Raw genomic sequence first — 67,693 nt, forward strand, 5'->3', positions numbered from 1 at the left:
GCAGGACCCTCTTCTCCTGGGGTTGGGGAGGGGTGTGGGGTCTGTGTGTGTGTGTGTGTGTGTCCCACCCGTGGGGTGCCCGGCTGGGCTGGGGGACCCCTGGGCATCACCTGCCCTGGGTCGGGGCAGAGCCGGGTGCGCCGGGGGGTGTCCCGGGGCGGGGGGAGCTGCTGCGCTCGGGGCAGGGTGCGGACCCCCAGCGCCGTCCCGGGGCGGGGCGCGGGGGTTGGGGGTGTTGGGGGGGGATGCAGAGGGGAGATGCAGCCGCGGGGGAGGGGTGCGGTGCGGGGCGGGGGGGCGGCGGCGGGGGCGCGCCCAGCTGTTGCGCCGTCCCTTCCGCGGGCGGGTCCGCGCTCAGCGCCCGCATTGGCGGCGGCCGGGCGGAGCGGAGCGGCGCGGCGGCGGCGGGGCGGCGGCAGCAGCAGCGGCGGGGCCGGGCCGGTGGCGGTGGCGGGGCCGGTGGCGCCATGGCCCGCTGAGGGCGCCGCGGAGCGCGGCCCGCCCTGCTCCCTCGCCCCGCGCCGCGCCGCGCAGCGCTCCGCGGGGCGCGCCATGGGTGCGCGGCCGCGCCGCCGCCGGGCCCCCGCCGCCGCCGCCGCCGCCGCCGCCACCACCGCCGCCGCGCCGGGGCCGCTCGGTGCCCTGCTCGCCGCTGCCCTCCTGGCCGCCGCCGGTGAGTCACCGCGGGCACCGGGCGGGGGCGGGGGCGGGGGGGGGGAAGTCGGGGACCCGGCACCGGGCGCTGGGCAAGGTCACCCGGGGAGCGGCGGCGGGCGTCCTGCGGGGAACCGGGTGCCCTCCCGGGGACGAGGCGGGGGGGGGGGGAGCGGGGGCCGTTCCCTGTGCGGGGTGCCCGACCGGCCGTGGGGTACCGGGGGGGTCCGCGGGGTGCCCTCCCGGGAAGGGGGCGTGCCCCCTGCCCCACGACAGGCACTGCCGCCCCCCCGCGCCATGCCCACGCGTGGCCGCACACGCGTGTCCAGCCGGCTCTACCCCGGACACTGCCCGCACCGCGAAGGGGGGGGGGGGGGCGGGGGCGGGGGCTGGCGCTCGCCGCCTCGCCGGCACGGCTCCGCTCTCCCGGGACTCTGCCAGCCCCGGGCACGGGTGTCCACACCGGACCTGCCCCACGCGTGGGGTCCCTGCCCCACGCACGGCGTCTCTGCCTCACGCACAGCATCCCTGCCGTCCCCATCACCTGGCCGGGACGGGGGGGACCGCGGGGACGGGATAGCCTGGAGGGGTGCTGTCACGCCGCGTGGGTGGCCGTGGCGTGGGGGGGTATGCGGGACTGCATCGGTGTTGCTGCAGACGCGGCCGGTCCGGAGCCCGGTTGTCCCCGGCTTTGCCCGCCCCCCCGGGCAGGACCCGGCGGGTGGGGGTGCGGGCTGGCCCCGACCCCCGGGGCTGAGCGGCACCGGCTGCCGGGCCGGGTCAGCGGGCCGGGGGGTGCGGTGAGTGCCCGGGGCTGGCGGCTGCTGGCAGGTGTCACAGCAGCCTGGAAGTGGCGGCTGCAGACAAAGGACCGGGCTGGGGGCGGGGAGCTGCGCGGGGCTGGACGTGCGCTCTGCGGGGGGTCGGGGGGGGACGACGGGACGGGGGACCCCCTCTGCGCCCGGGTGTCCCGGCCCACCGACCCTCCTGCCGCCACTGGAGACGTCCCCTAGCCTGGCCTCGGTGTGCCGGGCGGGCACCCAAGGGGGGGCTGCAGCCCCCATCCTTCCCGACCGGGCACCCCAGGGACCCCGCGCCCAGCGCTCCCAGCACGGCCCCGTCTGCAGGAGGGGGGCACCGCAGAGCCGGAGTGGTGGGTGGGCACCCCTTGGGTGCAGGGAACCCCATATGGAGGGTGCTGTGGGTACCGGCCCCCAGCTGGGCAGGGAGCACTGCTGTCCCCATGGCACCCGTGGGGCCGTGGTGATGGATGGAGGTGGGGGGCAGCGGCACAGGGGGTGCATCAAACCACCCCACGCGGTGGGAGGTGTGGGGGATCCGGCAGTGCCAGCACCAGCTCGGGGCGGCGCGGTGTGGGAGCTCGTCCCCACCGCTCGCTTGGCAGGCAGCTCACAGCCGGCCGCGGCGCGACTGAGCCCAGCCACCTGCGCGGCCGCCGCTTGGCACAGACGTGTCAGCGCTGGGCCTCTGCTCCCACCTGGCACGGCACGGCACAGCACGGAACAGCACGGCATGGCACGGCACAGCAGGGCACCCCTTCCGCACGGACACCGAGGCACAGGTTGGGGACAGGGGAACCCGGGTGGCCAGGCGAAGGGCCCCTGCCCACAGCCGTGGAGCAGCAGCCCCGGTGCGGGTGCCCGCTCTGCGGTGCCCACGGGAGAAGGGCGAGAGCAGCAGCGAGGGCTGGGGCTCACCCGCGGGCAGCAGCGGGGGCTGCCCCACTCGAGTGCTGTGCTGGCGGGTGGGCAAGGGCAGAGGGGCAGGTCCTTCCCCAGAGCTACCCCTGGCCCAGCGCTGCCATGGGCCCTTCCCCTTCCCTGCAGCATCTGTGGCAGCCGGTGCCAGGCCCTAGTGCGGCTCCTGCACCCCAGTGAGTGTGACCCACACCAGCTCCTGCCCCAGCTCCTCTGACCAGGGCCACAGGCCCTGCTCTCACCGTGCATGAGCTACACGGTGCTGACGGCTTCACTGGGATGCTGGTGACGCTCAGGCTCTGGCAGGCAGCCCCCTGACCGCTGCACCCCACAACCTGGCACCCCAGGTTGCTGCATCCCATCGGTGCCCCACAGCCAGCGCCTGGCTGGGCAGCGGTGCCTCCGTGGTGCAGGCAGGACGGCGGGCAGGGCTGGCGTGCGCCGGCGGCCGGGAGGCTGCCGTGCCGGCTGTCAGCGCGAGCGTGCGGCAGACGCAGCCCGCCCAGGGCTGTTTGTTCTGGCTCGGTGCCACGTGGGGTTGGCACTACATCAAACCGTGCAGAGCCTGGCAGGTGCTTGCAGGAGGGGACCGGGGTGCTGGCAGTGCCACCAGGGGCTGGGCACCCCCGGAGTTACCTCGGGCACCTCACAGCTGTGGGTATGGGTGAGCGCCTGTCCCACCTGGGTGGCCATCAGTGCCCAGGACCACCCCGGACACAACCGAGGGCTGATGGCACGGGGACTGTGCACTGTGAATGCCCCACCGTGCCCTATCCTGCACCCAGGGGTGCACCCTCAGTCCCAGCACCCCTCCGGCTGTCGGCACGTCGCTGAGTCCATGCGTCAGGCTGGGGTGGGCTGGCTCCAGACTGGGCATGCTGGGACTTCACACAGTCAGGCCTGGTTGCCCAGTACCCCTTGGCCCTGCTGCCTGTCCGCTCTTTGGGTGCTGCTCCCCTGTGGGTGTCAGGCAGATAACAGCTCACCCTGGGCCCCCCCCCACCCCCAGGCCCTGCTGTGCCCGGGGCTCCTGCCCGAAGGATGAGGGTCTTGGGTCCCAGCCCCCTGCACCAGCCCTTGCTGCCGCAGGGCTGTGGAGTGCCGGGGCTGCTGTCACCACCGTGTGCCACCCATGGGTGGGAGGGGAAGAGGCCGAGGGGCTGGACCCTGCCACCTGGAACCGTTGTCTGGGCAGAGGGTCCTTCCCAGCCCCCCACCCATCTCCCCTCCCCACTCCGTCAGGGACGCAGGGCTGAGGGTGACCTTGACACTCCTCCCGGCGGGGCCAGGACTCGACAGGAGCGTTTGCTCTTCACTGTCAGTTAAAGGAGAGCCAGGAAAGCCACTCGGCTTCCTGGGCTCTGGACCCCAGCGACAGCCCCAGCATGTGGGGCTGGACCAGTCCTGTTCCCCCACCACCATCCCAGTGCCAGGCTGGGCAGGGGGAGCCCCTGTCCCCCACCTAGCCGGGGTCAGGTTGAGACCCTCTCCCCAGGCAGTGGGGTTGCTGCTGACTGGGGCTGGCATGTCTTGCCATGGGATCCTGCGGGCAGGCTGGGTCAGGGGGAGCTGTGGGGCTCAGTGGGCACCTGGGGCTGGTGGGGAACAGGGTTCTGTGTGTGCCATGGGGTTGAGAGGGACCCAGCTCCATGGGTGCTTGGGGAAGGGTGCCCAGCACTGGGTGCCAGGGTCAGTAGCAGGCAGGCAGAGGTGGTCCCTGGGGAGGGGCTGCCACCCCCGGCACCGTTGTCCCCAGACCCCGGGCACAGGGCAGCGTGGGCCAGGCTTGGGCATGGCTGGGGCCGTGCAGCCCCCTTGGCGGGCACTGGGGTGGGACAAGGGTGCAGCTGGCGGGAGTCCTGCCCACCCTGGCACATGCTAATTGCATGTAATGGGGAGAGCGTTATCAGCTCAAATCCGTAATTAGGCAGCTCCATTGTCATGCAAACCCGCCTGACTAATTCATTCATAACAAGCGCTCGCTTAATCAGCGCCCAGACGCTGCCACGCGCTCGCAGGGAGACCGGCACCCTCCGGCCCCCGCCACCCCCACCCAGTCTCTCCCGTGGCTGTGGGGTTGGCACACGTGGGGCACGCGCCTGGGGGTCCTGGACAGAGGCCAGATGTGGGGACACACTGAGAAATTGGGGACACGGTCCTGGGGCAAACGGGGGTACCCCTGGGGGGCACTGTGCCCGTTGGAGCACTGGGGACGCGTTGGTCAGCACTCTGTGCCCATTGTCACATCGTCCTCGGTGCTCACCACGTGCCAGACTGGCCGGGAGCCGGGTCGTGCTGCCCACGTTGGCATCCGACCCTGCTGGCTCCCTGCCCGGCCAGGGCTGGCACCGGCACCTGCCTGGCGTCACCGTGGGGGCTGTGTGGGGTGGGAAGGTGGGTGCAGGGGGAGTGTTTGACGATGCCCAGATGCTCCAGGTGAGCGATGGGGCAGCCACGGGCAGCCGGGCAGTGCTGGGTGATGCCACGGCCCCTGGCTGGAGGTTTCCCGGGAGCAGCACCGGCTCATCACGGCGCAGAGCCAGCCTCTCCCGGCAGGATGGTGCCCGGCTCAAAGCCTCAGACAAGCTTTTTGATGGTGGCAAGTCGTGCCAGCTCCCCTCCTCTGCGCCGTGCAGAGAGCAAAGTGCTGGCAGCAGGGACCCCTGTGTGCAGGACAGTGGGCAGGGCTGGCACCCCCAGACTCCCCTGGGCACAGCCGGGCATCCTCTGCCCTCCACCTGACGCCCATCCTTCCCTTGTTTAGGTGGGCGCAATCAGCAGCAATTATTGCTTTAATTACCTGCTGCTGGGGCGCAGGCCGAGCGCCGGCGAAGTGCAAGGAAATCTTTCATGTTAATGGCGTGCCAGGCCTGGCGCGGGCGCGATGGATGGGACGCCAGCTGGGATTGAAACTGCCGGCTGCAAAGCCCGCGGGGATTTGGGGAGGTCCCCGGAGGGGGGCACAGCGGTGGAGGCAGGTGCTGGCGTGGAGGTCCCCACGCTGCCACAGGGACCCCCAGGGCATCAGGCATCAGGCAGGGGTGCGTGCAGGGGATGGGGGCAGAGGGAGGCTGGGGCAGGGCTGTTGAGGGTGGCTTCATGCCCTCCGGGGATGGCCGGTGTGTGGGTCCCAGCTGGGCAGCAGTGTTCGGGGCAGACCCGTGCCATCGCAGTGTTCTCCCAGTGCAGGCAGCTGCCTGCTCCCTCCCGGGGGCAGCTGTGCCAGGCGGGCGCACACCGGCCTGTCGGTGCCGGGGCTGCCGCAGCCGCCGGCGGGCAGCCTCTCCTCGCCAAGAACACGCTGACCTTCCCGGCGTCTCCCGCAGCAGGCACCGAGGCGCTCGGCGTGCTGCTCTCAGCACCGCCGGGGAGCGTGGCACCAGCACTGGGGCAGGAGCAGCCCCTTGAGGACCAGGCTGGGGGGGCACCCGCTGGCGCCTGGTGGGTCCTGGCAGTGTCCCCCCGCCAACACTGTGCAAAGCAGCCTCTTGCAGCCTCTCCCTGCCCAGTAACACCAGTACACATGGTGTTTCTGATGCTGGGGGGCCCAGGCGCTACGGTGAGGGGCTGTGTGGCCACCCAGGGTGGCAGCGGCTGTGGGGCGCAGGGAGAAGGGGGGCTCTGTGCGTGGGGAGGGGGCCAGGAGCGGCTGGGGGTCCCGCAGTGCTGGGCTGAAGGCGGGTACGTGCTCAGAGCCCGCAGCGGGGTGCCCCCATCCCCTCTGTACCCCAAAGTGGGTGTCGCAGCCCTGCCCCCCAGCACCCTGCCCCTCCGCCAGGCCTGCCGGCACGCTCGTTAGCCCACGTGGGCGGGGGATAATTGATAATAAAGCCCTGCCTAATGCACTGGCTTTACCGGCTGTGATTTATCGGCGCTGTAGCAAACCGCGCTCCCAATTACCCCTTTGGCTGCCGAGAGAGCAGCCGGCCGGGGCTGTGCCCCCTGCCACGGCGGGGGCTGTCCCCGGGGCGAGTGGGACCCAGCGCCCCACTGTCCCCCCCAGTCCCTGTCCCCCATCCCCTCTGAAGTTCCCCGGTTCCCTTTGCCAAGGTGACATAAGCATCTCGCCTGTTTCCATGGCAACGCAGCGGCAGGTGAGCGACGAGGCCGACCGACGCGGTGCGGGAGCCGGCACAGCGTCGCGTGGGGGGCCGCTGCCCACGGGGCGCCCACGCTACGCCCGTGCCTACGGGCTGGGGGTGCCCACGCTGTGTGGGGTGTCTGTGGCGTGGGGGGGGGCCTCACAGAGCACGGGGGTGTCTGCAGGGGGAGGGTGCCGGTGGTGCATGGGATGCCCGCAGTGCGTTGGGTGCCCGGTGGTGCATGCGGAGGCCACGGGGTACCATCATGCGTGGGGTGCCCGTGGCGCATGGGGCACCCACACCTTCACCCCCTCGCCGGGGCTCCAGGCCAGCTCCAGCCTCCCGGCCATGCCGCGTGGCTCCGGCCATGACCCACCACAGTGCAGAGCCCCACCGGTGCCCAGCGTGGTGCCAAGCAGCAAGGATGGCATCCCGCCCGGGGGGTCTGTGGGGTGCCTGGCAGCCCCCCTGCTCTGCTGCTTGCTGCACGTCCCCAGCTCCATTTGCTGCCCGTGGTCCCACCCTGCCCCGGCTGGCTGGGCAGTGGAGGGGCTCTGTGCTCATCCTGCTCCCCCCCAACACATCACTGCTGGCCCTGGGCTTCCCGCACCCCTCCGCTCGGCCGTGATGGACAGACACCCAGCTCGGCCACCGCTGTGATCATTTCACATGTGATTGAAAGGCCAGTCCCCGCAGCAGCGCTCCCCCGTTCGCCCAGCGTGCCCGCCACAGCCACCCAGACAGGGCGCAGCAGTGGTGCTGTGCAGCGGCAAACCTGGTATTTAATAAAGAAATTGCGTTGCCTTTCTGCCCGTCTCAGCCCCCCGGCCGACGCGGCGCAGAGCCCCATATGCCGGCGCGGGCAGTGCGGCGTGAGCACCCAGGGGTGCCCGTGCTGCGGCGAGCCGTGCCGCAGCCGGCACCGGGGTGGCACCATGCTGGGGACCGCAGCGCCTGTCCGCACCGTGACCCCCCGGGCTGGCCCCGGGCTGCGGCTGGGGGGGGTCGTTAAACCAGTGAAATATGAAATGCCTGTATATCCCCGACAGGGGTTTTAATTAAATTAATTGCCAGCGACATTGTAAAAGTGCTGATGGGGTAATAACTGACGCGTTATGGTGGCCGTTTATCTTCCCCGCGTAAATTAGCTGCCGCACCTTGCCCGTCCCGGCGGGCATCGCAGCGGGCTCACTCAGCACCCGCACCCCGGCTCAGAGGGGCCTGATCCAGCTGGGGGGAGCAGCAGGGCCTAGAGCCCCCCGAGGGGGACACAGCCAGGGCCCGAGGGACCCCATTGTCCCCTGCATCCCCATCATGCAGGCAGCTGTGCCAGGCGGGAGCCACCCGGGGTGGGCACGGACAGTGGGGGGGCAGTGGGGGTCCCACGGGCTTGCGGGGAGCAGCGGGGGTTGCCAAAGGAAGGCACTTAATTACTGCGCATTCCATCCCATTTAATTGCTTATTAAATCCTAACCAGCCAATTAGCAGCAGCAATTACAGCTTCATTCAGTGACACAATCGCTATTTTATCGTTTGTTAATCAAATGCTTATTTAGGGCCCTGGTTTATTAACTCTTTCTGCAGCAGGCGCTGGCAGGGTGGGGGGAGTGGGGGCACCCACCATGTCCAGTCTGGGGGACATGGACACTGTGGGACTGTGCCACATGCAGTGTCCCCAGCGCCGCTGTCCCATGGAGACCCTGCCCAGGTGCATGGCACCCACAGCTCCCAAGCAAAGCTGGCAGATGCCCAGCTCCCCCGAGGGATGTGTGTGCAGCCCTGAGCCACCTCTGCCTCGCTGGGGACACTGGGGACAGCCAGACCCCCTGTGCCATGCCTGTGCCACCCTGCCGTGTCCCTCAGGGCATGGGGCGCGCACCCCACCACTCACCCTGCATCCCTGTGCCACCCCAGGCCGTGGCGGAGCAGGATGCGGGCCCCGGCCAGCACCTCGCAGCGTGCTGGGGACGGGAGGTGACGGGCGCCCCGGGAGGCGTGAGCAATGGCCCTTGTTGGTCACACTACATTTCCTTTTCATTAGCACTAAGTGCAGACATGAGGGATCGGCGCGGGTTCAGCGGGTGCAGCCACCGTGCGGCTGCTCTCTCTGATGGATGGCGGGGCCGGGGGGGGCTGCTGCTTCGTCGGCGACGGGGGGGACAGCGGCAGGGCACAGCGCCACGCCAGGATGGGTGATTGCCCAGCCCGGGCATGCTGGAGGTGGCCAAGCCCCCGTCTCCCCGCAGGTGCTCAGCAAAGTGCGACCGTGGCCAACCCCGTGTCCGGTGCGTCCTCGGACCTGCTGCCGCACTTCCAGCTGGAGCCGGAGGACGTCTACATCGTGAAGAACAAGGCGGTGAGCCTGGCCTGCCGCGCCACCCCCGCCACCCAGATCTACTTCAAGTGCAACGGCGAGTGGGTGCACCAGGGTGACCATGTCACGCAGCACAGCACCGACCGCGGCACCGGTGAGCGCCGGCAGGAGGGACGGTGCCGGCCCCGGTGATGGGGGGCCACGTGCGCTGCTCTCTGGGAGGGGTTGCACGGGACTGGGGCTGTGGGGACCATTCCCGGTGTGCCGGTGCTGACGTGCCGCCCTCCCGGTGGCAGGGCTGCCGGTGATGGAGGTGCGCATTGAGGTCACCCGCCAGCAAGTGGAGAAGATCTTTGGGCTGGAGGAGTACTGGTGCCAGTGTGTGGCCTGGAGCTCCTCCGGCACCACCAAGAGCCAGAAAGCCTTCGTCCGCATCGCCTGTGAGTGTCTGCAGGTGCCTGGATGGGGTGCAGGGCGCTGGGACGGGCCCTCTCCTCACCTCCACTCCTCCCCAGATCTGCGCAAGAACTTTGAGCAGGAGCCGACGGCCAGGGAGGTCTCCATCGAGCAGGGCATCGTGCTCCCATGCCGCCCTCCCGAGGGCATCCCCCCTGCTGAGGTGAGCCCCCACAGGGCAGGATGCGGCTAAAGGGGCCCCTTGCCCATGGGGATGCCCTGTGTGCTCCTGGAGGGGGTGGCCCAGCCGGGCACCCGGTGACATCCCCCGTGCCCCACAGGTGGAGTGGCTGCGCAATGAGGAACTGGTGGACCCGGCGCTGGACGCCAACGTCTATGTGACGCCGGAGCACAGCCTGGTGCTGCGGCAGGCCCGCCTGGCCGACACCGCCAACTACACCTGCGTGGCCAAAAACATCGTGGCGCGTCGTCGTAGCGCCTCTGCTGCCATCACTGTCTATGGTACGGCCCCGCCGCGCCTGTCCCCGCCGTGCTGCCCCGGTGTCACCCTCCCCGTCCTGTCCCTCCCCGTGTCCCCCCTCCCGGCGGGGCGCTGACGGGTCCCTCTCCACCCAGTGAACGGCGGCTGGTCGACGTGGACGCAGTGGTCGGGCTGCAGCACCAGCTGTGGACGGGGCTGGCAGAAGCGGAGCCGGACGTGCACCAACCCCACGCCCCTCAACGGGGGGGCTTTCTGTGAGGGCCAAAACGTGCAGAAAACCGCCTGCACCACCCTGTGCCCAGGTACCCGCCCTGCCCGGGGCACCGCCGCCGCCCCGCCATGCCGATGCTGCACTCCCTGCTGCACCCATCGCAGTCCCTGTCGCCCCCCCCCCCGGGTGTCTCGTCCTCCCACCCCACCATGTGTCCGTCTCCGCCGACCCCGGGGCAGGGGAGGGGGATGGCAGCGGGGCGCTGACCCCCAGCTGTGCCCACAGTGGATGGCGCCTGGTCGGAGTGGAGCAAGTGGTCGGTGTGCGGGGCTGAGTGCACCCACTGGCGAAGCCGGGAGTGCTCGGAGCCAGCGCCGCGCAACGGGGGCCGGGATTGTCACGGCCCCGAGCTGGACACCCGCAACTGCACCTCCGAGCTCTGCAGCCATGGTGAGAGCGGTGGGGACGGCGGGATTGTCCCCTGGGATAGGGGACCGGGGGGTGCTGGTGGGTGCTGATGCTCTGTCCCGCGCAGCTGCCCCCGGCGCGGAGGACGTGGCGCTGTACGTGGGGCTGGTGGCCGTGGCCGTGTGCCTGGTGCTGCTGCTGCTGGTGGGGGTGCTGGTGTACTGCCGCAAGAAGGGGGGCCTGGACGCTGATGTGGCCGACTCCTCCATCCTCACCGCCGGCTTCCAGCCCGTCAGCATCAAGCCCAGCAAGGCCGGTGAGCGAGGGCTGTGGGGATGGGGTTGTGCACCCATGCTGGAACATGGTATCCCTCAGGATCTGGGGGTGACCGTGCCCCTGGGGAGGCTCTGGGAAGGGGCTGTCGGCCCCAGGACATCCCTGGCCCCAGGTGGGGGTTCTGTGCCCCATGGGGTCCATGGTCTTGAGTGGGGGCTCTGTGCCCTATGGGATCCCTGGCTGTGGGGACACTGTATCTGAAGGGTCCCTGACTGTGGGGTTAGTGCTTTGTGCCACATAGGTCCCCAGCTGTGGGTAGGGGCTCTCTGTCCTATAGGGTCCCTGGTCCCTATAGGGCCTGTGCCCTGGGTTGGTGCTGTGTGCTCTGGGGACCCCAGGTGTGACTGTGCCCCAAGGGTCTGTGCCATGGGGTGGGAGCTTGATGCCCTTTGGACCCCCAGGGGTGGCTGTGCCCCATAGGGCCCTTACCATGGGGCAGGGGCTGTGTGCCCCATGCCCCCCGGGGCCGGCTGTGCCAATGCATTGCCGGCAGGGACCCTGCCGTCCCCACCACGTCCCAGCGCCACAGTCCCCTGCTCTGTGCCACAGACAACCCCGGCCTGCTCACCATCCAGCCTGACCTCAGCACCGCCACCATGACCTACCAGGGCTCGCTCTGCCCGCGCCAGGACGGCCCCGCCAAGCTCCAGCTGCCCAACGGGCACTTGTTGAGCCCGCTGGGCGCTGGGCGGCACACGCTGCACCACAGCTCACCCGCCGCCGAGGGCGCTGACTTCGTGGCCCGGCTCTCCACCCAGAGCTACTTCCGCTCCCTGCCCCGCGGCACCACCAACATGGCCTACGGCACCTTCAACTTCTTGGGGGGGCGGCTCATGATCCCCAACACAGGTACGGTGGCGTGGGCACGGGGTGCTGGAGCATCGCCCAGTGTGGGCGGGTTCCCATGGGACTCACACCCCCACCTGCACGCCCCCACCCAGGGATCAGCCTGCTCATCCCACCCGATGCCATCCCACGGGGGAAGATCTACGAGGTCTACCTGACCCTGCACAAGCAGGAGGAGGTGAGGTAGGTGCCGTGGCCAGGGCTGCCGGGGCGCAGGGCTGCTTGGGGGGGCCATCCCTGCTCAGCTGCCCCTGTCGTTGCCCCAGGTTGCCCCTGGCCGGCTGCCAGACGCTACTGAGCCCCATCGTCAGCTGTGGCCCCCCCGGGGTTCTCCTCACCCGTCCCGCCATCCTGGCCATGGGTCACTGCGTGGAGGCCAGCGCTGAGAACTGGAGCATCCGACTGAAGAAGCAGTCATGCGAGGGCACGTGGGAGGTGAGCATCCGCTGGGGGCGAGGGGGTTGGGGTTGGAGGGGGGGATGCCCATGGCCGGGGTGCATCTCTGCCCGGGTGCCGCAGGACGTGCTGCAGCTGGGCGCCGAGCCGTGCACGGAGCTGTACTACTGCCAGCTGGAAGCGCAGGCTTGCTACATCTTCACGGAGCAGCTGGGGCGCTTCGCCCTGGTCGGGGAGTCCCTCAGCATGGCGGCCTCCAAGCGCCTCAAGCTGGTCCTGTTCGCGCCGGCCGCCTGCCCCTCGCTCGAGTACAACATCCGCGTCTACTGCCTCAGCGACACCCAGGACGTCCTCAAGGTACCGGGGGTCCCTGTACAACACCCCCCATCCCAGCTTGGAGTGATGGCTGCGCAGGCAGGGCTGGGCTCCTGGGGTGCAGCATCCCCTGCCTGACCACTGCCTGTGCTGGCAGGAGGTGATCCAGCTGGAGAAGCAGCTGGGGGGGCAGCTGATCGGAGCCCCCCGGGTTCTGCACTTCAAGGACAGCTACCACAACCTGCGCCTCTCCATCCATGACATGCCCAGCTCCCTCTGGAAGAGCAAGCTCCTTGCCAGCTACCAGGTGAGGAGCTCAGCTGGTGAGTGGGGATGGAGGGGGTGTCTCTGCCACTCTGACCCCACCCCCCCCAATCACGCCGCCGCAGGAGATCCCCTTCTACCACATCTGGAGCGGGCTGCAGCCCTTCCTGCACTGCACCTTCACCCTGGAGCGCCTGAGCCCCAGCACCTGCGAGCTGGCCTGCAAGATCTGGGTCTGGCAGGTGGAGGGTGATGGGCAGAGCTTCACCGTCAACTTCAACATCGCCAAGGTGAGGGCAGGGCTGGGGGGGAGCGCTCCTGGGGGTGACCCCACAGGATGGATGGGCTCACATCCCCCCACACGCCACTGGTGCTCTCCCCTAGGACACAAGGTTTTCAGACTGGTTGGTCCCTGACAGCGAGGTGGGCGCCCCAGCCCTGGTGGGCCCCAGTGCCTTCAAGATCCCCTTCCTCATCCGCCAGAAGATCATCAGCAGCCTGGACCCGCCAGGCACCCGGGGAGCTGACTGGAGGACGCTGGCCCAGAAACTCAACCTTGACAGGTGGCCCGGGATGGGGACAGCGCTGGGGATGGGGATGGGGTGGCAGGGTGGATGGGGACAGGGGGCTTCTGGCCTCATCCTGCACCTATGGCTGGATACTGGAATGCTATGGGACTCTGGGAGCGGGATGGAGCCTGTGGTGAGGCCAGCATGGGGCTGGTCCCAGGATGCGGAGCCATCCCTGTGCCCTGACGCGGTCCCTCTGTCCCGCCTGCAGCCATCTCAGCTTCTTCGCCTCGAAGCCCAGCCCCACAGCCATGATCCTCAACCTGTGGGAAGCGCGGCACTTCCCCAACGGCAACCTCTCGCAGCTGGCCGCCGCGGTGGCCGAGGTGGGCAAGCAGGACAGTGCCCTCTTTGCCGTCTCCGAGGCCGAGTGCTGAGCACGGCAGGGCAGGGGGCCCAACCCTGCTCCTGGGGGACCACTGCCATGGGGCAGGGGGCCCCGGCCGGCCCCCGGGCCCCTGCTGCCCCACAGCCCATGGGGAGGGCTGCCTGGCCCCCTTGCAAGAGAGGGATGCCTGTGCCCCACGGCGGCCGGGCCCCCCTCAGCGCGCAGTGGCGGGGCTCAGCCCGGCCCCGGGGGTCCCGCAGCCCCATGGCGGGGGGCCCTGGGTGTGCGTCGTGCGTGCGGTGCCGTCGTGCTGTCTGCGTGTGGGGCCGGGCGGCCCCGGGCCCCGTGCCGTGTTGTGTAAAGACCGTTTTTTTAATTCTGTATTAAGTGCATTCAAGTATTTACACTTGGCCTTATGTACATAGCGGTGCCGCGGGCGGGGGGTCTGCCGAACGTGAATGTAAATAAATTCGATATATATTGCTACGTGGGGCTGTGCCCGGCCATGCGCTGCCCGCCCCGCCCCGTGCCCCCTCACAGGAGTCGGAGGTGTGGAGCAAAGTGCTTTATTGGGGTGCCGGTGGTGGCAGGGGTGGCTGTCCCTAGGGCTCGGCCTCACGGCAGGCCACGGCCGCCACGAGCGCGGCCCCTTTCCCCGAGCCGTCCTCCGACTGCAGGAGCGTGACGGTGCAGTTGGGTGCCAGGTCCTGCAGCATCTTCTGGAGGTTCTGGGAGAAGCTGGTGGGGACAGGAGGGGAGGGTGAGGGCTGGTGCCCCCCATGCTCCCCCCCCCGACCCCTGCCATAGGGCAAGGGTCCCCACTGAGTACCTGCCACCCCCGGCCCCACTCACTGCGGGTGCATCTTGTACAAGGTGCCATCCACCCCCACGGTGACAGCCAGCTGGGCCAGGCCCCGGTTCTCCCGCATCTTCTCCACCACGGCAGCCAGGCCGGCGGCGCAGAGCTGGGCCGCCCGCAGGGACACGGTCCGGCACACTTCCCTCACCAGTATGCTGTCCTCAAAGCTGGCCTGGAGTTCCAGGTCCTGCAGGATGGCCCGTACCTTCTGCAGGGCCAGCCCATCCCTGCCATGGACCAGAGGCACCATCAGGACTGCTGTCCCCGTTGCCATCCCCATCCCTGTCCCCATCCCATGGGCTGGAGATGGCATCACCCTGCATGTGCCCCATCCATGTAGCATGGCCCCTCTCTTGGGGCTCTGGCTTCACACCCCCCCAGCCCAGGCTCAGGGAACCCACCGCAGCCCAGCACTCACATCTCGATGGTGGAGAGGAACTTAGTCTGGAAGATGTCCCTGGTCTGGAGCTTAGGGCAGGGCTTGCCACGGAACAGGACCTGTTTCTCCACCAGTGCCAGCAGGACGTGGCGCACGATCTCACCCAGGTACATGCCGCTGATGAGCTTCTCGAACCTGCCCGGGCACAGCCTTAGCCAGGCACAGCCACTCCCACCCAGTCCCTTCCCCTCCCCAGGGCTCTGACCCACCTCTGCTTGCCCGCATTGATGGTTTTCTCATCCACCAGCTGGTCAAAGTTGGTGAAGAAGTCGTCCAGGCAGCCATTGTCTCCGAAGGCTCCCCACTCCATGTTGATGCACATGCGGCCCTGTTCCCCCTCCACAGTGCCCACGTTCTCCATCTCCTCCATGTAGCAGGCGTTGGTCCCCGTCCCTGCAGGCCCGTGCTGGTGTCACCCCTACCACAGCCCTGGCATAGCTGCCTGGCACCCTGTGCCATGCCACATAGGCTGGGGGTGGCGGGGAGGGGATGGGAAACCCCCTGGGTGCAGAGGTGCTCCTCACCCACGATGAGGCCAATTTCACATTTGGGGTCTTCATAGGCACAGGACATCATGGTTCCCACCGTGTCATTGACCACAGCCACCACCTTCAGCCCTAAGTGCTGTCAAACCAGAGACGGGGACACATGTCTTAGTGGCACCCAGCCAGCTCCTGGGGCTGGCACCGCCTGGGTGCACGGTGGCACCCCGGGGACAGGGGACGGACCTCCAGCCCTTCCCTACCTGTTTGCGCTGGGCAGCCTCCCGCAGCAGATGGACCACATCCTGCCCCACGCAGCCTGAGGCGCTGAAGCCTTTGGTCCAGCTCAGCAGCACTGCCTACAAGAGGCAGGAGCAGGGGCTGGGCAGCTGCCTCACACCCTGGGGCACCCCCCTCATCCCCCTGGGGCCAGAGCCACCCCCTCACCTTATCCAGGCCCAGCTGCTGGCAGGGGAAGGAGAAGGTGAAGCCGAGCGGCAGGATCTGGTCCATCAGGTTCTGCTTCAGCTGGAAGTCTACGATGCACTCGATAATGTGGTCGAAGAGCTGCAGAGAGTGGCTGCGGTCAGCAGGGCCCAGGCTGGGGAGATGCCACAGGAGCTCTCCCAGCCCCATCCCAGGCCCCTGGGTGGTGAGGGAGGAGGCAATTCCCACCCCCTTGCCCCATCCCTTGGCCACGGGTCCTCGGCCTCACCGCCTCTCCAGTGCCCTGCATGACGGTGGTGGGGATGACGTAGATCTCGCTGGCCATGCGGATGCCGTCCTGCGCCACACGCACCACCAGCACCCGGAAATTGGTCCCCCCCAGGTCCAAGGCCAGGAATTCTCCTCGCTCTGCAGGGAGCCAACACAGGGCATCAGCAGGGCCACGGCCTCCCTGGCACGCCCTTCCCGAGATCCCTGGCCCTCACCAGTGCCGTCGGGTGTGCCGCGGACATAGGTGGGCAGCATGCGGACAGAGGAGTCGGCATTGCTCTCACGGCCCAGCCCCAGCTCCATCTCCCGCCTCATCAGCGCCTGGACACGCTCCAGGTCGGCACGGCTGAGCCACAGCGGGGCCAGCAGCTGTTCCACCTCGCGGCGCTGGGCCGCCAGGCGCAGAGCCACTGCTGTCACCATCGCTGCCCCCCGCCCAGTCCTATCCACCGAGGGCAAGAGAGTGGCCTTGCACTCAGGGGCCAGCAGCCCTGTCACGCTCTGCAGGATCTCCCCAAACCTGACAGAGGAAGAAGAAGAGGGCGAGGGCTGGGTGTGAGGCACCCTGCTAGGGTGGGACCCCACCGGGAGCCCCGTGTCCCTCCTCACCTGCTGTGGCCCCGGTACAATTTGCTGTCCACCCCCACATTGACCACCATCTGCTCCAGCTCCCGGCTCTGGCACATGTGGCTGAGGATGGCAGCCAGCCCAGCGGCACAGAGCACGGCGGCGCGGCTCACCACCGCCCGGCAGATCTGCTGCACCCGGCAGCAATCCTGCTCGCTCGGCTGCAGCCCCAGAGCCTCCAGAGCGCTCCTTGCCTTGGCCATGCCTTCCTCGTTGCTGCAAGGGAAAGCACAGCGTGGGCTTACAGGGCCACTGGCTCACAGCTGCCACGGGCACCCACCCGTCACCCCCCCATCCTCCCACCCGCAGCAGCTCCTGGTCCCCAGACACTCACTTGCTGATCTCCAGGACCTGCTGGGTCTTGAGTACATCTTTGGTCCTCAGGACAGCAACACTGCTCCCAATGAAGAGCGCTTTCTCAGCGGCCAGGGCGGTCAGCACATGCCGGACGATCTCCCCCAGGTACAGGCTGGCCACCAGCTTCTCAAACCTGCATGCAGCCTGAGCCAGAGTCAGTCGTGTCCCCCCCAGCACCCCTTGGCCCTTTGAGAGCACCCAGGAGCATCACAGGGGGCCATGTGCTCCTGTTGGTGGGGCCTGACATGCTCTGGGATGGATGGGGAGCCCCAGGGACCCTGCCCTTGCTGGGGGGTGGGTGCACCTCTTCTCCCCGGGGTTGGCAGATTCCTGGTCCACGCGCTGGTCATAGGGGGTCAGGACGTCACTCAGGGAGCCATCGTCCCCAAAGTAGCCCCACTCAGTGTTGACACACATCTGCCCACTGGCCTTCTCTGCCATCTCCACCTGCTGTGCCTCGGCCATGAAGCAGCTGTTGGTGCTTGTCCCTGCGGGGAGCGATGGGGGTGAGCACTGGAACAGCCCCCCCAGCACCCACCCCCCTGGCACAGGGTGTACCCACTGCTCACCCACGACCAAGGCGACCTCACAGGGTTCCCCCTCTGTGCTGCAGGTCATCATGGTGCCCACAGTGTCATTCATCAGGGCAACGACATCCACATGGCAGAGCTGGCCAGGGGCAAAGAGAGAGCATCATCAGCCGCTCCACAGGGGCAGCCCCCAGCCAGCCCCACCCCACCCCACGGCCCCCCACCTCCTGCTTGTTGATGGCCGACTGCAGCAACTGCACAACGTCCTTCCCCTCCACATCACTGCAGCTGAAGCCCTTGGACCAGGAGATGAGTTCAGCCTATGGAGAGCACGTGGCTGGGCCACTAGTCTCTGGCATTGGGCAGCTTCGCTCCCCACCTCTGATGTGCCGGGGAGGAGGTGGCTGCAGCTGCAGCCCCGGGACAGGGCTGTCCCACTCACCTTGTCCAGCCCCGTCTGCCTGCAGCTGAAGGGGAAGACGAAGCCCAAGGGGAGGCGTTGCTGGGGGCTGCTGATACCAGCCAGGAACTGGCACACACATTGTGCAATGAAGTCAAAGAGCTGCAAAGCCATGGCGGGGGGTGACCAGCTGCTCCCCTTACCCAGCACCCAGGCTGCAGGAGGCAGCCCAGGGCCCCAGCACCGGCCCGGAGCCCTCCAAGCCTCTGTGGTGCCGGGCAGTCCAGCACCAGCCACCCTCTGCCATGGCCTCCTCATACCACTTCCCCCTTTCCCTGCTTGATGTCCCCTGGCATGTCAAAGATCTTGTACACCACTTCGGGGCTCTGGTTCCCGTTGCCTGAGAGGGTCACCCGCAGGGTCCGGACGTGGCTCTGGCACAGCTCTACCACCAGCAAGTCGCCTTTCTCTGTGGGGGAGCAGAGGCAGTGTCAGGCAGAAACCTCCCCTGTGGCATATCCCCAAAAATCTGCTCCTCACCCTGTCCCAGGGAGTCACTCACCCATGGAGGAGGCTCCTGAGACCCTGACACCACTCTAGGGGCCAAGGGAACCAGCTCCTGGCCTCTGCCCCTGCACTGGGGACTGGCAGAGGCAGCGCAAGGGCAGCTTATGGACCCCATAACTGACCAGAGACCAGTGCACCCCTCCCCAGCACCCCCAGGGCCAAGTCCAGAGAGGCGTGCAGGGCTGCAGGTATTCGAGCAGCCCATCCCCAGGCCGAGCTGCCTTACCGGTGCCATCGGGCAAGGAGCAGATGTAGGTGGGCAACATCCGCATGTTGGCCTGTGCGTGCGTCTGGCGGCTCAGCCCCTTGCGCATGGCCTGCAGCATGCGGCCCTTCACCACCTGCAGCGTCTCCAGCGGGACGGTGAGCGCCAGCAGGGCTCGTTGTACCTGGGGACGGCTGGTTAGGGCAGGTCTGAAGGGCAGGGGATGCCTCTCGCCGGGCGTGGGGCAGGGATGGGCCTTACCGGTGTGCAGCAGGGCCCATCGCTCCGGCGGCCCAGCTGATGGCTCACTGGGGACCTGCGTGGAGGGAGGTGGTGTGTCACCCGCTGAGCCCCGGCCCGCAGCAGGACAGGACACGTGCCTGCCCATGCCCAAGCGTATGAGCGGGGCTGGGGGGGGGCAGCCCTCCATCCTCGGCTCTGCTTCCCACCTCCCCTCTGCGTCCCTGCTCCATGGGGCCGCGGTCTCGACAGCATCGTCACTTTGCAGTGTCCTCCCACCAGAACTGCGACCCAGCAGCCGGGGGTAGAGGGGGCAGCTGTGCCCCACGACGGCGATGGTGTCGGGGGTGTCCTCCGGGGCTGCGGGAGAAGGGGGCTGCCCCTGCCTGGCCCTGCCCGCGTCTCGCCTCCACCTGCAAGAGGCCGGAGGCTGGTCTCTCCCCTGCCCGGGGAGGTGCCGCACTCGGGGGCAGGGGGAGCCCGCTCGGCCCCGTCCCCAGCCCCGACCGCAGCTTCCCCACACCCGGCTTCGCTGGGCTGCAGCCCCTCACCGCTTCAGGGCCGGGCGGCCCCGCTCCTCCGGGCCCAGCCCCCACGGGGGGGGCCCGTCCGAGCCGCGGGCGGCGGGACTGTGCTCCCGGGAGGGCCTCGCCCCCCGGCCCACCCCGGACAGCGCACCGCGGCGGCCGGGGCTGTCCATGGCTGGGGGTCGGTGGCGGAGGGGCGGCCGCTGGCCGAGGGGGTGTCGGTGGCCGAGGGGGCGGCCGGTGCGGCGCGGGGGGGAACCGTTGCCAACGCCGCTGTCGTTGCCATGGCAACAGCAACAGCGCCCGCGGGCGCCCCGCCCCGCCATTGGCCGGCCCGGCGCGCCGCCGGCCCCGCCCTGACCAATGGGGGCGCCCCGCGGGAGGGGCCGCGCCCCGCGGCCGGGCAGCAGCGCCCTCCTCTCCCCTCGGCGCTTTTAAATTGGAGAGCGAATTTTAATTAGCTCTGCATCAGCTCGTCCCATTAATTAAGCAGCACAGTGATAAGCCCCCGCCTCCTCCTCCCCCGGCGAGGGGCTCCGTGGCAGGGTGAGGATGCTCCCGGGGAGCGGGGGACCCCCACGGCCCAGCCCGGGGCTCCATCCTGCCCTGGAAGCCGCCAGCAGGCAGAGCTTCCCCCCCAGCCCCCGGCAGCGCCGCGCCCGGCGGACAGGGAAGGCACAAGGACACGGCCCTCGGAGCTCCGGCACCACAGACCCGGGGGGTCCCCGATCAATGCCACCCCCCCCAGGGCCCGAGGACAGTCCACGGGCGGTGTGATTTTGGGCACAGCGGCTCCTGTTCCTCCTCTCCTCCCTCCAGCGCCTCCCATTCCCCAGTGAAAGACAGCACAGCTCCTCGGTGTTGCTGCAGTTTCATAAAAACATACATAAATATATTTCCATTTCTTTAACAGAGAGCAAAGCTGCACAGGCACCTATAAAACACACAATCACTTCTCCACCCGGCACTCCCTGCACAGGTCGTATAAAACATATAAAAGGGGGGTGGGAGAACAAGGCTGCGGGTGAAGCAGGGGTACGGTGCCGCGCAGACCCTCGCTGAGGTGCAGGGAGCCGGGGAGGGGGGGTCCTGCCGCACCTCTGGCCTCAGAACTTGCGCTTTCTCCGGCGGCAGCCTTTGGTCTGCTGCTGGCTGCCCAAGCGCAGAGCCGCACGCGGCTCCACGTCTACCCCGGAGTCTGTGGCTTCTGAGGAGACGCTGGGTTTCACAGGGGAAACGTCGAAAGGAAGGTGCCAAAGGGAGCTGGGGCTGTCTGCCACCGGCCCCCCGTCTCTGGCTGAGAGCGCGGGAGGGGAGTGTTGGTCTCCTAGTCCAGCGAGGGGGGTCCCCGCATCAGCACCTGCAACAAGAGCGAGTGTCAGCCCTGCCTGGCCGTCCTCCAGCATGAGCCATGGGTGCTGCTGGGAGCATTTTCTCCCCCTCGTCTTCTCCTGTCCTTGGATCCGTGGTGGGAAGCACCAGCACGCAGGCAGGGACGGGAGGCACTCCGCCACCCCCCAGGAAGCTGGACATTTCTTGGTGCAATGGTTCAGAGCACATCCCTACCCCTGCGAGGGCTCTGGGCACTGGCACAGGTCCCGTGGCCGCAGGCAGGGATGCATGCAGGCAGCTGGGGGATGCCAACAGCCAGCTAAGCCCACAGCCCCCTGCTCTGCTCGGGAAGAACAGACCCCTTCAAGGGGAATTTGCTGTCCCAGCACAGCCCAGGCTGAGCCAGGAGCGAAAGGAGAGAGCAGCCCTGACCCAACCAGGCATGCACAGAAGCAGCTTCCCACCTGCAGACTTGCTTTCCGAGAGCTCCAGCATCCTGAGGAGTCCCCTCTCCTGCCTTCCAATGTCCTGCCAAGGAGAGAAGAATCACCGTCACAGCGCTGCTGCAAGGGAGCCCCGTAGCCAGGGTGGCCCCGTGGCCACACGTTCCCCCAGCCCACGAGGTCAGGCTGGACACAAGTGAGAGTGCTGTGGTGCCAGGGCCTCCAGCTGAGCACAGCCAGCTGCCAACAGGAAGGGCACTGCCCCATGCCCTGCCTGACCAGTGCCTGAGCAGAGGCAGCTGAGGGCAGTTAACAAAGCAGAGCCTGGTAAGGAGGGAGGCCAGGGTGCAGGAAGTCACCCCCCAAGCCCAGCCAGCGAGCACGGGGCTGTAACGGAGAAATGTGGGCACCAGGGGGTCTGCCACGGCTCAGGCACATCCCCCAGCACTGCGCCTCCATGGGCAGGCTCCATCCCGCTCTGTCTGAGGGCACAAGGGGCTTGCTGCTGGAGGGAAGGGCCTTCTCCAGGGCACAGCCAGATGAGGAACGCACATCTTGTGCCCCCTCTCAGCCCCGGGGAAGAGTGAGCCACGCCGGTCATGCAGGCTCAGGGAAGACCACTTGACCTGGCTGCTTTAAGCCTTGCTGGCCCAGCAAAGTCCCCTCTCCGGGCTGCTCCCTGCCCCCAGAACTGCTCTGGAAGGCACTGGCATCCCATCTGCATGGTTGGAGCTGCAAAGCACCCCAAAATGGGCCATGGCAGGAACCTGCAAGCCCAACAGTACCACTAGGAAGCTTTTCAAACAGCCCAGCCCATGCCCAGGCATGGCCTGCTCTCCCAGTGAGCTGCCACCTGAGCTGTCCCCTCAGAACAAGGCAGGGCCAGAGGACACACAGAGCCTTGCCGATCCATCCCCAAGGGCTGCCCGGCTCCAGCACCTTTCCCCCACGCCCTGTGTCCATGTCTGTGTGCAGGACCCCACACACCAGCCAGCTGTGGGGCACAGGGACAGTCAAACAGCCCCCACAGAGCCGGTCACATGCAGGAGCAGCTGTGTCCTGCAGCACTCTGAACCACACAGCACTTGGCTGTGTCCCAGCCAAAATCATCAACCAGAAATCTCATCATTTGCATCTGAATCCCCAAAGGGCTGAGGCCTGTGATGGATTTAAGGGATTATACGAAACTAAGACATCATGTTGCATCTTCATGCTGAGAATCACATCTCTGAGTGCAGGCAAAGCTGCAGCATTAGGGCTTTGCCCGCAGGAACCAGTGGGAAGGCCTGGAAGGACCCTCTCTGTGCTCCCCCGGACTGCCACAAGCAGGAAAAAGCACAGTGGGGGCCAACACCTGGCGAGTGACTGTGAGCCAGCTGCTACCCACACTCCTGCCTCCCACCTCCTCTAGCAAGGCACGTCCCCCACACCCAGCATATCTCCACTGCACTCGCTCCCCCACATTTCTCCCGGGATGCTGCGGTTCGCTCCCAGCACCAAGCGGCTCCCCCTGCTCCAGCTCTGAATGGGAAAGGGCTTGTGGATAGTCAGATACACTTGTCACCCTGACACTGCCCTCCACTCCATCTATATTCAGCCGAGGAAGCCCGCAGGACTGAGGCACGCTGTCTGGCAGCGGGACAGCCCTGGCCGTCTGCCTGCTGGAGAGGTTACTGGCAGCTCTGCTGGATTAGCTCACCCCTGGGACTGGTCCATGCTCTCACAGAGCGTCGCGGGAAGGAGGGCAATAAGTTCTCTGGCCACGGTGGCCCACAGGGACCGGCAATCCTACACCAGGTCAGCTCATCCCGTCAACCAGGGAAACAGCTCCTGCTGCCAACCCAGCCCCAAACCCAGCGCAAAGCAAAGGAGACAGTCTGCAGGGTTGCCCCTCACCTTGGCTCTTCGCAGCCTCCTGGTTCCCTGAGCTTGCCTAGCAGCCTGAAGGCAGCTGTCCACGTGCCTCTGATACTGCAGCAGTGGCACCAGTGACTTACAGAGGTAGCACTTCTCACACCTGCCAGGCAGCAAAGGACAGAGCACTGCATTAGGATTCGCCCTGCACCAGGCTCCCGGCCACCAGCAGCGACTTTCCTCCTCCAGGCCACACCACGGAGAAGACGTGTCACCAGATCGGGTCTCGCTCAGTGGGGTCAGGCTGGCACCAATCGCAAAGACTGAGTGATTATCAGTTTTCCCTGCCTGCTCCTCTGTATCCTGCTGCTGCAGCAGCGGGACGGTAATCAAATCTGCTCATCTAACTATCTCAAACACCGCTGATTTCTCCCCAGACATAAAGCACCCTGTCAAAATCCACAGAAATGAAGTGCGAGGGCTTTGCAAAGGGGAGTTGAATTCTGCCTGAAAAGCAAACCAAGTGTGTTAAATCAGAGACACATTTTACCAGGGCTGGATGAACTTGTCTGACTAGTAAATCAAGTCTTTCTCTGCACTGTCTCCATTCCACATCATGCCATGTTGGGAGAGGACTGCAGAGCATGTGCTCCTGCTGGGGGGCTGGCACAGTGTGTTCCTCAAGCCCCCCCATTTGTGTAGAAGATGCCCAGGCTCACGCAGGACAACTGAGTGTGCTTGGGATGAAAATTATCCTGGGTGAAAGGAGAGGAAGGTCAGGTGTGGATTTACACAGCTACACTCACTTCCACACCAGCTCTCGGCGGGGACTGAACCGTGCAGGAGAGGGCACCGGTTCTTCAGGAGGGGAGTGTCCACCCGGGGAGCTATTCAGGAATGGACCATCTCCAAGAAGAGACGAGCCCCCAGGGACCAGCCCCAGCAGCATTGTGTTCAGTTTGATAAGCAGTACTCTCCTAGTAAAACTCACCCCAGGCTCTAAAATGTGTACGGAGAGCCCCCATCGAGCAAAACTCTGCAGCACTTTTCCCGTATTTTCTTTCCAGTCAGTGCTGATTACCCAGATAATGTGTCTAAACAGAAGCTGTCCTCTCTATAATTAGCCTAATTCCATTAGTGATGTTGCCATCCACTGTTTGTAACAGCAAAATTGCTTCCATAGCAGGGATTTTACTGTCAGATCCTCTCTTATGATGCTTTGTGTGGGTGGCAGGAGGAGGGGCTGCATGGGAAGAGATTAAACAAAGCCACTGCTATTCTGAAAGTCTAATTTAATTAAGAATATCACTACAGGTGCCATGTTGACAGCCTCCCTGTCCTAGCCTCTTCTTTTCCCAGGGTTACCAAGCTCAAATCTCCCATTAGGAACTGGCTGAGTTAGCAGCATTTTAGCTACAGCTCCCCCCACAGGGGCCAGAGACCACGCATCCCTGACCCACCATGGCTCGGGTTGAAAGGGAATTAGTGCAAAAATAAACAATCTGAGAACAGCAAATTCCTCTTGCTTCGGTTTAAATATAGCCAGCACTGCAACAAGAGGCACCAAGGGAAGGCAATTTCTTAGGGAAACATTGCTGTAAGGCTGATGGCCAACATTTACACAGGAAGAAAGACATCCACAGGCAAGCTAAAACGGAAGCACAGAAACAATCTTGGAAGAGCAGGCATACCTACTTACTTGTCAATGCTTAAAGATGTTGGGCTGCTTCCACCACTGGCAGCTTTACTTCTTGCCTCTCTCCGACTCCGGGTGAGCACTGGGGGAAGAACAGCAAGGGTTACCTGCCATCCAGCTCAAAAGCATCCCTACAACATGTCTGAATGCAAAAAGTTTCCATCGCTTCCACTCAAGGCTGCAGCAGAAGTGATGGCAGAGGCAAAGAAATACTGGACTGGGACGGGCAGGGTCTTCTTCCTGCAGAAGAGGTAGCTGGCCAATTCTTTTTTTCTGGGGGGATACTGAAGAAGTTACTTTCCCTGGACTTCGAAGCCAGCTAGCCATTTCACACTGTAACTTGTCTTCTGCCAGAAACAGCTGTATCAACAGTATGTAGTTTACAGTAATTTTAAAGCTGATGCACAGCACCGCAACAGCCTGGGAGAAGAGTTACACAGCTGCTCCAGCAGCACAGCACCGCTCCCTGCCAAACTAAGCACCCGTGCCCACTGCAGGGGAGGGAGCGCGGTGCCTGTGAGCTGGGGGGAAGGAGAGCTGCGGCGGGGGCTCTGCGGAGGCACCAGCCCTTCTGCAGATGTGGTAGGAAGAGCGAGTCTTGCTGGGGAGGAATACAGCTCACGCTGCAAAGGGAAGGTTGCAACAGTTAGCCTACGCTCGCTGCTTTTTCCACTGCCCATGTGAACTGGGGATGATCTGTACTGTTCTTTGCGTACAGCTCTGTGGGGCCTCTGCATGAAGAGCTCTACCAGGGTTAAGCATCAGTGGTGCTGCTCTCCAGCGGCAGCAGGGAAGGGCCAGCTCGGACACACGCGGGTAGCTAGCGAGATCCTGGCTGACCAGCGCGCTGATGATGGCTCCAACAATTTCTGTTCCTTCAGCAAGCCCAAGCAGCCTTCCCAAACCTGCTCTCCAGGCATCTGCAGGGAGCACATCAGAGCGTGGTCTCTCTCAGTTGAATTCCTCTCAGCGTATTCCTGTTGACACACCACCAGCAAAGATCCTCAGGGAACCTATCAGATAGCTTAGCTTGCTTCACCAGGGATGTTAAAGACTCTAGCTCCAAAACAGATGTCACAGTAAGCACTCTCGGGCAAGCTGGCTAAGGGGACAATGCAGGGAGTTATTTTACAGCCCAGTAACATTGCTTCCCATACTCTCATTAGGAGAAAGGTCTGAATCCAGAGTATAGGCACGGGAAACCTGTTATTGTTAGCACATCATCTGTGATAAAGAAAGGGATGCACAAAATTTTGTGCGGAACAAGTGGAATCCTTCAGAGTTTTAGCAAAACCCCATTTCCAGAGCATTAGGCAACCCCAACATCTATCCACGATGCTGATACAGGATGGCCTTTCCCTTAATAGCAGTCACTGATCTGCAGCCACGACCAGCAAACGCACTGCGAGATGATCAGGAGCTGTTGGGGCTGGTGGGAGACATCCACACTGAAGAAAAAATGCTCGAGAGTTTCCTAGGATGTGGGTATTGTCTTGTAGGCGATGACTGATACCAACAGCTCATTTCTGACAGGCACTGAAGCGGACGTCTCTCTTTAACTTAGCCTGGCCCAGATTCGAAGTGGCAGCCCGATGAGTTGGGCTGATAACCACGGCCACCCCCCAGGCCACCCAGCCTCCCAACAACCCAACTAACACGTGCGTTTGACAGCGTGGTGAAAGCTGCTCTCCAAGTCAGTGTGCACTCGTTAATATTCCCTTAACACCACCTCGGGAGCCTCGTGCACCAGCTCAGGTGTTAATCAGTTCTATTTTCTCCCAAAAGCAGTGAACACATCTGGCATAATGGGCCCATTAGAGATGTCTGGGACCAGCTCTGCAGCTGCCCAGGGAAAGACCCCCAGCTGTGCTGCTGGAAGCAGAGGCACAGGAGAGAGAACAGGGCCAGCTGGCAAGGCATGACCCCTGCCAAAACACACTGCCGCCCGCAGGAAGGGAGTTCAGAACACGCGGAAAGACTTGCCATGGGGGAAATCCTCACCACAGAGCAGTGCTGACCCACTGTGTGACAGGAGCCTTGTAACTCTCCCAGATGCAATGCTCTTCGCTGGGTCAGACACACTCTGTAGCCCGAGAAAAACCTTTTCCCTGGCTCAGCATTTCTCCTGGTTGACAAGTCATCCTTGGCCTGCTTGGCTCCAGCTCACACCCTGGGGAAGAGGAGCAAACCCTCCCCAGCCCAGCCCCGCTATCAGCACGCCCACCCCAGGCACCTCCTGGGGCTGCCGGGTCAGGTCGGCGTGCGGAGCTGTGAGGCCACAGTCACCAAGCTCCTCGCCTCGCTGCACAACCCACCAGCTCCCTCCCCATTCTCACCAGCAGCCACACCACTTTCTGTGCAGGATCCTTTTGGTGACAGGCTCGCCAGCATCTTCTCCTTTCTCAGAAGTGATGAAGCTTTCCTCCGCACCCATTCCATTACTCTTTCTGCTGTATCAGTGCCACTTCTATTGATGTCAGAAGCTTTTTAACAGCACCAGTGCTGCTGCTGAAGACTGACAGCTGCATCACATTGCATTTGAGGCTTGGAAGGAAGGGACATACCAAATCCTCATTGTCCTGGGCTCACTTGGGAACTGAGGGGTTGGGAGCATGTAGATGGAGGGCAAGAGGAATAGAGTATGTCCCAAAGCTTGAGACTATCTGCTGTACTCAGTAGCAGCCAAGACTCGCTTCCAGAACGAGACCAGCGGATTCCTGCGTTGGCAGCAGCAGCGGGCAATGGATGTGGTGACTGCAGTGGAGAGCCCCTCTCACACAAGCTGAGTGCATGAAGGAAGAGGGAGCTGGCACAGCACTTCCACAGCTCCACTCGTTCACTTGGAATTAACACCAGTCAGTGAGCTGGAAACACAGGACCTGAACCTTCCCCAGCCTGGTACAGTAGCTAATGCAACAGCAGGCTCTTCTTTTTTATTTACGCAGAGCACAGGAAAATGGAAATTCCTGATCAGATTTTCACACTGCCCAGGTATGTGGTGGTCTGGGCATCCAGCCAGGGCAACCATGTACATATGTAGGGGAAGCAACTGTAACTCACCTTGCCCAGCTAACTCATTTGAAAACCTGTCCTTAAATATCAACCGGGCTGAGCTGGCCTCCTGATAGATAACACTGGAAGACTTTGGTGCATGATTAGAAGAGGGAAGAAGAGAAGTAAAACCAGGAAGAACCCAGCCTTTTGTAATTTTAAAAACGAAAAACACTGACAGCTATAGTCTGCAGGACTGCATAATCTGCAATTCTAGAGACATCAGGAGTAAATCCAATTAGTAAACCCAAAACCAGAGCAGGAACCCCTGACCCAGTGCACCAAAGGAAAACTGAAGCCATCTTTTCGTAACAGATCAGGACATGGCTTAGGGGGCAGAACTTTGATTTTCTCTCACACAAGGCTGTTGCTGTGCTCTCAAGGAAGCCAGCAGCCAGCCAAGAGCATACAGTGCTGCAGCAGTAGAGAACAGCTTCTGGACCCACACAGGAGCTGGCATTTGCTTCAGAAGACAGTTCTCCCACCTCTTTTTCCTCCCCATGCATTAGCTTTACCTATGGATTTCGTGCTAGTGAGGGATGCCAAGGTAAGAGCCCTGCAAACAAAGTCCTTTTGTACCTGCGCAGCTGTGCCCAGCCACTGTCGGCCTCTGCTCAGAGCTAAACATCCTCCCTGCCTCTTCAACCCAAACCCCACTGACCAGTCCATCAACTGAGACCTCTCCAGGTGACTGTTGCCCTTGTACAGCTGCTGGGAACCGGACTGAGGTGCCCCCAAGCCAGAGCCCCAGCAGGCAGGATTCTGCCCCACGTTACGTGCTGCTCCAAGTCCAGGAAGCCCACGGTCCTGCAGAGTCTTGGTGCAAACAACACAGGTGTCACAGACTGTTATGGATAATAAAGCCTGGTCGCTACAGGGAAAATACTAGAATAACTGGCAATAGAAAACCCAAATTACTGTGATTTTGTCCCAATACCATTGCTCTGCTTAGAGCCATTATTGTAGATGAAAATCCTTTTTATTCCATGCTACTTTTCTTACGGGGGGATTGTTCTGAACAAGCCAGAACAGCAGAGTAGCAATTCCAAAATAACTACCCTTACAAACATCCCCAAGGAGTCCAGTCTGGAAGCAGAGTGGAGAGGCCAGCCTTGAACTCTGTCCTGCTGAAAGCCAACACCAAAGGAAAGAACAAATTCCCTCACACTGCCAAAGAATTCAAAGCCTTTTCCTGATCACAGTCAGGATTCCCCAGGATCAATGGATACTCACAGTCCAGCCACACCAGGGACCCAATTACCACAGGGCCAAAGACATTTCTGCTGAAAGGCATACTAAAAATTCTGCTCCATTTTGTAGCACGGATAAGACCTTTATCAGTGTTGAGGACGGGAGAGGAACTGTGATAATTTGTGATTTGCCTGAGTCGAATGTTTTCCATTAGTAGCTAGTTTGTGCCTGCAGAGAGAACTCCCCACCAAAATTAAGCACCAAGCAGCACCAGCCACTACTCTGGCTCCTGTTATCTTGACAGGATCCATATCACAACCCCAAAGATTCAGTATAACAGGGACCTTGTATTTTAAAACTACATCAACTCTGCATTAAGATTACATGGTGAAACTTCCTCCTGCTAGAGGAATGCAGAAGTTACACTTCTTGTACTAGCTCCGATTGGCTCAAATTGCTTAAACATCATAGATTTAGGTTGCATTTAATAACCCAGTATGTAACTGAAAATTATATATTCACAACCTGAAAAGTTAATCTTATTACAAGCTACTACTTTAATATTACCTGACATTGTGCTAACACAGACTTTACATTTCAAGCAGCAGCTAAAACATAACTTATTGAATATGTTGATAACCAACCAGTGTATTTGTTCACTTAAGCTCTACAAAGGTTGGTTATGGAAAACTGATATGGAGAAGACTGCAAAGAGGATTAAAACAGGCGTTCTGATCGTGCTTCTATGCCTCACTCTTCACATGAAGGAGAAAAATCCAAGCTCCCAGATCGATAGCTATCATTTTGCAATTTTAGAGGAACAAGAGGGAAACTTTTCTGCAATCTCTTGCAGCTGAACAAGCCATTTTTGCACATACAAATGTCAGACTCATTGCAGGTCATGCTTGGAGCGGTACAGAACATTCTCCCTTCTCAAGAGCCCTAAAGGATGCCCACCCGCGCGGCTCGGTAGCCTGCCGTTTTCTACCACTGGCAGATTCTCTGCAGGTCCTCAACAAAACACACAATAGACATGTCTTATGAGTACTGCTTGAAGCACCCAGGCCTAGACCCTGGGGTAGTATTTGGCTTATACACTTTCCAAGGGGCTAATAATGTGACAAATTACGAAGTCGATCAGAGAGGAGATGTCTCTGTGCAGGAGGTGCTGGAAACACAGGAGCCTCCGATAACACTCTCCTGGCTGGCTTGGAGATGGAACAAGGCAGAGTGGAGAAACCTCCCTACATGCCACCCATGAACCAAATATCCCGAGGTACAAGACAGCAGCACCTGGCCACAAGTAACAGGAAAGGGGGACGAGCACAAAGAGCAAACACGCAGAAGCAGCGCTTGGCAGACCTGAGCTGTCCTCACCAGGCTCCTCTCCCACGATGCCGTTGCAGTACATGGCGTGCAGCTCGATCTCCGTAGCTGGGAAGCCTTGGTCACACAGCGGGCATGACACATGGTCAGCAGCTGTAGGACTGCACTCAGACACAGTCCTGCCAGCGTCTTCATCTCCACCAGCCTAAGGAAGAAGGAGGAAAAATTAGCCAGACAGCTAATTGTGCCGTTTCTCTTTTTGTTTGCCAGGTGCAATGCTCCGTGCTGTCTGGTAGCTACTCACCCTCCCACAGATTCAGATTTTCTTGGAAATTTTTATTCTCCTTTCATCACATACTGGTCAGAAATAACACCACTGGCTGAGTAAACTGTGCAGCACTAGTAACTAATTCTTCTTCCAAAGGCAACATGTCCTTCTGAATCGTGGTGAAACCTCCCTGCACAGCCATGCACACCATTTAAGGCAAACATCACCTGTACTACCGCAGAAAAATGGCAAAGCTTCCATTAATCAGGAAAGCTCAGAAGCGAAACTGATGGAAAATTCATGGGGCAAAGCAAGAGTTCAACACCTGACTTGTGCTCATCAGTTTCTGGACATGATCCACACCACACAGGCAGCACTGTCTGGAAACACAGCTTCCCCCAGGGATGAAAGGAGGGTGCTGTGCTCTGGGGGAGTCTGGAGAGATCACCGGGAAGCTCCTCCTCTCTAGAGGAGGTGGCTGGAGCAGTCATCACAGGGGACACAGATCAAGGAGAGGCAATACCATTAAAAATCCATGTCACACAAAATTACTAGCAGTGGCTTTTTGCCAGGGCAAAATGTCACAGCCCGTGTTTGTTCTCCAGGTGCCATTACTACTCACCAATACTCTCTTTTTGCATTGGTTACACAGCTGCAAAGGTGCTCCACTACCCACCCGCAGAGATACAGCCTGCTCCCTATGCTATTGATGTTCCCAAGACGCAGCAGGCTGCTGCCATCTCACTTATATCTCTGCCTAGTCAGGCTTGCTACAAGATTTTTCCACATTTAAGAAAGAACCTTTCCCTCCCCGCAATGATTTAAAAAGTTATTTAAATATTAACCATGTAGAAGAAACCTATAGAAAAATAATATAGGAGAATTTTCTGTTCTTAGGGTTAAGCAGTGACACGTAGACAGTATGCAGCAAAATTGCTGTCTGCTTCCCTCCAACAGTATAATTTCAGGGAAGCAGTAATTGGGGTCAGTCATGATGCTCAGTGCCACTGGAGCGCTTTGTCGTATTACTCGTTTTATTACTTGCTTTTCCAAATGAGGGTCTGATCCTGATTTTTATGTCCTAAAGGGAAGGAGGGTGCTTTGCTGACTCAGAGGAGCTACGCAAAAAATTGCAGGACTGGGCCTTAAGCTGAGAATCCAGCTCACAAAACGCCTTTCTCCCAGACACAGGCTGAAAGGCTACAGCACCGAGCCCCAGTTACACCTCTCTCATTTCCAGGGAGGCTCTCTGCCCTGGATTTCTGCAGAGGAGTTGCTACAAGAGTTCCTCCAGCTGAACACAGGCTGTTGAAGTACATCACTTACAGCATTAGCACTCATACCCTGCTCTCACATCTCAGTGTCACTACATCTTGCGAAGTCCTCACCGTGGGGCGTCACACAGAGGAGCCGTAAAAAACAAGATGTGTCAAATATGAATGATCAGATCAAACCTGCATTATCCTACTCAGACAACACATGTAAAAAAATATGATGGGAAAAGCAGCAGGCACTTCTCCTTCTAGCTGCCATTTTTAAAGCAATCTTAGATCACCAATTCTGCACACCCTGCCCGCCTACATTCAGTGGTAAATTACTAATTTTAAATGGAAATGCAACATTCTGTAACAAAAGACACTACAGTCCCAAAACCGCTTGTACAAAACCTTGGTGTCAGTCTGGAAAACCTCAACTGCAGAACCAATCACCCCTGTCAGAGGCAGAGACTGTTGCCTCTCCTCTTTAGCAGAGGAAATTGCCTACAAGACAGTACTTGCAGCCAACAGCCAGCCAAGAGCGATGCTAGAGGCTGAGCTCAACAACAAGACTCCTGTGTCCTGGCTCAGCACCTGCTAGGAAGAAGTCAGTCCCAGCGGTCTGCGCCCGCTTCGTGCTAACCGCTGATGAACAGGGTAGCTGTTTCTGCTGTCTTCCTGGAGGACTGCAGGCTCCGGACAGGTACTTGCTGACAACAATAATGTTGTCAAAGAACCCCTAGGAAGCCCCACCACACTGCTCCTGAACACTGTGCTGGTGATCTGGTGCCGTCCAGGCAGAGCTGTGAGACCCGGGGCACCCTCTGCAAAGCACGAGGGACAGGGCAGCGTCCTGGCTGCAGCCAAATGGGTCGTGAACGTGTTTTGGTGACTGTGGCTACCCAGCTCAGCACAGGACCACCGCCTCTCCTTGCTGCGGTCTCTAATTGACTGAGCAGTGCTTTGAGATACCTGCAGAATGAAAGGCACACGAGAGCAGAAGCTGGTTTACTAAGAGGCCTGTGACAATGAGACATCGGAGCTGCAGACGCACTGTACGAGCTGCAGACTCCCAGAATGAGCTTTCCACAAATGAATCCTCTTGTCAAGAGCTGTACGATTCTGTATTCATGTACCCTGCCAGAGGAGTACTTGGCAACCCCTTTGATATCACTCTCTAAATTAATAGACAAAGGGATTTTTATCAGAAGCAGGAACTGAAGTCAGATGTCGGTACAATGACAGCTGCAAAGCAATTGCTACACAGGTGTGACAACACGGGGAAAGGAGCCACACAACCAACGCACATCTGCGTCGGGAGGTAAGAGGATGGCTCTACCACTGACTTACTATTGCTATTAACTGTTACTGCACAGAAATCAAGATTATTGGGCTCAGGTCACTCTGCTTGGACTGCAGACCCCCACCAGCCCTCAACACTCCAATGTCATCTTTAGCCCAGCCCAGTGTCTGGGTGAACCTCTCCTCTTGGAGATGGTCTGTGGAGAACAAACACTGAAGTTCAGAGGACTATAAGGGAAAAGTGTGTCACAACATGAGTTGGAGGACTCCCCTCACAGGTCCTGGGGTCCCTCTGACCATCACACAGCACTGGGCAAGCAACAGCACTGCTGTCCACATGGATGACATCCTCCAGCACAGCAGTGCGTCTGGTATAAAAGAACGAGCTGGAATTGATAACAACTCTCCAGCTATGGGACTGAAAGGCTCCAGAAGCAGCTGCACGCAGCCCCCAGCCAAAAGGGACTGGAGTTACGAACCAGTGGATAAAAGTGAAGAGGGAAGTGTTTGTGACAATCCCAACAGCAGAAGCCCAAGCTCCCAGCTACCCAAGGGGAAACGCCAGCACAGCCCAGCTGAACCAAGGTCTAGAAGGCACGACTGGAAACAGGATCCTTCCCCAACCTCAGGCTCTTTTACCTGCATAGGTGTGTCTTCGCTGCCCGAGCAGAGCTCTTCTCTCTCCGCCTCAATAGCTTCCAGTGGACTCGGCTGGGTCTCTGCAGAAAAACACCTCCATGTCAGCGCAGGTTTGCAGCCCCCAAAGTACTGCCTCACTTGTTGATGTAACTTAGCCCATTTCTTAACAGCATTTTCACAGCTTCAAAACATTTTTTAGACTTGCCACAAATGTTATCAGACAATGTGCAACAACACAGCCAGATGAGGGGTTAAAAGTCACAGCACGGTGGTGCGAGGACAAAGCCACTGCAGCTTTACAGCTTCATGGGGAGTGAGACTAGACACAGGCAAAGCGTGTGGGACACTTGCTGGGATAGAGACAAAGCAAGAATAGAGCTCTCCCTCGCATCGAGACAAACAGAGCTCCCGTTCTGTGGTCTGCCTCGCAGTCGCACCTTCTTCAGACCTCCACATCTTCCTTAGCAACAAAATATGCCTCCAAGCACCACCATGACCTCTCTCTCTACAGCTGCTTGTGAACAGGAGCAGTCTCTTCATTAATTTTCTCACTTAAAACCCTGGACTGGAAAAATCTCAAACACAGTAGGAGAGACCAAGGAAGAAAAACTCGTTGGTCCCAAATATGTTTAATTAACGTAAGACAAAAATTATTTCAGCTCTCATGCTTTACACATATCTTGACACTGAAAAATCTGAAAATTTCTTGACTGCATTGAAGAGACCACTCCTGACACCTTGTTTTGAGTGATTCCTCCAAATTGATGAACACCCTGGTGTCTTTTCAGCAGCAAGTCTCCAGCAATCTCCGGTCACAGAACTGTCTTAGAGGAAATGGGTCCGAAAACCAGGGAATCAAACTAAATTATCTGGATAATTTCAGCCCTGACAAACAGAGCTGGGAAAGAAATCTTGTTTTGTTCAAATAACCTGAAAATTCCCTTTTCTCTGAATTTTATAAGTGTGTAACTTTCAGTACAAAATTCAAAACATTCTCAAGTGCCTCTTACCTGGACAAACAGAGATCTCTTCTTCAGCAGAGTTTTCTGTAGCAGTATCTGGACTCCTTTTACTGCCAAGTGGGGTCAACACAGAGATGCTGTTCAAAATATAAATATAATATAAATCTCCAATGCAGTAGGTGTGACAACACACACTCGCCTGTCTCACGCAGTTCAGAAGAGCAGACAACGCCAAGTGGTCAATAACAGATAGCAAATATGGGTACAGAATGCTGTCCTAAGCAAAAACCCCAAAAGGAACATTTTTTCTTCTAGAAGCCCTTGACAAAAAGGCATGAAGGGTCACTATCTCATGTCAGGGGAGCAAAAATACCTGCTCACAACTGTGGGACTCTCTTGACTCTTTCTACTGTTAGCAGACCTGAGAGTTGTGCAGGTACCAGCACTGTTCTTCCTTCTGTCTGGGGAAGGAAATCCTCAGAGAGGAAAGACACAGACTTGATTTATCCCGCATTACCCTCTCCCTCCTCCCACTGCTAATTTTCTTCCTTATCACTGTGCACGGCAGCCAGAAGCAGCATGGATGCAACACAAGGCAAGGCTTCCCTGCAGCAAAGCCCTAACAGCATTAGCACGGCAGTTCCTCCGAGCAGCACCGGGTACCGCTTCTCTCATTTTGACTTTCGGATTCCTCCTTTTTTTTTTTTCCTCCCCCCACACTGTACAGTGTCTTTCCGAAACAGGCAGGCATTGCTGAGTAAGTCTGGCACCCATGCTGACACACTCCGCGCTTTGCGTGGCTTTCTGATTAGTCTGATCAAGTATGCAAGAACACACTTTAAAAACATGAATCCCCATACTGACAAATAGAAGATTTATTAAGCTCAACCACAGGCCTTAGAGAGAACAGCCACTGCTGATTTATGATAAATAACAAAATTCTGATAGGAAATCACAAGTGGCTTTTCTCTCTAAATAAAGCATCTCAAAGCATTTGTTATGAATCCAGGCTGAGCGTGTTTTACTCTGCGTCTAACATCAGGGCTCACTTCAAAAGAACTCGCACAAAACAACTTGCTATGACATTTATAAAATGGGCTAATCAATTTGAAGTCAAACCACATTTCTTGCTACACCAACTATCTCCTGGTAACAAAGCCTATAATCATTTATTAAAACCCCAATCTACCATGCTCCGCACAAAGTGTAAAACAATCAGGCAGAGCGGCCCGCAGAAAGCAAAGCAGCCCCTTCTCACTGCTGCCTCTTCCTAAACTGCTTCACTACCTCCAGACAGCTCAGAGCTGTGTTTTCCCTATTAAGTGCTGCTGAGGCCAGCCGGCCGGGGTGCCTGAGCCTTACCCGAGAGAGGACTGTGCTTGGCAAATTACCAGGAGCCAGATGGCAACACTTAATGTGCATGAAACTGCGAAGACGGCAGCCATTTCTTGCCTTGCTGCAGATGTGCCAGCTGCTCAAGGAGGGGCCACAGCACCCAGGTGCGTCTCAGCCCCAAGGGGGGCAGCCAGGAGCTCCTGGGCAGCCTGGGGAATGTCCCAAACTAACCCCGTCAGCTACATCAAGGGAAAGAGGTCCCTCTCTCTTCAGATTCAGCCCTGGCCTCTTCTGCCTTGAGCAGGCGGGAGGCCAGCGCTGCAGAACGCACACCTCGGTGCCTTCTACACAAGCACACAAGCTCAGACCTCAGCTGTCACAGACTCATCAGCCTCAGCAGCCGCAGGTTCCTCCTGCTCCCCAAGGCAAGCTTTAAGCTTGTTAGGAAGGTGCAAGCAAGAGGGATTTTCACTCTCTGCATATTGATACTAACTGCTCAGGCCAAGTGCTGTTAGATCAGAGGAAAGTTGGCAGTTTTGTTCCAAAGCAGGTTTAAATTATAAAACCCAGCAAATTAAAAACATGACATTATCTGCCCCCTCTTGTAACTTGCTCCTTGAATCCTCTCCCATTTGCCCTTCTTCTCCCACAGCCTTCACTGCAGAATTGCATCCCACAGGAAGGAGAAGGAAAAGGAAAAAAAAAAAAAAAAAGGAAAAGAGGAGTAGGCTTAAATCTGAAGAAAATCATGTTGACTTGTCCCACACCTGTCATCTGCTGAAGTGGCTTTTCTGGAGCACTGCACTCTATCTTTGGCTGATAGGCAGTGCCGTCTGGCTTCCTCCTCCCTTCTTTCCTCTTCAGCAGCAAGGCAAGAACATAAAAATACACACAGAAATCCAGTAAACCCTCCACCATGCTGCCTATGTGCCTTCCCAGACAGGCCACGTGACGGTATCACTGTAACTCACCTACCCATCTCCACAGCTTTGCTGCACCATGTCACATCGCTTCAGAGGGCAAGGATCAAGTCCTCATACTTGTACTAGGATGCGCCTTGCACGTTTTATAAAGTAGCAAGAGTAACCGATCTCTACGTCCCCGTTGTGTCCCTCCTCTCTCCCACACTGCTCCAAAGCCATGTATTTCCAGGGATATCCGACACCAGCGACTGCAGACAGCCTTTCCAGCAAGCCCTGCCACCAAGCTCTGGTGAGATTGCACCCCAAAATACTGCCAGGACAGTGGAAGAGCCCACACCACCAGAGTGAGCCCCATGCTCTGAAATCAGCCTACTCACCTCTGTGCAATTTGCATGGGTTCCCCATCTTCATGCACATCCTCTGTAGGCAGCACCTGGGAGGCCTGGAAAGGAAAATTCTGATATTATATAAAACAATGTACACAGCTAACCGGGACCTGCTGGGTCATCAGTTTCTGTCCATGACATTGCACCCAGTCTGTTAAGTATTTTTTTCTGAAAATGGCTAAGAATCCATCCTGAACTAGTCAGCTTTTTCCCTCCATCACTCCTTTTGGTAAGGCATTTCAGCAGCTCCCTGCAATAATGCCTGGCAGTACTTTTTGTTACCTTGCTGCCTAGACACGTTCCTGGACAGTCCATGCCCATCCACTCATGCCAATCTTGTCCATCACCTCCCACACCCTCTGCCTGTTCCTAGCATCTACCCTGATGTACTTGTAGGCAGCAACCATAGCTCTTCTCCATCTACATTTGTGCCGAGCTAAACAGCCCAAGGATTTTAGTGTCCTCTTGCACTCCCTCAAGCACCCCAGCAGCCCTCACCTGCCCCAGTTTAAAATCTATTTGCCTGAGCTGGGATGACCTGATCAACTGGTACAGCTGATGTTTCACCATGAGAAGTACTTTCCTGAAATTTCGTATAGATAAGATCTCTTGCATTTTTCTTGACTCAGAAATCAGCTATCCCATCAAAGAGGGGGAACAGATTAACCTGCACAATCTGCAGCTGGTAAATCCGTGTGCATTTTATCCCATTTTTCATTTCACTCTACGACTCCACTTATTCTTTCCTTTAAAATTTGTTCAAAAGCCTTATGCACTGCCGAGGTCAAGCTAACATGCCAGTCATTACCCAGATCCCTTTCTTCTTCCTCAGTGTACACGTTACACTTGCCACTCTCTAATCAGGTGGAATTACAATGGTTTATTAGCAGTCCTTGCTGTCAGGCCCGCGATTTCTCATGCTAGTTCTCAAAGAAATCCAAGGGGTTTTCCTCCCCCTTCCTCGAGTCTATTTAACTCTCTGAGTTTGATTTCCACCACAGGTTTCAACTTAGCTCCACTCCTGGCTGGCTGATGTACTTCCCCAGCAAGCCCCAAAACAAAGTCTCCTGCCAGATTTCCCTACAGTGACTCCAACCCCAAATACTCTGTTTTATCTACGTCGTTCTTCATTTCTTCACAGCCTAATTCATCGTTAGCATAAAATACCACACCTCCTCCTTTATTTTTATTTCTCTTTTTCCTGAACTGTGCATATCTTAACAATGCCTCTGCCCTGGTCATGAATACTGAGCCATGTTTTTGGTTTTCCTAGCACATATGTTGTAAGGTACGGCACTAATTCAGGTCACCAGACTAACTCTCCAGGACTGGGTCTTTCCCCTCAATCTTTCAAAGACCAAGTGTCTGCTAACCTTATTTGAAAGGCTATGAAGGAACTGATTCTATTAGCACTGAAGTTTGTTAGCGCAGGTTCACAAGCTGTATCTCCTGACAAGCAGGATTTGCTCTGTGCAAACATCCCTTGGCTGTGGGTGGCAGTCGCAGGAGTTGGCCACTGCCAGGGTGGAAGGTCTCTGCCCGCTCCAGGTGCGGGTTTCAAAGCAGGGGTACAGGCAGGCTCCCTCCAGCACATCCCTTGCACCTCCATTTCACTGGTACAAGCATGAGGCTTTTCCAAGGACAGCTTTGAGTCCCCGTGGATGGTTTCTAGCCTTGGCACAATCTCAAATCTCCCACCAGCAAAGCGGCACTGGGGGAGCCCCAGGGCAGTACAGGCAGCAGGGATCTCAAGCGATGCAGCACACGGGGGACATGACTGCTCTGGGCCCCTCCTTTGTCACTGCCAGTGGAATTGTATTTGATAGAAGGAAAAAAATGGAGACAAGGCACAAGCAAACATCAAACAGATCGATCTTGCAAGTAAACCACCTGCGCTGGCCTCAGTGTGTGACTGCACAGAGAGGCGAGAGAAGGGAGCAACCTCTCAAGCTGGGTGTGATAAGGCAGATGAAAGGGCATTTAGAAACTATTTTCTATCAAGTAAATAAAAGACTGGCAAATTTTAGGCTAGGGTTGAAATTTTAAAGTCTGCTCCCCCTCCCTTTTCTTATTTTTTCACCTTAAAAATATCAGAAAGACTACATCTACATACACATTATGGCTCTTTGAGAGAGCTCTTGTGGTCAGGATGAGTACATTACAAGTTTCCACTCAGCACCACTAAAACCTCTTTTCTCCCCAAGAATTAATTAGGTATTAGCATTAAACGGATAATATAAAAAATATACCCCACAATTTTCAATACTGATTAAAAGTTCACGCCCTTCCGAGCTGCTGTAGCTTTCCAAGGGCTTTAGCGTAAACCTCCATAGACCTGCAGTCACCCCAATCTTCCAGATTAATGACACCTCCATTTCCAAAGGAAGGGACAGAAGAAAAAAAAGCAGTTTGCCTTAAGAACCTTTCAGGTCTTTCATATCTATCCTAAGGAAATGAAAAAGGGCACAAGTTGGTTTCTTTCCTCTGCAGGTCACCTCTAAAGCTTGTTTAAATCTGTATCTGCTAAACCCAAGCCAAAGCACTGTCACGAAAAGTCACATTTCAGCACAGGCTGCTCTGCTCTTTTTCTGCAACCAGAAAATGCAGACATGACGTTTTTCCTAAGTGTTCAATATTACAAGACAGAATATAAATATCACAAAACAAGTTAAGTATCTTTCTAACACCAGGGTAAATGATCAAATACACTTGAAAACAGGAACAACAGAGCCGAGGCTTCAGTCATAGAGAAGATAAAGTTATACAATGATCCGGGAGTGAAGTCATTATGAAAAATGAGGGTTGGAAAAGGCTGACACAAACCTAAAATACAGCAGTAATAAATACTTCATCTGACTAGCAATCTGTTTAAACTTAGCAGTGACAGAAAGCTGCCTTCCGCTCCAACAAGAGAGCCCTGACGGAGACAGAGGCTGACACCTAGCGTCTAGCAGACCCGACAAGCGAGCTGGAGAGAAGGTGCCCAGCCACCAGAACAAGGACGATGAGCACGGCCGGGATGACAGATCACCCCGGGCAGGCAGAAGACGCCTGCGAGCACGCAAAGCCTCTCCCGGCCACAACCGCAGGACCACGAAGGAAAAGAGCACTTGGAAGGGGGAGGCACGTACGGACACAGGGGAACACGTAGGTGCAAAAAGGAAAGGCTGCACTGCAAGGACAAAAGCCACGTTTCTGTCTGCAAAGGAAAAGGCAGAGCTCCCCACACGGCCACAGGGTTATAAGCTGGTTTGCCAGAGCTGGTGGTGGCCAGCATCATCTCTGTGCTCCCGACCCTGACACACCACCAGGCTACACCCTCTAGAGAAGGACAAGTCAGCTGGAAGTCTTTATCTCAGTGGTGCATTAATGGACGACTGCCAGGCTGCATGATGGCCCCTACCATTTGCGAGCAGGGTATCAGCCTGTACGCCTTCCCTCGTCCTTTCACAGTAAGCCGTGTGGCTAGGGGAGGAAGTCCCTAAATTTAAGAGGCACATTAAAGAGCAGTGCCTGCTTTGCAGAAGGGACTGGATGCTAAAATGGACAGAGGAGCAGGACTGCTCAGCGGCGAAGCTCTTACCTGGCAGTAGCTGGTGGTCGGTTCGTCATCAGAAGTAGAGTTCCTCTCTTCTTCCATGCTGTGCCCTGGACTCTCTGCCTCCCTCCTCTTCGAAGGGAGGAGCCAAGTGATGCTCTCAGACTCCTTCTGCCCATCTGGGTCTCCATCTTCTGTATCATCAGCAACCCCGTTCTCCGTGCTTATCTGCTCTCCTTTCCCAAGCTCATTCTGGCTCAAGGAAGAACTGGGCACAACTGGGTTACCAAACTCTTTCTTGTGCAATAGCTGCCTCTGAGCCTGCTTCAGGCTCTTCTGGTAAACCTCCAGCTGACACAAGATGACTTTGGTGTACTGGTTGGGATCCACCCCTTTGGGGCAGAAGGGGATGCCCCAGTAATAGTGCACTGTGTCTCTCGCCTCCTCCTGCTTGTGCTTCTCCTCCACTGCATTCAGTACGCAAAGCTCAGGGGTACCGTCGGGCACCTCGTTCTGCTCTGCTTGCTCTGTGGCAACACAGACTTTGGCGGCGTGCCTGGGCTGCAAGGTGTGTTTGGTACCTGCTCCTCCACCACTCCTCCTGGGGCTGCCACACCGTTCTGCGGTCCAGCTCTTCCAGAGCGTGGCTGAGCTCCCAGCACCAGCCTCTCCCGCAGAATGGCCAGTGCAGGGCAGGGGCTGCTCTTTTGGTTTGTGGTCTGTTGCTTCGGAAGAGCTGGAGGGCCTTGTGAACAGCCTCCGAGGTGTCAGTCGCCAGGAGCCTGAAGTCACCCTGCCAAAGGTGGGACTCAAAGAGATGAGGTCCTCTCCAAATGTGCTGGGTAACATGTTACTAGAATCACTTTTTGCTGGTGAGGAAGGCTTTTCACTTGACCTTGTCACAGGCTGGCCCTTCCCCGGAGACACGATTATGCTGGATACTAGTGAGCTTTCAACGATTTCCTGGCTTAACCTCCTCAACACTACCAGGGGGCTCCGGGCGACATCCATCTGTCCGTTCCCATCAGCTCTGGCGCTCTGTGAGTGGGAGCTGCACTCGGAGCGAGGGGTGTCGGGGCAAAGCGCCAGACCTCCTAGGATCTCGGAGCCTTCTTGCTCGGTGGGCTGGCTTTGGCCTCGCAAGCCCAGCACTTCTGCAGACAACTCAGGGGTTGCATCAGAGGACTCCGAGGGCTGACAGCTCTGAAAAACAAAAGGTTGATCCTCTGAGAGGCATGTTCTCTATCAACAGAGCATACCAAGGGCTCCCTCAGCACACTGGCAGCCATCACCTGGACTGCAGACCCCCCCATCCTGATCAGAACTGTGTACCCCAAAACGGGGGACAGCTGAGGTTAGACTTCATACATCCCTCTCACTAGGAATGGTACAAAACAACTACCCTGTGACTGCTGTAGTTCCAGCTCACACTGGAAAAAGCCAGGCCCCCAGTAAAGACTTCTTTTGTGCAGTGTGGCAAAGCAGGCACAGAAAGCAATGTTGCTGAAGAACCCTAGTAAGCCTCTTCACAGAAGCGCACTTACATTAAGGCTCTCAGCAATGGCCTTCCTCAAGAGCTCCTCCTCTTCCTCTTCCTGACAGTTCACTTGCCTGGCTTCTTGCTCACTCATTTTCAGGGCCAGTGCAAACTGTTCCTCTTCAGTCATCTCTACAGCAGAAGAAATAGGATAACGTCAAGTCACAACTGCAGGTGTACATAAACACCCAACATATATCCAACATGTTAGGAGAAATGTCCAAGGGTCCTGCCTCCCCAGGAGGGATGCAGAGCAAAACATCTAAACCTCAGCTTTCCTGAAAACATGTCACCAAAACCGGAGCAGGCAACACTACATGAAAAAGGCAACCCAAGTCAGGAACTTCAGTTAGGGTTTCTACAGCAACCTAAACTCTGACTCCCTGGGTATAATAACTGCAGTGGAACATTTTATTTGCCCTCATCAAACAACACACTCTACAGCTGTAGAACACATGTTCAATGAGAGAGGAAAAGGACAGATTTCCAAAGTGTGCTCATTTTTATGTTGGATTGGCTCAGCAGCAAGGCAGGATAAAGAACACATCATCTTTGATACACTTTTTTACTAGCCAAATAGCACATCTCACTGCCTTCTGACATGCAGATACCTGCAATACCACAGGAGACCTACCGGAGAGAAAAAGAGCTACATGTTGTTCACCCCGAGCCGCAGGTGGAAAGCTCTGTGGAGGATAACGTTACTTGCTTAGTGGTATTATGGAAGATCTTTCCCATGCATACATCCCCCTTCTGCTCACATCACCACTCCGCTGCATCACTAAGTCAGTCATGCATGGGAAACAGGTTTCCTACAGTTGTAACTGCTATTTCAGCAGAAAATTTCTTCCTGAAATATTCCTCAGAGCAAACCAGAAGCCGAGACTGGCTATTTAGAAACAAAGCAGTTAGTTACTTTGGAAAACACTTATTTACTTAGATTCAATCCAACACTTGCACTGTGCTTAAAATATACAATGCCTGCAGAATGGAGTGCAGCTTGGAAAACAACTCAACAGCACTCTCAGGAGCTGAAAAATACATCTTCTCACTTGAAACAAATTGACAGATTTCCTTCAAAACCCGCTCCCTCCTTCAGGCAGAATCCTGCACGCGCCATCTCATGCATGAACCAAGAGGCTTGCTCTGCGATGGGCTAGAAGAGCTCTAAGAGACGCAATTTGAACAGGAAGGCCGCCCAAGCGCAAAACATGCCTTCGCTACAGCCAGTTTTGGAGACTGACGTTTCCCTGGATAAAGATGCATTCAGAAATTGCAGACTCCCGTTTTCTAACCCATCGTCTTCCTACCAGCTGCCACCAACACAGAGCCTCCCTCGAAGCAGCCTGGGATTGCACTGGTCTTAGCACAGCCCGTGCATCACGGCACTGCTGCAGCGAGGTGCATCCTCACAGCAGCAGGCTTGGCTTTGCTTTGCCCTTCCCCCAGCTCGTTGCTAATGGCAGGCTGGTTCTCCCCCACCCAAGCAGGATTTGAAGCATTTTTGGACTGTTCTGACTACCAGTCATAGATTCCTTTCTGTGTCCTACTAAATCAGTACTTAGCTTTAGGTTATTTGGTTGGGTTTTTTTAAATTTCTTTTAAAATTAAGAAAGGTTGAAGTGAAGGCAGACTGCAGTGCACTCAGGGCTCGTAGGGATCTTTTGTCCTTGGACAAAGTCACTCTATGATGTTACAGCCAGGAGGGACCAGGAAAAAAAAAAAAAAAAAAGCATCCTTTAAGGGAAAGCACACGACAGTCCAGTGTATGAAGAAGGCTCCTGTCCCCAAGAACAGCAGTAATACACAGCATTTTCACAATACCAAACACCTCCCAATCATTCAGTGTGTGCTGATTTGTTTCCCTGCCCAAACCATCACAGCAATCAGGCCAAATCCTGCAAACTCTGACATGTGCAAGAAAACCAGTGCATGTGATCAGTGTCCTGCAACACAAGACTTTCCACGTGCTTAAATTAAAACAGGGGCTCGAATGTTCGCCAGTTCAGGCTATCAACATCCATGAAGCTTAACAAAAAGAAACATTTTTTGGCGACTTACTACTGTACATTTTGTTTTCTTCTCCCTCCCTGGCACAGTAATTTCCCCTCTGGGGACCGGGAACGTGCCAGACAAATGCTGCCTCTGGCAAGGAAACCAGAGACAAACAAGATGCACTTAGCACACGTTCCAGTTGAGTAGGTGCTCCGGAGACGGGGAGATTTCGAGTTTAAATCCACCTGGCATTACGGTAGGGAGAGCAAAGAGCAGCTCTGCTCACGCCTTCCAGGAGACTTGACCTGCTTTAAGCTGAGCGGTCCGGAGCTGGCGGCATTTTGTGCTCCATGTCTGACCCATTTCTCAGCACCATGCATTTTATTAAACTGGATGTTGATTGCACCAGTCATAATTTATGATGATTAGAAATCCAGAGTGTTGCGTTAGCCCCCAACCGGTGTGTGCAAACAGACCTCTGGAGCGCTCCAGGAGCGAGCACTGAGCGTGCAGCGGAGGTGAGCCATGCTCCCGGAGTGTGCCAGCGGGGCAGGGGCTCCTGCAGCCCTTGGGAGGAATGACCCCTCTCCAGACACGCTCCGTTACGCTCAGCTCACACACATCGCACGCCTCGCAGAAGCCCATTCCTGCTGCCGGCTGGGGAAGCACCGGCACCTCCGGCTGGGAATTCTGCGTCTCACACTCCAAAATCCACTCACCACATGTCCATCCCAACGAAGCACTAAATCCCAGCACCTCTCCAGGGATCAGGGCATCCAAGAAACCCACAGATGGGAAGGAGGGGTCAGGGAGAAACTGTTTTTAAGACATTGCAGCCCTAAACAAATTAAACCATTTCAGAGCCTTTTTAAATGCTAATATGGCAATTTGCTAAGCGATTTATGTTCCATTTTGACATTTGCAAAATGAATTAGATGCAAAACCCCACTAGTTGTAGTTCTAACACTTACTAATAAGAGATTTACTCAAAAATAATGGAAATGCAGGATCTCAGTATTTCCACATATCCAAAGTGCAATTACAGTAAAAACATTCAGATGTGCTTTAAAGCACTGACTTCCTCCAGAAAAAGAGAGAGACTTCTTTAGGTTTTGTATTTCCATTTATCCTGTCAGGATGAAACGTCACAGATATATTTTAGTTATGGGTTTAGGTTAAAATGAATAAAACCACAACAAAGCAAAAATGGGAGGATACGCTTTATAACCAGAGCCTGCAAATAGCTGAAATTTTCCAGTTTTGAGGAGAGAGAATTTGCTCTACCCAGAAGCATCAAATTTTTACAAAAGACCAATTTGCCTCACAATTCAAAGAATTTATTTAAAGACACTGAGAAAAACAATTACTACTTCAAATCTTAATTTGCCTAAAAGCAAACACCTATAGCTTCCCATAAATGAGAGAACAGACCCACCATCACACGTGCTTAAACAAGCAACTGCTCTTCGACCGAGCAGCAACAGGCACCCCCAACCTCCTGCACTTCGAGGAGGCAGAGATGCACGCTAAAAAAAAAAAAAAAGGCAGCTGTTGCCCCAGGAGGAGAAAAACTATTATCAAGAATTTCAGCATCTAGAAACACAGCAAAACTCCTCTGTTCTAAAGTGGCTAAAGAGCCAGCCCTGTCTCCCACGATTTTTTGGAGGACACCAAACACCTTTTGCACAACACCAGCTCCCGAAACCCAGAGCACTCAACGATGCAGCGAGAACACCCAACTTCAGCAACTCCCTGCTCTTAGCACCTTATGTTTGGTCACAGTTTAACAGCATCTCCAAGAGGGAGCTTAGCTTTTATTTGGTGTTCTGTTTCTTTTGGGAGAAAAAGAAGAAAAAAAAAAGAAAAAAAAAGAGAAAAAAAGAATAATTCTTCCCCCATCTCTGACTTTGCTATCTTACTTGTTCGACACAGGACACGCACAGTGGGTTTCAACTCCCACAAAGAGCCAGGCTGTTTCATGCTCTGGCCTTAGGCCTCTATTAAAAACAATTTAATTCACACAAGCCCTCTGAGGACTGACAAGCCCAACTGCTGCTGCTTGCGGAGCACTGGCGTGCTCCATTTTGTTCAGTGATTGCTTTGGGTTTTGCAGGAGACAACATCTCTCCCATTTTAAAACATTCTGAATTTAACACGCTAGCTGGAGCGCTGCCTTGCGGAGCGCAAGAACGTGAGCGCGGTTCCTCTGGGGCAGAGCAATGGTCCACCTGCCTGGCTCTAACAAGTGGTGCTGTCCCGGGAGCGCAGGCAAGCCTGGCCACGCTCAGTGGTCCCTTCTGGTTGGACATCCCCAGCATTCAGAAATGTTGTTTGCAGAATATGAGTGGGAACATCCCAGCCTGTTCCCTCTGGCAACTGTTTATAGACCTATTGTCCATGAATGCATTTCATCCCTTATTAAAGCTACTGGTACTGACCCCTCCACAACCTCCTGCGACAAAAACTTCCCGGAGTTCACTACATGCTGTGTGAAGTATTACTTTCTTTCACCCGTTTTAAACCTATCTGTCTCCTGCTATTTCCGCTGACTGCACGAGCTGGTAAGGCACTGCCTTCCTGATGTGAACTCTGATCCCACCTTCCTCTCTAACTGAGCAGCCCCAGGCTTCCCAGTTGCTCCTCATAAGGCAGCTGCTCCCTCCCCTTCATGGCTTGGGCTGTCCTTCTCCGGATGTCCCCTGACTCCACCATGTCCTTGAGATGCGGAGACCAGAACTGCACACAGCACTGTTGATGTGGGTGCAACAACACTTTATGTAACAGCAAAATGACGTAAAACAAATCTCTTGTTCTTAACACCCTTCCTTATGATGCCCAACGTTGCTGGCTTCTCCAGCTGCCCCCGCGCTACGAGCAGATAATTTCACAGAACTGTCAGCTGCGACTCAGATCTTTCCCGAGCTCCGACTGCCAGGTCAGAGCATCACGACATTTCAGGGAAAGACAGCAGCAGAGGGGCCTGAGCAGCAAAGCAGTTTGTGACTGACAGTGCTTTCAGATCGGCTTCAACCAGTTTTGAAACTCGGTGAGGCACCGACACCTCACACACTTATTTTGGAAGTGCACCAGTCTGCGCACACGCCACCTGGGGAGAAAACAAGTGACAGTGTGCCTATTCAGAAAGGCAAATTTTACCCCTGAGAAGGGTCTGCTCCAAGAGCTGTGCATCCCCAGCCACATCACAGCCTTTCTGCAAGGGAAATGATCTCTAACACAAACAGCAGAAGCTGCTCAGCACCAGTCTACTTCCCCAGCCCCACACTTGAGACCTACGTGCAATTTTTCTTTTAGGAGTAAACTTCGTTCTATCCAGCTGCTGTTTTGTTCTCTTCTTTTGCAATCCACTCTCTTCCTTTGACTCCTGCTGTAATGGAAAAAAATATGGTGAGTGCATACAATATGTAAGAAATACTACCAGGCCCCTCCCCCCCACTACTCAGACACAAACACTGGTTCAAAAACAAGCCTCTCTATGTGTGTGAAATTTGAATTTCAAACATAATTCAAGCACATTCTGTAACTATTAAAAGCTGTGTGATAAGCATAACGAGCAAAAAGAGTTACAGACTGACATAAACAGTGAAGTAGGAGAGACAATAGACTTCATGCCAGTCACCACCATGCACTGCACCTGCTGCCCATGATTTTAGAGAGAATTTGTTTGGCCCTGCTAAAACATCGGTATTCGTAAGCACTCAAAATGGAAAAACAAAACCTTTTTATAACGGAACATCCCACACCTGTAAGCCAGGACTGTTTCCATGCAGCTTCTAATACCCTGTCCAGACAATTTTAGGTGACCAAAACTGGAATCCTAACCATTTTGGGGACCCATGCTAATGCACCCCGAGGATAGGAGAGCCAGCTGTATTTACTCCTGGTGCTATTCTCTCATTGTATTGCCACAAGTGTTTCATTTTTGAAGCTTGAATACTTCAGAAATTTGTTGTCTCGAGGCCTCCCTGAATAATACCCACACAAACAACCTAAGTGCTTGCTGCTTTAAGCACATGGACTGCAACAAGAATGGTCGCAGGCTTAATTGGCACACATTTATGCAAGTTGCTGTCCTAATGGCTTAAGCGAGGGCGTACACATTACCGAAGGCTGGCACTGGGCCCCTTCCAATTTGTCTCTCTAAATCAGGTAGGATTAGAATCAAACCCAGTGTTTCAGGCAAAGACCCACACCGGGCCAGGAGGGGGCTTCACACAGCTCCGTCTGCAGCTGCAGGTGTTTTTGCTGTCTATAAGACTCACAGCAAACTGGCCACACACTTGTGCCTCATACCCCCTCCAGTGCCGGGAAGGGGGCTTCAGGGTGAGGCATGTGGCTTGGGCTACTTTGATGCAAATGGATCCACTGCTTAATTTCAAGTGTAATCAACTTCTGCTGTCCATCGCCCATGTTTCTGAACCTGTGAAGTCCTTTGGACTGCACCTCTACGCTCTTTTGTTCAAGACATCTCCAGCTTTACTGTTATCTGTAGATTTTATTAATGTATATACACCACTTGCTCCCTCTTACAGATCATTAATGAGGATGTTAAAACACAGACAGACCTAATATTGATCCTCTTGGCCTCAGCTCTACATCTCCCCCAAATGAGCCTCTCTTCTGTTCATCACCAGCTTTTGCTGACAGTCTTTTAGCAGGATTTCAATCCAGGAATGTTACTATCTAGACCAAATTGAATTATTTATCCAACTAAGATTTTGCAAAGACATACTATTAAGTGGTTTCCTGAAACCCTAATACATTACAGTTTTTACATGCCCTAATGCCTACACCATTCCTCACTTCCACTGATCTAAGAATCAGCTCACAAGACAGCAATCGTGCTTGCCAACTCCGCACACACACTCATGCTCACACCTAGGGATTTCTTCCTTTGACCAATTCCTTCTCTTCCCCACCCAGCCTGGTTTTGGTACCCCGTTTCTAAGATCTGCTGCTGTGTCTCCAGAAGGCTGCTTCACAGCCAGATTCTCTCTTGCTAGAAGATGGATGCCTAGCTCACGCTTAGCAGGTGACATCCTCTCTCTTCCAGGGCCCTGGCATGTTGCCCTTCTCCACAGTTTGCCATAAACCACGGGTTCTCCTACTCCGAATTGCCCTGCCTTGCTCTGCAGCGGCAGCCCCATGCTGACCTTGCAGGCAGCTCACACCTAAGGGAGTGGGGAATAGTGCAGGATCACACCAGGATCACGCTAGGATTATATGCTGGAGGAGGTTAAGCAACAGCTCTCCCGCTCTCCCCCAAAGCCCCAACTAACAGTGCTAAACCTACTTCAGCTTAAGACAGGGGCGATTTAATCCTAGCAGGCTCTGTAAATCCCCAGCTCTTCTCTCTAGGCATCAATCTTCCCCTCATCACTCTTGCACTTGCCGGAAGGTCAACCCTGACACTCTCATCTGCAGCTCTCTTCCAGGGCACGGATGTGATTTATGAGCACACCAAACTTTCCACCACTGCCAGTGTCTGCTCTGTGCACAGAGACACACGTTTACAATATGCACCACAGGACAAGACAGGGCTCAAACGCCTCCGGGGCTTTGGAGGGGAATGGCATGACTGGTGCCGGGCGGGCTGCCCGGTTTCCCTACGCAGCCAAGTATGTGCCTCGGTTCCCCGTGCTGGGTCCTGAAGCACCTCGACATTTACAACGGTGGCAGGAGCAAAATTATTGCAGGACACGTGTTGTATGAACCTCATACATTTGAGAAAGATGTTTAAATTGCTTAGCAGTGTTCTACCGAACAGCCACAGTACAGCGAACCGCTGAAGCAAATCCAATTAATCCTGATGGGCCAAAACATACACACACATCTCAATTGCAAGAATTCTTAAATCTTCTTTATTTTTAAACCCAGAAAATAAAACATACCTTTTAATTAGGATTTATGGCTGTTTGTACCTCTGCTGGGAGAGAGCCCCGCAGGCCCCAGAGTGCTCTGCATAAATGCAAGCATGGATGGTAGAAACAGAAGGGGCCAAGAAAATTCAGAGAAGACAACAGGGCTTGCTCTTTCTGACCCAACCTTTTAATGCTCATCTGTCTACAAGGATAATAGGAACTCAGGGGGCCACTCAACCAACTGCCTTTCTAATAAGATCACTAGTCCAAAAATAATCTTAATCAATTAAAATATTCCCAAACTGCAGCCAATACTCTTAGTTACAAGGTCATCTCCAACACACAACTTCCAGGGGAAACTAATTATTATAGCGGAGGCGAGGTGGGAACTGCACACCTCTGCTCAGTGCCAGCCTGGAGAGCGTCTCTCCTCCTTTGCCGTCAATTTAAAGCATAACGGCCAGAAGGAATCCAAATTCTCTTCCTGTGTGTCAGGCTCTGCAGTTTAATTTATGATGCTCTCTTATGAGCAATTTCACTGTCAGCATTGTACACAGATCAAGAAAAAGACGGGTTTCCAAAGTTCCCTGCACATTTAGTGGAAGGCAGCCACTATTCTTCTTCCTTGTTTTTTTAACCTGCTTGGTTTCACCAGACAGCAGGAAATCAAATTCCCATTTTAAAAATGCTTTTGCACATACTTAAGAGAACCTGACTCTGCCAGCAGAAACAGATACAGCTCCACTCACTTCTAAAAGCCCATAAATGGAAGCCAGTAGCCAGCCTCCCACATCCTGCTCCCTCGAATCCACATCATAAACCACAGAAATCAGCTTCTACTGACTCAGGGAAGGAAAGGCTACAGAAGAATGTCTCCATAGCTAACAGTGCAGACTGCAAAGTCAAAAGGTCTGGGTAATTTTACTGCTCAACAGCAGTTGGGACCATCTAACAATAGGGCACAGCCAAACACCACACGTCCTGCATGGGAAATACTCAGATGAAAACCAGACTAATTTATTTTTAAAAGCCAATTAGATGTTGGAAGTGCCACGTTTGGCTCTAGCCAAGGCTGCTGCTGAAATTAATATCACACCCTACTTTATTAGTCTCTGACTTCAGTTCAGAATCTGTTTCAGTTCTGCTCTGTCTTTCAGCTCATTAGAACAAACCTGCTGGAAGTGGAGACTTGAACAACGAGACACCACAGGGCTTGTGCCAGACGTGTAGTTCCTGACACACGGGAGGGAGGCCTCTGTAGAAAAAAGGGCTTTTACCGGGCTGTGAGGAGCCTGGATTCAGCCCAATCTGATTTCCGAGGAGTGAGTGCAGCAGAGCCTCCTCGAGAGCACGCTCACACTGCGTTCTCCTCTGGGAACGGGAGGCGGCGGGTCCCTCGGTACCACAGCAGCGCCCGTGGGGACAGCAGGGTGCCGCAGCGATACTCCCACGTGGCTCTGCTTCGCTCGGATGGTCAGTGCTGCGAGGTGGGCACTGCCATCCTCGCTGTGACGCTTCCAACGCCATCTTCTCCATAGCAAGATGCCCCTCAGGCCATGCCTGGTCCCAAGACAAGGGCCCACTGCCACAGTTGATGGAGAACATGACAGGGCAGGGGCTGGGTATTCCAGCAGATGCCCAAACACACCTCACTCTTTCTACCAAAACCAACAACTGATCAGGAACATCAACACACACTGCTATTTATCCAGACTCTGAGTATCTCCAAACACAGGAATACTCAGGCAAAGGGATGTTCCACACCAAAGGGAGGACAGGCTGCGGATGCCATGCAGGAATGGATGGCACCATCACCCTGGAGTCTTGTCATATGTTCCCCAAGGGCTGGCAGAGCTGATGAATCTGGCAGAAAGAGCCTGAGAGACTTCACGCAAACTCTACGAGTGGAGGCAGGTACTCCCAAAGGATCTACCCAGGAAAAAGGGACCCTTCCAAAAGGTCCCACAGCAGATCAGCAGCATTTGGGGATCAACTGCAGTGAAGGCTCCAGATCAAATAGGTTAGCACAACCACTGGGCCTCTGGCTGTGCTCGATGCTCACGCTTGGCCAGGCCTCCTGCTGGGTGACAATCATCTTTCAGATGTGGCTTCAGAAAATCTTGGACATCAAAAAGTCTTTATCAACAGCCCAATTCAAGCAGGAGGCTCACGAGACAGACCAGGAATTGCTATGCCTCGAGAGAGCATTGTTGAGCACTATTTGAAATATTGTGTATTTATGAATGACCACCCATCTTCTGGCATGGGCAACCAATTCCCCGCAGGATTTAAACAGTCAGGGCAGACAAGAACCACTTTGCTCATTTGTCGTGTTTGCATTTTTAGAGACACGGTGTGCAGAAAGGTCATCTCCTCTTGTTTCCACAAAGCCAGAAAAACTGTTCTTATTTTGTCTGACCCTTCGCAAAAAGAAAGAAGCGTTGCCCAAATCCAGGATTACATATAGCAGAGATCAGAAAGCCCCATGTCCAGAAAACTTCCTTCTGATGCAGCTCTGCAGATGCCACAGCACAGACATGAGCAAAGAAAGAAAACTTGGCAAAATAACATGGATGAGCTTGATAATCTAGCATGACTGAAAAATTCCTGGGAGAGGCAGTCTGCCAAAGATCATCAAAAGTGAGAAGCTGGAGGCTTTCCAGGTGCAGCTGCTACAAGATCTGCTGGTCTGGAAGCAGAACTAGGGACTTGTTCTATAGATACCTGCCAAGAGACTGCCAAGGAAGAAAGCCATCGAATCAATGATGCCCAAATTGTCCTTGTAGCTTTTGATTCATAAGGAACCATGTCCTAACAGATGCAAGATTAATTGAGAATGTATTGTTCTCTAAAATTGCTATTGATCTGAGCTTCCCACACCTCTTCTTGAACACATAACAAGGTCTTACTAGAGCAAGAACAACAGTTACAAGGTTCGAAATTGCAATTCAACTTGATGTACACTGAAGAGCTGAGACAGTTACAGAAGCCAGACAGTTATTTTTTTGAGATCCCAAGTAAATCACATTTTTGGGTTTGATTTTGCAGAAAACAACACGACAAGAGACTGTGGCACTGGATCTGGAAGCTGATGACTCACAGAAAGAAAGAGACTGAACTGAATAAATCCACTCATTCAACTGAGTGAACTGTTGTCACTTAAACAGAACCTAATTGGCTCTTTAACGGCCTCTCTGAGCATATCCTTTTCTGTAATATGACCGATTATGCCATCAGAATTTATTGTTTATAGACAAACTTACAGAACAGTCAGGGAGCCTAACCTTTTTATAGATGTGTTTTAAGAGACGTTTGTTTCCTCTTTTTCAGATACGTGCACATTGAGATGAATAATTGCAGACAATAACAGGTCCTGATCTTTTATGTACTGCAGCAGCTCTTATAGCTGCTGATTTCTTTTTTCCTTATAGGTTTCACAATAAAGGCCAGTGATGCAGCAGACATCTGAAGTTAACTTAGCATATTGCAGAGCTAAGGGTTTAACCCCACTGAACTATTACTGCCATATGTTCCATTTCTTTCAGGGAATTTCCCAATGGGAAAGAACTCAGACAATGCGAAGAAAAAACATCCAATATCATTTGCCCTACAGCTTTTTACTGTTTATTTCTAGCACTTTTCCCCTCCTCACATGATAATCGCCTTATTGTGGAGAAGCATGCTGCAGATGTGGGAGCGAAAGGGACCTGATTTAAGATCTACAGCTTGAGAGTGAACTGAAATGCTTTTGAAAATGGTGGAATTACAAAAAGCAGCTTAGGATCCCCAATCACCAGCAAGACAGGGCAAAGCCTTAACAGTCATACATAAAAAAATTGATTCTTAATAATTTCCTCCCATTTACCTCACTCAGTTGAGGACGGGTTCTCAGGGCTCTGGGTTTCCCCCAGGCGGGAGTTCCTGCACTCATCCCAACACCAGTGTGACAAACGTCAATGTTTCAATCTTTTAGGGTAAGTCTGACGTTTGTAAGACAATGCTAGGGATCAGGGACCTGAGTCTTTATGTCTTAGCCAGGCACATCCACACCGCAGTTTACCTTTACATCCTATGGAAGTGGGTTAAAAACTCAGGCTTCTGTAATTCAGGAGCAGTTTACCACACACCAGCTGTGTCTGAACTACTCGCAAGCCTGTGTTCTGAATTATTTTCTTATCTATTTGCACATAATACAGAATCATGTTTCTATGGTTAAGCTGGAAATCAATCAAATAAAAATTATGAAAAAAAGATTTGTAAAGGGATTGAGGAAAGGTTACTTTTAAATTACGTTTCAAATTCAGTTCTGAGAGGATTTGGTTATCAAATCCCAGACTCATAACTCACCCTCACGAAGCACACCATTCATTTCCTAGTCAAATAGGATTTGATTCATCTCACACGTAAGAAAAGGAACGGCACAATACGCTCTGAGCAAAGCCTGACCTCGGCACATACAGGGTGGGATGCTCAGGCACTCTTCTGCAACAGCAGGGCCCAGCACAGGCTCTGGACACCACAAGCTGATCACTGACCTCTCCATCACTGTCAGATATAACAATAAACGCATCCACAAAACTGCGCTTCTTCTTGGCATTAGCTGGGTTCTTCTTCTCTTCCTCCTCTTCCTCCCCATCCTGACCTCGAGAGTCCAGGCCCTCTGTGGGCTGCTTCTTCCTCGGCATCCTTCACTCTGAAACAGAGGGAAAGATTAAAAGCCATTTGTTTCCTTCCGATTTAGAACTCCCTTAACAGCCATCCTTTTTTTCTCTATTTTTAGGCAAAATACCCCAGGCATTGGAACCTTATTACAAAGTACGGTGGATTTAGTGTTACTGGGAGCCACATGTACTAGTCACCACTCATCTAGTTATGAATACTTTATTATAGCTGATTGCTAAGAAGGGGTTACAGGGGAACAGCAACACAGACCACAGCCACTCTGAATGCCCTTGCTTCAAAGCAATGAGGCTTTCGTCTTAAAGCTCATCAGCAAACTCCTCCACAGCATCACTTCACAGCAGGTCTCCCGCCCTCCAACACAGTCCAGAACTTCCCCTCCTCAGCCTCACCCCTTCACCATCCTGGTGCAGAACAAACCAGGCTGTGGCAGTGGATCAAGCTGAAACTTGCATGCCAGAACAAGAAGCCACCACAGCACAGCCATTTGCCAGCTTTTATATTCAACAAAACAAGGGGGGAAAGGCATGTTCCTCAAAGGATGCTGTTTTGCTCTCAGCACAGCAGCTCGGTGGAAGGCTGCACCAGCACTACAAAAAGGGAAAATGCAGGCAACGGCTGTAGGCAGGTTAGAAACAAGACAACAGGTTTATCTCGCAGCCTGGATTTCTCAATGAGCATCAGCCCCCGGAAGTCCTCTGCGCAGACATGCCTGAACCATTCGTATTAAAGGCACTTGACAAGCAGGGAGGAACCTGCTGAGCGTTATTAGTGCAAACCTGAGTGCTCTATAAGCAGCACAATTGAGGGCAGGTGCCCACACAATGCAAGCTAGTACTTCAGCATCTCCTTCCCATGCCAGCCCATAGACTGTTGGAGAGAGATGCACAGCAAGCGTTAGCTGCTTTCATCAAAAAGGACTCAGACGAGACGATTGGGAATGGTGGAGGAGAGCAGCAGGGCGGCACACAGAGTTAAATCACCCTTTCCTGTCTATGTTTGCTGTTTGGCAAGTAACTCGACAACAACATTCAGCGCTTCCTGAACTGTGATCTAAAAGAGCCTTACAGAGCAGGCTGAGCACGATCAGCTCTGTTTAAGTTAGAATTAAACATGTGCAGAGCGGTTAAACAACAAGCCCTTCGTTACACACCAGAGAATGGCAGAGCTGGAAACGCAAGTCAAGTTGGCCGGTTCCCAGACCAGTGTCCTTCCACAGGATCATTCTGCCTTCCTTCAAGATCACTGAAATAGCTCAAATGTGCTGCTTAGATCTAAAATAAGAGTAAGAGAAGATGCGACAAAGACCCTACATTACCCAATATAGAGCCAAACCCTTCTCTGTAACACCACAAAATTGCAAACAGCCGCTGTGTGTAGAAATATTAATGAGCAAGAAGTTCAAAATCCCCATCAGTGCTAAGAACAGCAGTGCATTGCTCCATCTACAGTCCGAGGCAGCAAGGTGAGGCTGAGAGAGGAATGCATGCCTTCCCTCCCTACTATCTGCAGCCTTCGAAAGCTTCCTTAGCCTCTCTGCATCCCTTCCTCTGCAAATACATGCACACACATGCCTAGACACAAAAGATGATTATCCTGGTGAGTCATGATTTGCACCGAAGGTTTGCTGAGCCCTCTGAAGACAGAATATTGTACAAATGGCATGTACAGCTCCAGAAGCAACTGCAACGACCACTGCAGTCCACAAACGCTTGCCTGCTTAGGAAGGGGAAATCAAAACAAGAACTGCTTTTGGAAAAGCACTGGCTCTTGCAAAACAAAGCTGTTCTGCTCCAGCTGAGCTGAACTCAGGTCTTGTTGGAATATCCTCATTATACTTTCTCCACTTTTTTATCTTTTGCTCCAAACGGTCTCTTTGCCCTCTGCCTGGAGAGATGAACCAAGCCTCACGCCCAGCTGCTGAGAAGTACCCCCACAAAGGGAGTCCATCACGGTGGGAAACGCTCCCTTATCAGAAGAAAAACACTCACACAGGCGTTTTGGCACGGCGCTGGGGAGGAGCATTGGAGACCCGTGCCTCCAGTACGTGAGCCTATGCAGGGTCACTCTGGTTTTGGAGAGACAGCCTGTAAACCTTTTTACCACCAAAACAAAAACAAACAGCAACAAGCAACTGCCATGCTGTCTTTTTTTTTTTTTTTTTTTAAATCTACACTGGTATCACCAGTTCTCTGACTCGGCGATACATCTTCTGCTTGATGCCCTGTGCTAAATAAGAGATCACTGAGAAATATCAGCTGGAGTTATGATGAGTCACCTACCTTCAACATTTAAAGGAAAGAAAAAAAAAGATGTAAGAGATGTAACCACACAACTCCCACAACACTTCTGAAAATGAAGGGACTTGTGGCAAAGAGACTCTCTGTAAATGTAACTAAGGGAACAAGACAAGTAAGAGATCACTTGTAGCTGTGCTAGTCTGAGGCTATGAGTAGGAGAGCAGTAATAGCTTTTATTAGGCAAACTGGTATAGCTGAGGGAAGAAAACACGCATCAGAGCACACACACACCCCCCCTCTTCAGGTAGGGAAGTTAAACACCGAAGCTGTATTTTGCTTTTAGCACTCCTGGAAAGGTTCCTAGTATTGAGGTGATGATGCTGGCTTTCAGGCTCAGCAAAAAAGGCCAAAGACTGAATTATCTAAAACTACCTTTGCAGTCGGGCTCACAGACTCATTTTTCAGTTATCCACAATTCTTTCCAACTCTGAATTTAAGAGAATTTCTTTGTAAATGCTCTGACAGCAAAGGTGACCTCCTGACAAGGGACTCGCACATGCCACGCTTCTCCAGTCACATTTTTAGGGATATCCTTGAAGATCCCCAACTTGTGATTATTTGTCATTTTCCCTCTCATCTATCATTTTGATGAATCAGAAAGCAATTACCGACAGAATAATTCTAAATCTTGACACTGCAGCTACAGACCTGCCAAGCTGTGACAGCTTGAAAAATGCTTGAAAATGAAGCCAAAAATGAATGACTCTCATCCCCGGATGAGTTTCTGAGCCGTTTGAGACACAGGCTGTCGCTTTGTAAACAACTCCCCCCCACCTCAGGAAGAAGAGGCACGACGCTCCCCTGCAGCTCCGCGAAGCGGCTCCATGTTCAGGCAGGTCAGCACCACACGCCTGCCTGGAAATATCATCCCTGGACCCTCGGCTCGACCCTGCACGCAGGGCCCAGCTGATGCTCTGCGACCCGCAGGACACGAGGGCTCACGGTGCCCCGGAGGGGAGAGGAATTGTTTACAGGATTCATCCGTTTATAGAGCTGGCTCTTCACGAGAAGGGACAGAGGGACCGCAGAGGCCAAGCATGCCCAAGTGCTGTCATCTGCAAATGTCACTGAGCTCTGCAAGAGATGCTCACTGCTCAGCTTCCCTCTAGCCCAGACCAAGCAAGTCCCGCACGCAGCACCTCTCCCTGCTCCAAGGCCAGGCCCTGCGTGGGGGGAGAGTAACCCCCTCCCCAGCACCCACCCGAGATCCTCCCATCCCCTTCCTGACCCACTGCCTTCGCAGGGTTGGGGCTACAGAAGCGTCACCCTGGGGAGGCAGCATGGGGGGTCCCAAGGTGGGATGGGGGAGCTCGGGAAGAAGGGGATCAGCCATAGGTGGGGTAAACCAGAGAGAGGGGATGTGTTGGGGCTGCCCCCGAAGGGGAGGGGGCCAGCCGTGGAAGAACAAAAACAGAGGGGCAGGAGGTGGCCCCAGGGCCTAGCCTGGGGGGATGCCTCAGGGGATGGGGTCGGGGGGGGTCGGTTTTGAGGTGCCCTCCTCAGGGGACAGCCCCGGGAGAGGAACACCAGGGTCACCCCAGGGGAAGGGGCACAGTTTGGGGTCACCCCCAGGGCAAGGGGCTGGGGTACAGCCCTTGAGGGGAGAGATACTGGGGTGTCCCCCCACCCCCGGCAGACAGGGCTGGCGCTGGGGGGCCGGTCCCCGGATCACCCGGGGCGGGGGCCAGTGGGCGTGCCTGGGGGGTCAGCCCTGGAGCTGCCCGGGGGGAACGGGCCGGGGAATGGCCCGGGGGGCCAGTCCCAGGATCACACACCCCACACCCGCCCCGGGAGAAGAGTCGGTCCCGGGCAGGGGGGCTCGGCGCCCAGCTCCGGGAGCCCCGCGGCGGATGGGCCCCGAGCGAGCCCCGGGGCAGCAGGCCCGGAGCGGTGCGGCAGGCCCCGCGGGACACAGGTACTCACCGGGCCCGGGCCTCCCGCGGGCCGGCGCCCTGCCCCCGCCGAGCCGCCCCGTTGCGCGGCCACAGGCGGCGGCGCCGCTGACCTCCCCGCCGGGCCGCCCCGCCGCGCCGGCCCCGGTCGGCGGGTCTCTCACCCGCACTCAAGTTGGCGGCGGAGGCCTCATTGCCCTCACCCAAGATGGCGGCAGCGGCTTCCCGGCGCGTCACGTGGCCGGCGGGGCGGTGAAGCGGGCGGTGCCATATCGCGGGCGGGCCCAGCGTCGAGGGGCGCGAGGGCCCCGGCGCTTCGTCCTGAGGCACGGGGGCAGATGCCGGCGCTGGCGCCATTTTCTCAGCCCGGCACCGGCCGCCGCGAGCAGGGCAGCGAGTGCCAGGTTCCCCGGGAGGGGGCGAGCGCGGCGGAGGCGCCTTCAACCCCCCTCCCTGCAAAGCCTCGGTCCGCCAAGAGCTACGCGTAACGCTGCCAGCGCAGCAACCGCTGCGCCGTTCAAACGCCCACCAGGACCAGGCCCCGCGGGGCTGGCGGCGATCCCCGGGGAGCCGCCGGCCCCCGCCGTCCTGCCCACAACCGACATGGCCGCCGCCGCCTCCCCTCGCGGGCACGTGAGGGCGCGCGGCGCTCTCGCGGGAGGTCGCCCCGCCGTTGCTAGGCGCGGGGTGGGGGGCGGGCGGCTCTCGCGAGAGCTGCGGGAGGCGGAGGGGGGGCGGGGCTGGCGGCGATGGCGGACGGGGCGGGTAGCAACGGGGACGCCGCGGGGCTGCCGGTGGGCAAGGAGGCAGGTGAGGAACCGGGGGGGCGAGGGCGGGGGGGGCGGCCGGGTCCCGTGAGGTGCGCTGCGGCCTGGTCGGGCCGCTGACACGCCGGTTGCGCCCCCCCACACACACACCTCCCCCCTCCTCCCGCAGTGGACCGCCTGATCCGGGAGAACGGGCACATCTTCACCGAGGCCCAGTGCAAGGTGTGCAGCGCCCTGCTCATCTCCGAGTCCCAGAGGCTGGCCCACTACCAGGTAGGGAGCGGGGCGGCGGGGTGCGGGGCGCTGGGCGGCGGCGTGGACGCGTTTCTCTCTGCTTTTCTCCAGAGCAAGAAACACGCCAACAAGGTGAGGCGGTACCTGTCCATCCACGGCGGAGAGGAGCTCGCCCACGGGAAGAAGATGAGGCTGGATGCGAAGCAGGTGAGAGGAGAGCACAGAGCCCTTCGGGCCTAAATACCGCCGAGCGGGAGCTGCTGGGCTAAAGGCTGTTGTATGGCCCGGGTGCCTTTATGAATAAATGAAAACGCTCTCAGAAAGGGCGTTGTGAGAACTGAAGAGCCCGATGGCAAGTGTGTCGCCAGGCCTTGTCTCAGTGAGCACAGTTCTTGTGGCCCTTCCCATTTAAACAGCCTCTGGGAGTATGTCTTCCACATTTAAACAAATGCACGTTGCCTTTTATTGATAGTCTTGCTTGAAAGGACAGGAAAAGGTGAATAGGAGCGACAGCTTGTCAGGAGTATCGTTGTGTAACCTTTACTGTCACAGAGACCACATTGGGTTGACGATCTACTGGAATTCTCTTTCCGGAGCAATCCTTTTTTTACTTATTTAGGTTTCCTCAGCTGGTAGCTGGAGTCTGTTGGTCAATAAAGGCACCACATCCACTCGGCCATCTGTCTGCCCTGTGACTCATTTGGGAAACAGATTCTACTTTTATGATTGCTTGAGCTTTAATCCCTAACTCTCCCAACGTTTACGGCGGGGGGGTGAGGGATAGAGACGGATGCCTTCGCACATAGTGTTAGGCTTAGAAGTGACTGCTGCTGCCTGATCTGCTGGCATCATGTTGCAGATGACCCAGCTGATAGCGATGTTTGTGTTGCTCACTTCACACCTTGCAGAGTAAAAGGCTGCCTGTTCCAATTCTGGCAGCTGCACACTTAACCTTGTCCTTAACCCATACAGGCCAGGGCTGCCCCTCTGCCTGGAGTCATTCACTAACGGGTTACAAAAAATAGTGTGGCACATAAGCAGTCTCCAATGAGGGAGAGGGTGATGCTGCATCATGGAAGTGCTACTCACTCACACTTCTTCAACTGAACTCCCGAATGTCTCCAATTACCTTGTTTTCTTAAACCCCCAAACCTTCGTGTTTCTTGTCATAACAAGAAGGTTGGACGAGGTGACCCACAGAGGTCCCTGCCAACCTCAGCCGCTCTGCGGTTCTGTGTGCACAGGATAGCAAGCAGGAAGGCACCAACGGGGAAGACAGGAACAAGTGTTGTCCCATCTGCAACATGACCTTTTCCTCTCCAGCCGTGGCAACATCTCACTACTTGGGCAAGACTCATGCCAAGAACATGAAGCAGCAGTCCCCCAAAGTGGAAGGTATGACTGTCTGCAGCGCCTTCGTGTTGTACGGAGGGGCTGTCAAGCAATAAAAAAGCTGAGAGGTTCCTTGGACCCCAAGCGTAAGCTCTTGTGAGGGTGTGCGTACTCTTTGCTGTGAAACAGAGTAAGTCAGCAGTGCACCTCCAGAGACACGGCCTCTCTCAGCAGCCTGCCTCGTGGGCTGGTGTTGGAAAAATGTTTTTTTGTTTTGCTTTGTTTGGGAGAAATGCAACTTGCAGCATTGTTGTACCCATCCTGTGTGCAGGGACCAGGAGAGAGCCAGTCTTCAGGGAGCATGATGTTAAGCTGTAGAAATGCCTGTCACAGGATACAGTGCTCACTAAAAGCTTACAGGGCCTGAAGTGACTGGTAAAACTCAGATACGGCAAATTCATCAGGCCTGCTCAACTACAAAGATGTAGCCTCTGAGGTTCAGGGACTTGTGAGCTGCAGGTAGCCAGGGACTGGGACAGTATAGCTGGGAGGTATCGGTACGTGCTTGTCCTGACCTTGTGCTTTTCCCGTGGCACCTGCCGTTGTCTGCTCTCATGATGGGATGCAGTCCAGGCAGACCTCAGGGCTGACCCAGTGCAGCTGCCTGTGTGTGCTGTCCCTTTGCTAGCAGGCAGAAAGGCCCAGTGTGTGGGGAGAGAGACCCTCTGTCCAGGGTGGGTAGGGGCAACCGAGAGCCTGGGGTGCTGTAGCCAGTCAGGACAGAGGGAAAACGCAGCCTTTGAGTGCACCTAAGGATGGCAGCTTGTGCAAGCTCTGAGCTGGGATCTTCCAGGCAGGAACTTTGTCCCAGGGTGTCTTTGTGGCTTTGCTAGGTTGTGTGCGCGCAGCAGAGCCACCTCCGGGGTCAGGGTGGCCCGCGGGATGTTTTTGTTCTTTGAAGCCCTTGCTTTTGGGTACGAGAGGAGCCTTCAGGAAGGGGTGGATGTACGCATGGGCGGTCTGGTGCCTACCTTCCATTTCAGTGTGAGAGGAGCTCTCAGGTCCTTAGAAGGTTCCTCACTCTGGTCTTTGGTACCCTGTAGTGAGAGGGTGCAGGTTTCTCTATCAGACAGGAGAGACACTTCTCTATGTGGATTCACTGTGTCGGACCTAGTCCTGTTCATGCTGTTTCTCAGACAAGACTCCTCATGACTTCAGTTCAGGATCAAGTCCCGTGGCTGCACCATGTTTCTAGAAACCCACTTGCCTTTGCTGCACAGGTGCTTGTACCCATGTTCTAGATGGGTGATGATAATAGTAGGTGGAAGCTCATTCATGTCCAGGGTTTCTTGAAGACGGACATGCTTATGTTAAGGAGAAATATGCAAATCTGTTGGGTTTTTTTTAATGCTGAAAGTTTTTCTGTCCTACTCTGACTTGTCTTACCACACGCCTTTCAATTCTGCAGTGTTAAGGGAAGAGGTAGGAGCAATGTGAATTTATCCAGATGTCTTACATTCTCTGTCTAGGTTTGGGTTTTAGGTGTCGTGGGTTATTTTAAGACAGGTTTTGGGGAAATAAAGTGACTGGTTTTACCTCTGAGTTCTGTGACTGACCTAGAGTTTGGATTCACCCTACAGAAGCAGTGCCCCCACAGAAACATCCTGCTACCCTCCCCACCTCTACTGTGTCTTCTAACGAAGAGAACAAGGACATTACTGACCCAGACAAGTTCTGTAGCCTCTGCCACGCCACTTTCAACAACCCCCTTATGGCAAAGCAGCATTATGTAGGCAAGAAGCACAGAAAGCAAGAGACCAAACACAAGCTGATGGCACACTATGGCCGAACCCCTGATGCATCAGCATCGTCCTTCATGGGTGAGTTCTCAGCAGTCTGGCTAACAAATAGCTGAAGAGCAGGGTGGGAGAGTGACAGCATGTGTCTGACAGGCGTTTGGACAAGAGAGTCCATGCAGAGGGAGCAGGGGAGAATTGCTCGTGATGAAGATCTTGATTATACACCATGAGATTGATTTGGTTGATGTTCTAACCCCCTGGCAGCAAGAGAGGTTTTAGGCTGTAGCTGCTCGTGACAAGCTTTGGGTTGTGTTTTGCAATGTTGTCTAATCTGGGACACGTCCTTTTTATTCTCTGTGCGGATAATCCAGGGATTTTGGCCAGTACTGTTTCTAGCTAGGTGATTGCATCCAAAATGGAAAGATAAAAGTGGCATTTAGTGCTTAAAAAACGTCTTTGGAGGGGACTAGCCAAAGATGGAAGAAATAGGTTTAACTGCACCTGCTGCTTCAAAGCACATGAAAGCCAGAGAGATTTCTTCCTGAATGCCTTTCTACCTCTGTGTGGGCACTTCCATCTGATGAACTAATGCAACTCTCTCTGGAGCAAGCAGAAATGTGGGGAAAAAAAAAAAAAAGACCTATTAAGGAGGAACTTTAGGCAGACAGTTAAAACTCATTTGGTTTATGATCTGCTGCTTATGAGCACTTCTAGGTGATGAGAGCCCTTGGAGTCCCATGAAAGCATTAGGAGCTCACAGTAAACTCCCTTGTTCCTCCCAGCAGCCTTCTGTTGGACCTAGAAGTCTTAGTACCTGCTGGATGCTTGAGGTAAATAATAAGCAGACAAATCATCTTAAAATCTTCTTCAAGGGCTTCCTTCTCTGTCGTAAAAACCCACACAAGCAGAAGATTAATTCTGATTCTTTGCAGGCCACCTTTAGATACTGGTAGCACTTAAGAGAAATGAGGCTCAATTATCCAAGTAATATTCTCTCCCACATTGCATAGTCGTGTGGGAGATGGAAAAGGTGCTTGGTATCTAGTGTTACCCATCTGCTCTTTACCTAATTAGTGGGGCCTGATGAATGGTTCCACTTCAGTGTGACTCAGGCGCTGACAGTGGCAGGAGCCCCAGCCCAGGCGGGCTGGGTGGGCGGGCAGTGCCCTTGCCTGTGCGAGGGACGTCTCCCGTGAAGTGCCGGCGGTACCGATGTACCTACGGACACATCTCCATGGCACTTCAGCTGTTCAGGTGAGGTTTCAGAGCCTGGGCTGTAATCAAGGGCTGCTCGGATGTGATGGGCTGCACTCAGGGATGTTTTCTCCTGCTCTCTTTGCCCATCTCTGTGTGCTAACAGCCATGCCTCTCCCTAAACATCTCTCTGACTGGTAGCAGGTAAAGATGTGTTCTTCACAGTGCAACACTGAGGTCTTTGTCTGCTTAAAGTTCCTCTAGGAACCACCAGTTTGGGCTGCAGGAGTGCAGTTTAGGCAACCTTGTGCACACACCTGTTTGCCACATTTGCAACAGAGAGATCTTGACCTTGATCCTGCAGGGAGGGCTGTAACAGCTCCTCTGGCCTTTCCCACCCAGGTCCAGCTCTGTTTTGAGAGTTGAACATCCCACTAGAGTATGAAACCTCTCAGAGGTGCAGCAGACAGGTGGGGAAATGTCTGCTACATCATGTGTTGAGATTCTCACTCGGTGATTATGCTGCTCTGCACCCCTGGGGTGAGTCTCCCCTTCCACCTTAAGGAAATGTTTTCTTTGCGAGACTCCCAGGCAGAGCCCTTCCCCAGCGAGCCAAAATTCAGGAGCGCTGAATGTCTTGAGGACAACTGCCAGGATTTTCCCGTGTTAGAGACTCCTGTGCTGAGCTGTGCTGCCATGCTTGCCTGTTTGCTATCTGTGACCTCCCGAACTTTCATTCCAGCTGGAGTTGTCATGTTACACAAAACCATTGATCTGTCTAGTACAACTATTGTTGGAAACTTTTTTTTTTTCTTTGGCAGTTAACTGATACGTTGACTGTAACCAAACTGCTTGAGGATAGAGCTTAATATTCTCAGTTGGCACCTCAGCAAGGCTTAGCAGAATGCTGCATTGTGGAACTGGACATTGTGTGTAATCTCCGCTGGCTGCTTTTTTTATTGAAACACTACAAGCTTACAAATTAAGTATCTCCCTCATTTTCTGTTATGAGATGTACAGATGAGAAAAAGCGGGAATTTGGGAGAGAAATGGAGTTGCAAAGGCAGCATAGCATCAGATTTGGTGTCCTAATGCTGAGATTTTTACTATGTCTGGTACTGTGAACTGTTTACAGGAAACGTGTCTTTGTTTTTATAGATAAACAAACCCATGTTCTGACCAGGAAAGCTTTTCTGGCTCAGTGATTCCCTCGCAGTGACTGGCTGGTACATGGTGGGGTAGTGGGACTCTGCGACCTCCCCGCCTGGTCAGGCTATTGACTTGTTATTTGACTTTGTTTAGCGGTTGTTTAACACATCAAGTGATTGATTATCTCACTTGTTTCTACCTCAGGCACCAAGTTGTTGGCTAGCTGTGTGTGCTAACATTGATGTCTGTTTCAGCTGGGAAGGGGTACCCCTGCAGCACATGTAACATAGTACTGAACTCCATAGAGCAGTACCAAGCTCACATCAGTGGCTTCAAACACAAGAACCAGTAAGTAATGTTCTTGTCTAAGTGTGTTTCCAGCCTCACTGTTCAAATCGATGGCTTAAATATAACTTTAAATGCAGTTTTGAATGCGTATTTCCAGCTGAGTTGCAAGCAGAACAGCAGGGTTTGAGCAGCCTTGCGCTGTTTGTCCTGAAGCCGATTCACTTTGGCAGCTCCCTCTGCAGCCAACTCTGGGATGCTGCTCAAGTACAAGTGCCCTGCGGTTGCTTTTGGTTCTTGATCAGTTTGGACCTTTGCAGTGAGCATATCAAGCCTGACCCCCATTAAACACTGTTTCCGTAACAACTGAGATTTTAATTTAATTAAAGACTGGCCCAGTGGAGATCTGCTTGCCATTCTAATCTCTCTCGGGGTTGCTTGTCTTAAAATTTGACATGTAGTCATCACACTCCAGGAACCTAGACTGGTGAGTTAAATAATGGCATCCCCTGCATATATTATCCAAAAAAAATTAGGCTGCCAGATGATTAATACCAAAAATACTTGTTCTGGACACTGTCAAAGTTCAGATCTCTAATTTCAAAGCTTTCGCTAAAAGAGACTCAGTAATGAGCCTGGGTTGGTTAGAGAGCTTCTTAAAAGAAAGAGGTATGAGGACACCCTACCTCAAGTGAGGACAGACTCCTAGCCAAATTTCCCAGAGAGGACAGGAGGAAAACTAGGATCTCTATTTGCCTGTCTGTGGAATAGCAGCTCCATGGTCCTTTGGCTCTCTGAAGTTCTTGGTTGGAAGACACGTGCTCCGACTGTCATTTCAGGAAAGTTTTAGCTCTTGAACGGCACAACCAGATCAGTGAACAGCAAGAATCCTGTTCTAGATAGATAACACTGAGGATGTTCCCAGCACACACGCGTAAGTGTTCCCTTTAAGGACATGGATGTTGTCCGAGGTTTTGCAGCCACACAACTCCCTTTCAGAAAGCTGCTTCTGGATTCAGCCATTCAGTCCTGTTCCAGGCCAGCTTCTGCAGTCAGAGGACAGCCAGGATACTTGCTTTGTAATGGAAGCTCTTTTAACAGTCCTTGAGCTGTGCAGTCGCTAATTCTGCCACGCTAAAGGTGTCTGTTTACACACACACACGGAGGGCAAGGATGCACTTGGAAGCTTTTCTGGCAGATTGTTGACTTGGCTGCAGTAGGCTGTTGCTCCGCTGACAGCCATGCCTGCTGAGCAGTGATTGCAGCTGGCAGATTTCAGAGCACTTCTGACATTGTCTCCTTTTTTCCCTTCTCTTCCTCTCGCTCCCTTCGATGTCCAGGATGCCAGGAGCAGTGCCGGTTGTCGGACCGTTCCCGCCACAGCAGTATGTCCGGGAAGAGTCAACTGCCCCAGGAGGCTACAGTTATTTCAGCCAAGACTTCTAGAGCAAGTTGCAGCACTGTTCTTGGAGTTGTTGGTGGCCCAAGAACGCACATCCTTTGCCAGCCCACAATGGTTTCATTATCCCTCTGGATAAGCAAAGCCCTACCCTCCTGTATGCACCCGTTGAGCAGAACGGGGACTGAATCTGTCAGAAAAAGGATCCAGCTGGAAGAGACTTGCTAGACAGCAAATACTTCACTCCCTTAGAGTAGTTTTCATTGTGTAATTGCTTCCTGTGAAGGTGGGTGCGGTGTGAGAGGAAGTGTGTATCTGGTATAAGGAGGGTTTGGCAACAGGCTGGTAGTGGCCACCTCCTCCCTCACCAGAGCAAATAATGGATTCCTGCACCTGGAGGGCCAGCATCCATGCTCGGAGGTGGTTTTTGCTGGAGGAGAGCTCCTAGACCATAGCGAGC

The 67,693-nt window shown here is 55.6% G+C and overlaps 4 protein-coding genes across 25 annotated transcripts in view; 2 read left to right on the forward strand and 2 right to left on the reverse strand.

Moving 5' to 3' along the window:
• The first annotated feature begins 552 nt into the window (after nt 1-552).
• UNC5A (unc-5 netrin receptor A) lies at nt 553-13,825 on the forward strand. Its single transcript, XM_074838440.1, has 16 exons — nt 553-673; nt 8,701-8,922; nt 9,065-9,208; nt 9,284-9,387; nt 9,506-9,686; nt 9,801-9,968; nt 10,163-10,327; nt 10,413-10,601; nt 11,171-11,470; nt 11,563-11,650; nt 11,734-11,902; nt 11,987-12,220; nt 12,336-12,485; nt 12,568-12,732; nt 12,827-13,005; nt 13,223-13,825. The coding sequence occupies exons 1-16, from the start codon at nt 553-555 to the stop codon at nt 13,386-13,388; spliced, it is 2,745 nt and encodes a 914-aa protein (XP_074694541.1). The 3' UTR covers nt 13,389-13,825.
• Nucleotides 13,826-13,908: 83 nt separating this feature from the next.
• Nucleotides 13,909-19,028, reverse strand: HK3 (hexokinase 3). 3 transcript variants are annotated; one of them, XM_074838442.1, is made up of 19 exons: nt 18,972-19,028; nt 18,784-18,838; nt 18,544-18,706; nt 18,074-18,219; nt 17,793-17,912; nt 17,575-17,670; nt 17,390-17,489; nt 17,125-17,308; nt 16,798-16,953; nt 16,446-16,679; nt 16,052-16,356; nt 15,835-15,974; nt 15,567-15,686; nt 15,383-15,478; nt 15,162-15,261; nt 14,847-15,030; nt 14,617-14,772; nt 14,192-14,425; nt 13,909-14,077 (listed from the first exon to the last, which is right to left on the reverse strand). In XM_074838442.1, exons 3-19 carry the CDS (start codon nt 18,641-18,643, stop codon nt 13,942-13,944), a joined length of 2,607 nt encoding a protein of 868 aa, XP_074694543.1. In that variant the 5' UTR covers nt 18,644-18,706; nt 18,784-18,838; nt 18,972-19,028; the 3' UTR covers nt 13,909-13,941. The 3 variants fall into 3 exon arrangements, with proteins under 3 accessions (XP_074694543.1, XP_074694542.1, XP_074694544.1); XM_074838441.1 differs by having other exon boundaries at nt 18,071-18,219; XM_074838443.1 differs by lacking the exon at nt 15,383-15,478 and having other exon boundaries at nt 18,071-18,219.
• Nucleotides 19,029-20,144: 1,116 nt separating this feature from the next.
• UIMC1 (ubiquitin interaction motif containing 1) lies at nt 20,145-59,240 on the reverse strand. Of its 12 annotated transcripts, XM_074839093.1 has the most exons (16): nt 59,106-59,125; nt 57,957-58,256; nt 56,036-56,156; nt 54,738-54,895; nt 47,618-47,708; nt 42,336-42,460; nt 40,837-41,994; nt 37,245-37,324; nt 34,983-35,066; nt 34,658-34,746; nt 33,648-33,727; nt 30,219-30,387; nt 24,618-24,696; nt 22,961-23,081; nt 21,086-21,149; nt 20,145-20,649 (listed from the first exon to the last, which is right to left on the reverse strand). In XM_074839093.1, the coding sequence occupies exons 4-16, from the start codon at nt 54,885-54,887 to the stop codon at nt 20,396-20,398; spliced, it is 2,544 nt and encodes an 847-aa protein (XP_074695194.1). In that variant the 5' UTR covers nt 54,888-54,895; nt 56,036-56,156; nt 57,957-58,256; nt 59,106-59,125; the 3' UTR covers nt 20,145-20,395. The 12 variants fall into 12 exon arrangements, with proteins under 12 accessions (XP_074695194.1, XP_074695195.1, XP_074695197.1 ...); XM_074839094.1 differs by lacking the exon at nt 56,036-56,156; XM_074839096.1 differs by lacking the exons at nt 56,036-56,156; nt 57,957-58,256 and having other exon boundaries at nt 47,618-47,705; nt 59,106-59,240.
• Nucleotides 59,241-59,771: 531 nt separating this feature from the next.
• Nucleotides 59,772-67,693, forward strand: part of ZNF346 (zinc finger protein 346) — a 9,818-nt gene continuing 1,896 nt past the window's right edge. The window contains exons 1-7 of one of the 9 annotated variants that reach the window (XM_074838256.1): nt 59,774-59,884; nt 60,011-60,114; nt 60,187-60,282; nt 61,320-61,470; nt 63,048-63,287; nt 65,804-65,897; nt 67,175-67,693. The exon at nt 67,175-67,693 is cut by the window's right edge and continues 1,896 nt beyond it. In XM_074838256.1, coding sequence (XP_074694357.1) covers nt 59,824-59,884; nt 60,011-60,114; nt 60,187-60,282; nt 61,320-61,470; nt 63,048-63,287; nt 65,804-65,897; nt 67,175-67,280 — 852 coding nt within the window. In that variant the 5' untranslated portion in view covers nt 59,774-59,823 and the 3' untranslated portion in view covers nt 67,281-67,693. Of the gene's footprint in view, nt 59,885-60,010; nt 60,283-61,319; nt 61,471-63,047; nt 63,288-63,988; nt 64,037-65,753; nt 65,898-67,174 lie in introns of those variants that run through there. The other 8 variants (XM_074838254.1, XR_012624966.1, XM_074838255.1 and 5 more) reach the window with 8 other exon arrangements.

This window comes from Strix aluco, chromosome 13 (genome assembly GCF_031877795.1).
Source record: "Strix aluco isolate bStrAlu1 chromosome 13, bStrAlu1.hap1, whole genome shotgun sequence".
Taxonomy (NCBI): domain Eukaryota; kingdom Metazoa; phylum Chordata; class Aves; order Strigiformes; family Strigidae; genus Strix; species Strix aluco.

Bases quoted from the DNA above. Each gene is read 5' to 3' on its own strand.
- UNC5A (XM_074838440.1), top strand. From the start codon at position 553: ATGGGTGCGCGGCCGCGCCGCCGCCGGGCCCCCGCCGCCGCCGCCGCC. The intron at 8,923-9,064 runs GTGAGCGCCGGC...TCCCGGTGGCAG, and splicing joins CAGCACCGACCGCGGCACCG to GGCTGCCGGTGATGGAGGTG. The intron at 11,471-11,562 runs GTACGGTGGCGT...GCCCCCACCCAG, and splicing joins GCTCATGATCCCCAACACAG to GGATCAGCCTGCTCATCCCA.
- HK3 (XM_074838441.1), bottom strand. From the start codon at position 18,643: ATGCTGCAGGCCATGCGCAAGGGGCTGAGCCGCCAGACGCACGCACAG. The intron at 17,913-18,070 runs GTATGAGGAGGC...ATGGCTTTGCAG, and splicing joins AGCAGGGAAAGGGGGAAGTG to CTCTTTGACTTCATTGCACA. The intron at 14,078-14,191 runs GTGAGTGGGGCC...TGTCCCCACCAG, and splicing joins TTGTACAAGATGCACCCGCA to CTTCTCCCAGAACCTCCAGA.
- UIMC1 (XM_074839092.1), bottom strand. From the start codon at position 54,887: ATGCCGAGGAAGAAGCAGCCCACAGAGGGCCTGGACTCTCGAGGTCAG. The intron at 47,709-54,737 runs GTCAGTGATCAG...TTTCCATTACAG, and splicing joins TATCTGACAGTGATGGAGAG to CAGGAGTCAAAGGAAGAGAG. The intron at 42,461-47,617 runs GTAGGTCTCAAG...CTTCTGCTGTAG, and splicing joins TCCTAAAAGAAAAATTGCAC to AGATGACTGAAGAGGAACAG.